Raw genomic sequence first — 72,089 nt, 5'->3', positions numbered from 1 at the left:
TAAAGGAGCGCAATATTAACATCTTCGCAAAACTCAATCACCCCAGTGTCATTTTGCCTTTTGAAACTTCCTTCACTTATACCCTATCATTTGAAAATTTAGTGAGGTACAAAAATGCTCTGCCCAGAGTGAGTCATAGTAGCTCTGGAATACACAGCAGGGCGGATGGGTGCCTCCTCTCCGCCCCATCTCCTACCATCACTGGATACACGGTCATACTTTTGGGATGTATCTATGTTTTCATACAGCACTGTGATGGGCTCAGTACATGCACCTATGCTCTCAGAGTCCTTTGCGCTTTGGTCCCCACTTGCAAAGGACAGGGCTGAACACGCAACGCTCTGGAGGGAGTTATGCATCTCCCTGTGGGCTGTCAGCTTTTCTGGTCAGAGCAAAACCAAAGTCCAAACACAGCTGAACTTGAGCTCCAATCTCTCTCTCTTCCCCCACAGCTCTGCTGATATGATCAGTTAGTGTTTCTTACAGCCAGAAATATTTTGCTGTATTAAATTGAGTTAGCAGTATCTCCTGAGTTTATGTGCCTGAGAGAATAAAATAGCAAATGGCAAAGCTATGATTACACCCAGGAGTGCAGGCAATATTGGAGTTTTACCAAAAGTTTCAATGTTTGAACTCACATACTAGTGATTACCAAGCATTTATATGCCAAATTGCTTCCCTATACTTGTTTCCCCCCCCCCCCCCCCCCCACCCCCCGAGTGGAACTGAATTACTCCTTGTAACACAGGCCCTCTTTATACCATACCCACTTAGTAAAGGTGAAAATAGTCCATGTAATCTACAATTCATGATACTCAGATTAAAAGCTGTTGACTGTCAAACTAAGGAAGATTCCTGAAAAGAGCACTGTATAAAGCTCATTATGTTGATTTACCTAGCCTCAAGCCAGGGGCTATAACAGTAATTTCCTTAAAGAGTAAATTCTGCAAGAAAACCCATAATTATTTGCTGTTATTTGGTAAAATAGTCAGTGAAGAAGCGTCTGTTGTAATTCAATTAGGACAGGCTGAAGATCAGGATGGAGTAATAAAGTAATAAAAGAGCACTTTCCCAGCACTACTCTCCATGATGGCTCTCAGGAAGGATCAATACACTAACAGCTTAAGAAGAAATGAGGACATTTTCTTTTGCCCCTGAAGCTTTATTACCAAGAAGGCAAAATGCAATCCTAAAAAGAAAAAGTATGGAAGTAGTAGATCATCAAGTCACTCAAAAAAGATCGAAAGTCTGATTGTACAGAAGTGCAATCGTGATTGTATTGCAAGTCAAGTAACTCTCCATGAATAGCAAAAAAGTATTTTTTTTACTTTCACAGTTTTTCCTAATTTACACTTACAGATTACATCTATCTGTACTGCATATCATGAACACATTCACCCCTACATTTGAACTTCTGTACCTGAATTTTAAGACTCTATTTTTCAAATTCCAATCAAACACAAAATCACTTAAATTCTATCACACCTTTCTGCCTTTCAGTTAACTACAACTTCACATTCTCACCTTTTTATATGCAAGTGCATATTAAAACAGCAGTCACTTCTTGCAACCGTCATAGTGCAAACTGCAGACCAGTTTTCAAGTGAAAGGTGCATGAGCACACAAGTTACTGTTTGCTGAATATAATACTTGCATGTCATCTTACACTTAAATCACAGATACACAAATCCTGCTACAGTATAGGAACTTCCTATAAGTAAATTGAAGTAATATGAAAAGATCTTCCAAAATTTCTGAAAGTAATTAATGATTTTTCCACAAGTACAGTGATGTTGCTCCCAAAGGAAATGGTAGAATTCATATGCATTATCAAGAAACTTACAAAAGTTATTCCCACTGGAAAAAAAAAAAAATCTCACTTGAAAACATATCTCATGATTCTGGATCTGCCAAATTCACCTAAATCTGCATACTTACAAATTAGTTTCAATCTAAGATAGAAGATATCCAAACACTGTAAATTATGGAAAATTACTATGAAAATGAAACTACTGGTAATATAAAATTTGTACCTCATAGAAGAAAGTTATTTCTGTGTACATGATCAGTATTTTTTGCAATTAATAAAAGAGCCATAAATAGCTAAGCTGTAGAAGAGCACTTCCATTTTCTAATTAGCAGCCACCTTACTGCCACTATAAATTCTTTAGTGAAGAAATCCAGTACAGAAATTAAAATATTTAAAGCTTTGTTACAAAATTCTTTAACCATAAAAATATAAACAAGGCAATACATCTTCTCTTAAAAATATAATTATCTTGACCTTAAAAATTCATATAATAATTATTCATGAGTAAAGGAAACAGCGCTCACAAAATAAAACTCTCACTACTTAATAATAGCTTTTACTCAAAGAAAAAAATCATAAACTTATTAAAACTCACAGGCTTTTTCAGTATAAGAACGTGATTTGATTTAATTATCAGTTAATTTTACTATTTATGTAAGCTTTATATAATCTTACAATGCCTTTTAAATTTGTTGTACGGATTTAGAGACCTTTCCTTCACATTGTTTTCACTCTTGCATTGAGCTGAGTAAGAAAGATAACTCAATGATTCAAGTAACAATCTGGGAGGAGACAACTATGTTTACCTTGCTTTATTATTCATATTGCAGTAGAATTCTGAGGTACACAGGAAAATCAGAGATTTACTACATTTAAAATTATACAATATGCCAATAAAGTGGAGCATTAGACCTAAGAATTTGTTGATGTTCCTTGTACATATGTGGCTTATGCAATGAAGTTTTCAATTTGGATTCAGTCCTGCAATCTCATTTATTGGTAATTTATAGAATCTTTTTGTTCTTTATGATAGAGTGAAAATCTCAGTCTTCAAGTTAAATTTTAAACTTTCTACAAAGCTACCTTATCCAGTAATATTTATCAAACTTTACTTGGATAGCCATTTTCTTAAATGGTAACTCAAATCTCTCCCCAGCATGCACCTAACCATCTCTGCATCTATCCGTCTCTCTTTGTGGATGACCTGTATTTAACAGCAGGAACTTCACTCTGTCCTTTCAGTGGACAATGCAAGGGGGCAAGTACTGTTTGTTTCAAGACTATAACACTGAATTTGTGGCATCATCTAAACCAGTAACATTATCTGCCTCCTGTCTACGTAGCCTATTATTCCTGCTGTCAAGACCTTCACCAAAGCTCACCAAGTTTATTTACCTGCATCTCTTTTCCCATCTCCGCAGAAGAAAACTGTTTTAGTTGATCTGTTGCTCAAAACAAATTGTAGCAAGCATTATGCCCCACATGGAAAACAGCAAGACTTGTAATTCTAATAGTCTGTGAGGGTGAAATCCTAACTCAGAAATCAGCAGAGCTATGCCCTTGCTGATCCCAATCGCTGTTACGCTGCTTGCATTTTCAGTAGTATGGTCAGAAAAATAAGAAAACAACAGTAGTTTAAGCAAGCTAGAATACTGGGATACAAAACACAAAAGTGGAAAATGGGAAAGGATTGCTCTTCTCACCTTCCACATCCTTACCCAGGGAGATTTAGTCTCAGAGGTTTCATTTTCTATGGCTATAAAAGGTGGCAGATCAAGAGCAGTAACTGGAAATTTAAATTTTCATTTCTGTAAATGTGTGAAAAAAGTAGAAGTTTCATATAAGCAATATTATATTCATTTCTCAAACTAAAAGTAAGCAGCAGATAGACAACAGGAATGAAAGTCAACATAAAAAATTTGAGTAGTTTCTTTCTCCTTTTGGAGATGGAGGATAAGGAAGTGGGGGGCAGAACAGTGAATAGCATCTTATCTCTAGAAACCAAGTTGATCTGTCTGTACCTTGAGAACCTGACAGAGCACAAATAACCAAATCAAAAATCAAGTTCAGCAGCCTACACAAAAACCCACTTGCAATTAATGTATGTTTTAGACAACAAATACTGAAAATTCAATTGACTCAGAGGTAGCTTTGCATCCAAGGCATTGAGGCAGCCTTACAAGCTAAGCTGTAGTAGTGTGTCCCGGCACAAAACTCACCCCTAAGGCACACACACAAGTCTTGTTGTTCTCTTCTTCAATAGGGGGCAGTCTCACCTACTTCACACCCCAAAAAGCAGATATTCAAAAAAGCTACACTGGTCTTTCTAAATGGGATAAGGTCAAGTAGGTACCAAAGAAAAGTAAGAATCCATTAGGAAGAAGCGATGACAAGAAGAAAATCTAACTCCTTGAGATTTCTCTGAGAACATCTTAGTGACTTTTTCTCTCCATATTCCACTCTTCCTAGGAATCAACTGAATATTTTTGTCTATAATCAGATGATGAAAAATTCAATGAAAACAAAATCTGTGAAGAATGGTACTTTGGTAAGATTTTTTTAAATTTTTTATTTTATTTTTACTGTGATGGGAAGTAATTTAAGATCTCTCTATTCTGTCAGCAAGGGAGTAATGAATTATTCTCAGAGCTGTAACGTGCACATTGTAAGAATTGTCTTTTCATCTTTCTTCTTTAGAAGAATGCCTAGGCTCTTCATCTAGTCTTCAGAAAAACAATCAGCATAAAATTATCAATCAAAATTATCCATCTATCAATGGAACATTATGTTTAATACAAATAGAACTACTACTTGAATACAGGAGACCATCTGAATGTAACTTTCAGCATTTTAGATAAATCCAAGAGCACAGCTGCTCACTATCTTTGAGATACATAATCTTACTTTTTTTTTTGTTTCTTTTTAATGCGCCATGAATCACAAGTAGAATGAGTTTTTGATTTTTCATTTCATAGGAAAAAGATGTGAAATTTCACTGCGTTAAAAAAAAAAAACAACATGATCAAATTTGCTTTCTCCTCACAATAATGCCTTTCTCTTCTATTCTCACTAACAGCTCTTATTCCACCTCACCACCTTCCACCTCCCTGGTGTTTGCTCACCACCCTGAGCATCTGTGTAATCCACCAGTGGTCCCCTGTACTCATCAGCTCCCTGCTACTTTTTCCAGCATTTTATCTGTAAAGCGGGGAACCATTTCTTATGAAGAAGATAATGAAATGGCTGTTTTAATTTCCCCTATTGTCTTTCTTGTGAAGGTGAATGCCTCAGAACAGAGGTGCATCAGATTCAGAAACAATACATAGCAGTGGAACATAATCAATAGATTTTCCAGACTGCTCAAAGAATTTCTTCTACAGGAAAGCATTCACAACCCATGCTACACTGATCATTAAAATGAGAATTGCGTCTTTCTCATTCTGTTTGTTCAATTAACGCAACACATAATCAAAGAGCAGTGCCTATTGCACTGCAGCATCTTTTCTTTTTGTTCTCAAGGATGTGATTCCCAACAGATTGACTTATTCTCTTTTTTAATGGTTTACTCAAAAAGTTGACTCAAGCTTCATAATTTGAAGCATTTGACATTGACTTCTACAAGATCCCCCTACAAACTTATTAATGCCTCTTCTTTATCCTTTAGGATTTCCTGGAAAATGACAATGTGTGATAGTAAGTTATCATCAGTTGAATCTAGGGCTTAATTTCTTATTTAATATACCTACATATCTTCCCTGAATTGACTTGGATTTTTATTGAAATCACTCAGGAGCACTCTGTTAACAGCTCTTAAGTTCTTCAGTAGGCCTATTAACCAGAGCTTATCAATAAAATCAGAATTTAGTATTTTCAATAAATGCTTAGATGCACATACAGACAGAGGCTCACATCAAATTAAAAAAAATACACTGCATTACCTATACAGCTTGGAAGAGAGCCAGTGATTAAATTTTCACACATTTGAATCAATCTGGAATACTACAGGGCAATATTCTGATATTGAGAAACATATAAATGTAGAAAAAAAGCACATTTTAAAGTCTCAAGAAAAACATACATTGGACAAGACTCAGTTTGCTGTCTTGTGACTTTCCCCCCCCCCCCCAGTAATTTGGTTATTGATGCTGTATCTTTCAACAAAAGAATGAACATCATTCCAGAGTAGTGGTGTGACATCTGAACTCCTGATCTTTAATCAGCTTACCTGTGAACTGACAAACAAGAGCACAAAGCTAGTAATTGAGCTTGCTTGTGCAGTCAACCCTATGAAGGGACAAATATTTGGCAATTTGTGAGTGAAAAGAAAAAGATCAACATGCTTGGGCTGCTGTCTGGACCTTTATTTTAGGTAAACTTTAGAAGAGATGAGCACTATCCTGTCAACACTGCCTGAGCAGAACATTTTCAAACAGATTATCCTTTATTTAATACCAAAAAATTCTATCTCAAAGATATCAGTAAGTCACTGTTACCCCAGTGGGAAGTAACAGTATCTCTGAAGACCTCCATAAATCTAGATTGCATTTGCATAACATCTTAAAGAAAACATTCACTAAATCAGATTGGGAACGAGTAAATTCAATGTTAGACATTAATTCTTTGTTGTTAAAGAAGATTCACTTATATCTATTGCCCTTCTGTCTTTTTTATACACTTTTATTGCTGGAGGTGAATGCATTACATATTTTAATTACTTTATTCATGCTAGATAAAGGTCATTTGATCTACTTAAGAGCTGAATAAATGAAATATGCCAGGATGAAAAGAACTGTGAGGGTTGAAAGCTTCTCTCTGCTGGAGCACAAAGCTAGAGCAGAACCTCCTTACACTTTTGTTACAAGACTTCCCTGAAATGGAGTCACAAGGACAATTATTGTTTTATAGATGTTTCTAAAAGTGCTGAGCATGAAAAATGAGGCAGTCATTCATGCCTGGAAGAATTCACAATTGAAATAGTTAGCAGAAATTGGTAGTTAACAGATGATGGCCAGAGGATGTGATACATCAAAAAATTGAAGTACTTGAGCCAATAAGATTAGCATGCACCATATTAGTTCCACCAGTTGGTATTCATCCATCTCCTGAGCTCTTCAGTTTCTGAGAGATTAGAGCTTCATGCAGTTATCATTAGAAACAGATAATGCTGGGAGAACAGCTGGACTGAAATTTTTCAGCAAAACAATTTTATTTAAAACATCATCACCTTAGCAGCCTTTGATGAACACAAACAATCCAAAAGAAACTTAGCAAATGCCCAGCAGTCAGATACCCTGAAGTCTTGAACGCACTGTGTGGAGTGACAGGTCTGAGAATAACTACGGTGCACACTATGAAAAAATATCATCCAGATCTTTGAACTCACAAATATTGTGTCCTTAAGAGGGTTAATATGGAATGATATGAAATAGTGGTCCAGAGAACACCTACCCTGACAAAACTACCCTGACAGCAACTAGCAAGCCTATCTACACAATTTTCAGAAAGGAATTTCCTGTCTACTGATGCCTCTTCTTGCAATTAGGAGTTGATTTTCCAATCAATTAGGAAAAATTCCCATCTCTGCAAGGTTGTTAGGAGTTGGCTGCAGGATCAAGCTTTGCAGATAGTGCTTGCTTGAGCAAGTGGCTTCTTTGATAGTGTTGGTACCTATCCAAAAGCAGCAGAAGTTATATCAGCAGTTCCTTGTATTTCTGCAGTACCTGTCATTTTAGTTTCAAAAAATTAAAGATAATGAAATCCTGATGTAATAGGGGCAATATCAACTCATTTCATAAGTACTAAACACCTACCAATGTGCAAGAAATTTTAGGAAGTATTGACCTGAATCATATTTAAATTAGTGACCTAGAAGCAAACAGCTGAGTTTCACTACTGCTGCCCTCATCCATTTTGTCTTCTGGTACTTCTTAATAGAGCTTGTGCCAACAAGAGTAATTATATTTCCTTTCCTCTGAAGAAAACCACATGCTTTTGCAGAATGTAAAAGGCATGAGGGCAAACTTCATTATTTCCCAAGATACATGCTTTTTAATCAAAAAAGATAGCATGATCACAACATTTTTGTGTATTGTATTATTACAGAACTAATTCTATGTTGCTGTAAGTGAAAAGAATGTCAGAAAGCTCGTATTTATTTCAGCAGTCTTAATGTTTCACATTTTTCACTTACTGCAGAATGTGTAATGGATCAATAGATTTGGCATGCCCTTTGTTTACAAAACTCACCATTAGTTTTAGCTACTTACAGTCATTATACAGGGACTAATAGAGAAATCCAAATTGAAGTCCCATTCTTTTATTATGGCTACAAAAAAAAACGTTTAGAAAAAAACATCTGTTGTAGCAAGGAAACAGAGGAGGAAAGAGGAAATAAGGAGATGTATACTTTGAGTAGGACATTGAAAAAGGCATTTTGTTTCTAAGTGTAAAGTGTAATTTTGTTTACTTTTGATTTTTTGTTCTATCTCAAGCTGGAATTCTAGCTCTGATGATTTAATTCATTATAACGAAACATCCATTTTGTTTATAGAGAAGTCTGATGCTGTAGAGCAAAGATCTCCACTGTGAAACCACCAAACAGGATTCAGCAGTTCCTCAGAGAAGACTCAGATTTTAATAACACAGAGGAACTCTTTCAGTGAGAGATCTGGGAAGATCATGGGCTTGGGGAAAACCTTATATCAAGCTTCAGAAAAATACAACTGTCTAGTATTAGCAGTTGATGACTCCTGGGGAATGTCTGCTTATATCAGCTTTTCTTTGCTGAGTAGACAGCAATACCACTCCACAGCTTGGTCATCACCTTTCCCAAGATATCATAAAGAATAATTTAAAACAGCTTAGTCTGGAATAAAGACTAGTAAGAGGGAAGGAAAAACTGAGATCTTCACATTGACATGTAAAGGAAAGGTAAATGGTTCCCTGCCTTCATCAGTACTACCAAAACTAGAGGCCATTAAGTGAAATCTCAGAAACCACATCCAAAACAGACCAAGAGGAAGTGATTCTTCAAAAACTTTGCAATAGGCTATGAGCACCTCACTCTAGGAAACAGTCAACGTTAAAATTTTGCATGGGTTCAGAAAGTAACCAAATGCATGTAAGGAAGAACTCCTCCAGTAATGCTTCTGAATTAACTGAACTGTAAACCAATGATACTCTCCCAGCCTCCAGCAAGCACTTGTGCTCTTCTCATATTTCATTATTTATCACATTTTGCATGACAGTGCCAACTGTCAGTCTCATTATAGTGATTCTCAGATTCTTCAGATAGAAGAACAAACGTTGTAAGTTCTGTTCCTTGTCATGGGGAACTGTCACAGTGCCCTCCATGACACAGGAAAGTTACACAGTAAAGCAATTAATGACTTGGTACTTCTAAAAGAAAGTTTAACATAAAGATGACTTTTTCAGTTAGAGTATTTAGAGGCAGCTCCACCACTGGATTCAGGTAAACAGACAAGGAGAAGGCAGAGGTATTCAACAAATTTTGCTTCAGTCTTCACTGGCAACTGCTCTTCAAGTATCCCTTAAGCAGATGGGTAAGAGAGTAGGAAGACGGAGATCAAAGGAGCAATATTCCTCGTGCTGTAAGCAAAGATCAGGCTCACAACCACCTAAGGAAACCTTTGGTCTGTAAGTCTATAGGTTCTGATAAGATGCATCCCAGAGGGCTGAGATAGTTGGCTGATACAATCACCAAGCCACCCCAGTGACATTTGAAAGATCAGGTGAAAAATGTCTGGAAGAAAGGCAAAAAGGCAATGTTGCATTGATTTTTTTTTTTAAGGAGGGTAAAAAGGATGATCCAGGGAATTACCAACTAATCAGCTCCACCTCTGTGCCAGGAAAATTACAACCATTTCTAGGAATTCCTCAAATTATATTCTGTTGCTTTATATAATTAATTTTTACTTGAAGGTTTCTAGTGAAAGAGGATTTGCACAACTCTTATAAGAGTTAATGCTCCTCTTTCAAAAACACGCACCTTACTTCCCATATAAATTTTTTGCATTCAAACAATGTATCTTTGTTATAGCTTCCTCTTAAAAAATGAAGGTGTTTTTACACTAATTTTTCTAATACAATGTTCCTTCTTCTAAACTGCAGACTACTAACCTGCTCACACCTGCAGTCTTCCCTCCCCTTTTATTCCCCAGCAAGTACAGGACTACTTGAATGATATCCCACAATCTTTTCTTCCTCTTTTGATATGAGCTAAGATCTTCAAGATAAATCCTGAAATTTTCTAACCAGTATTGATAGCACTACTGCCATGAGATCTTTTCTGACTTGACTTAGAAGCCAAATTGTTAAGCAGATTTATCTTAGTTTCGATATTACTGAACAAATGCTTGCTTGCTTTGTATCTCTTAATTTTTTCCTGATCTTGATGCAGAATCCTGCATCAAGGAGATAAGAGGGGGTGCTCTTCCAGACATTTTCAGGTCAGCAAGTAATATTGTTATACACTGCTTGCTAGTATACCAGTTTTGCTCCCAAACAGGGTAAAATTGAAAATAGGAATTTTCCTTCTTTTCTGAAAACGTGAGATTCTTCTTGAAGTGAGTTTTAATTAGAGATATAGATATAGATAAATGTGATTACCATCACAACTCAAGGACAGGACAGATTACTGACTTTTTTTTTTTTTTTTGAAAGAGTATGAATGGATATTGGAAACAAGCCTATTATGCTCTGCCAACCACCTCATTCCCATGAAATTTGCTAATGGCAGTAAAAACAGCTTTGATAAATCAGTTTTATTTCCTTTGTTTATAGTTTTTCCTTTTCTCAAATCTTTTGCTTCCTGACAAATAAAACACAGTGAAGAGACATAATAGACAACAAACATTCTGGGCTGCTGAATATAGCACAGCGCAAAACTGCATATACTTAAGTTTTCATTTTTCATGGGAAGAGAGAGATAACAGTAAGTCACCAAGAGCAAACTTTACAATGAGCGAACTTCGGCAAGTACTAGTATTTATAGGAAGATAAGCTAAAACAGCATAGAGAAGCCAGAGCAACACTTTCAACAATCACAGAAAACAAGCACGTGTCTTGTCATTAGCTTGGAAGCATGCATATCTTCTTTAGACATGGCACAGGTTTACAGAAAGTTCACTGCTACTGACCTCTGGAAATATTCCTCAGCCTTTATGTTTCCACATTTGCACTCAAAGACAATGTGATGTGACAGTCTTTACCAAAAGCTACACCAGACAGTGCTACAGAAGAGGGATCAGCTGTAGGATAAATGAGCCCTTTTATTCAAAAGAGCTGGAGGCTCAGCTTCTGAACTCTCCACTGCCCTCGTGTAACAGGAGGGAAAATCTCTGCCAACACTATCAGACTTCAACTGCTTGACTGCCTATGATGGAAGCATATTGAAAGCCCTGAAAATGAGGGCTTTCACCAAGCATTCAACTGTATGCTTATCTGCAGCACAGACCATAAAAGGGAAACAGAGCAGGCAGGGAGCACTGCATCATCACAGTCAGAACAGCAGCTTTGAACACTACATGAAAATATAGATGGAGCCCGTGGGTCACAGCAGATCAGAACAAGCTGTCACTTCAGACAGCTGTCATTAGATAAGTTGAGTACTAAAGTGCACTGGGATTTTCATTCTGTTAAAAATTAAGGTTTTAGAATTAACTGCAGAGCATCACAGCTAAAGCCCTCTGATCTCCTCCTTCATTTCCAGCTGTTACAATATGGCACCTTCCAACTTCAGCCCTGGCTGCACTTTCACCCACTACTCATATAATAGTTCTCTCCCGCACCCTAATATTCACAGAAAGGAGACGAAAGAAAGTTAAACCATGGTCTGCTGTCTGTACACTAAGGACTCTAAAAAAAGATACCTTTGAAAGTCAGCCTTAGTTTTTAGCAACTATCATTGCTCAGAACTGCCTATGCCTTTGTTGTACTGGGGCTGAATCTCACCAGTCTGCTGCTTAATCTGCATGCTAGGTTAGAGCAGTCACTCTGCCACAAGCACTCACAGATTGGATTCACGTACTTATGTTTTCTCCCTCTGAGTACCAGAATTTAGACTGATTCAAAACTATGTAGTTAACTATAAAGTAAGAAGAAAAGCATGAGTAAAAGCCATGGCTTTTAATCTTAAAAAAAAAAAAAAAAAAAAAAAAAATTAGTCATTACCTAAAGACAAATTTTAATAACAGTTGGGACTAGCACCCACTGCTTCTACTTCTACTGCCTCAGGGAAGAGGCAATTCAGAGTCTTCCCTTTCAACATTCCCTCAGGACCAAACGATATCATGCTCTCAGAGAAACACTGAAAGAAAAATAAAATTCTGTCCTCATCAATGCCAGCAGATAGGCTACTCTCCTGTGTGTAAGAGAAAAAGAGTTTGACTTGTTCTGAGGAAGACATATTTAGCATCATCTTCCATCTCATCAGAGATGCTTCTGAGCAGTGTAGGAAACAGGTACAGAAATCACAATTTCATTCTTTAAAGGCAGGCTGCATTTGGAGGTTTACTCAGGCTCTATATCCCATAGATATCTATGGAGATTGTTGGAACACAAAGGAACTCTTACATGTACACTCAACACAAACAGGTGTATCACCCATGTATCACAGTTATTCCATATTTCTGCAACAAATGTGAATATGACAATGCATGGTCTTTCAATATAGAGTCTGAGCAAGAAATCAAGGCATGCACTCATGCTGTGAAGCAGTGAGCACTTTCTCATTCTGAATCAGTCATTTACAGCTGGGACAAGTACTGTGTTTCCTGGTTCCTCTGGACCGCCCCACTTCACATTCTTTATTTCAGCACACAGGCTCTGCTTGTTGAAGAAAGCCTAGCCAAACTGAGGCTAAAGGAGACCTCGGGTATGTTAACAGTTTATATCAATGTATTCTTGAATTCCTGTTAAGATATTCAAGAAATTCCAAACAAAGACGACGACTTAATAGACATGAAAATAGTCTTTTTTTAAAAAGTTCAAGAACAGACCACAAGTCACTAGATAATAGAAAAAGTGAGTAGAAGTAAGGCAGAAATGCTAAAGAAACAGCACAAAAGAGCTATTTATAACCACAAACAGAAGAAAATGATTTTTAGCTATAGATGAAAAATGCAAAGCAAGAAATCTCAAAGCCATCAATAAGATAAAGGAGCAACTCAGGGTAAGACAGAAGGAATATCACAAGGGAAAAATATATTCAGTTTGAACAATGCCTTTGAGAAGCAAAAATACATACCTAACACATTTCAGTCCGCAAGACTGAAGGAGATAGGTGCACAAAGTGGCTTTCCACAAAATAAATTCTTCAGATAAGAGAACAGGCCTTCTACTTGTTAGTAATTGTTCTGTCATCTAACTGCACTCTCTCATTCTGTATGGCAATCCTCCCTGTAATGCATATACTTACCTGCCTTTGAAATCCTATCCAAGAAAGTTGATTTTCTAGATGAAAGGTAAAAAAAAAAAAATAAATAAAAAATGCATGTACTTCCTGAAACCTGCTGGATGAATGGGTTCTCTATGCCTACAGTTTATCTGCTTGCTAACAGTGTAGGAAAAGTAGAACATTGTATGCATTTTATTACATATTATTGGATTGCATATATTCTGCTTCCACTGAACATAAGTATTAACATCAGCTTTAATTTATACTGATAATAGTAAGAGAATCTTACAGAATAAACACTGATTAAATGGTACTCCATCCATCACTTATCCTTTTTAATCCAAATTGTTTTCATCAATTCTTAATATAATTGAGGCCTGTGTTTTGGAGGGTCTTTATTATATAAGCAGGTGCTATTGAAATTAAAATAATAGAAACATTTTCCACGCTGTTACTCACACAAAAATGCACAGACAGAGCTTGCAATTGCTGGTCATCAAGTTACTGGAACAAAAAATTAAAATTATCTTTCAAGTCCTGTTACTGTTACAAAAGGAGCAGCTCAATGTTTTTGGGCTTCAGAACAGCTGGGAACAGGTTTTTGTATGAATTCTGAATACTTGGATATAACAATAGGTGGCTTATAATAATTTCTGTAGGAAAACTGAGATACTGGATGCAATAGCCTCTATAAACTTGAATGAGATCTATCCTTCACTCATGCACACAAGCAAGTTCTACTTTAGTTGCACCATGTTCATGCCCATTTCTAAACACAATGCTCTTTTGACCCCTTGTTCTAATTTTGGACAGGGGAAGGGCTATTTATTCAGCATCTGTGAAGTACATTCCTCATCAGTTCTTGGAGCACAAGGGGTACCAACTCACATCCTCCTAATCACATAACACATACTTTTCTTGCACAAACCTATCCACTTAGGGAAGGTAGTAATGTGAGGGGGAAATTCTGACCTGAGAAAAGACAGGAAAACCACCACTGTACAGGACAGTCCTGCCCTCCCCTTTTAATAATGCATAGTCACGATTAAAGAAAAATATAGAACAGAAACAGAGCAATGCATACTACAGCCTGATAGGTAAGAAAACAGTTGTGTTCAGAATTATTTTTAAATAGACTTCCAAAAGAGTAGTGACATAAGAAGCAAGTTAAGCAGAAATAACACAACCTGGATCCAAAATGATCATTACTTAAGTAAATGAGACAAATGTGAAAAATAAAACAAGTTATTTATGATGATCAGCTCCTGCAAAACTGTAATATTTTCAAAACATGTAACAATTTTCAATTACTTGTAATTACTTCACAATTATTACTTTATAATTATTATTTTATAATTACTTTACAACGTATCATTATAAGACATAAGGAAGTTGTTTACAAGTATGCATTGCAAAGTTTACTTAGTTCCCCCAAGTAATAGTGAATGAATGAACTGGGAAATGGTTATTTCTGTGCTTTAAAGTCAGATCAGGGCAGTTTTGTATAAGAACCAGTTGATCAACTGGACAAATGCTACAGTATTTTTTGGCTTTGATCTCTCAAGATTGCTGAGTTACTGGTACAGTTTATACATAGTGTTTTATTCAGGGCTAAGTTCAAGTGCTTCTCTTAAAGTGATCTAATCTAAACTTTATTTTTGCTCTCAGTGTTGCTATCTTTAAGTTGAATCCCAGTTGAATTAATTCAGCTTCTGCATCAGGATTTAAACTACCAGAGCTACCTTCATTTTAGAAAAATCACTCCAGCTGAAGGAGGACCTTTACTCATAACATATCAGTTGTTTGAAGCATTCTTTCCAATTAAATGCAAAGGCATCCTCCTGGTGAAGTCAAATAAGGTTAAGCTTCAAGCCAGAGATCCTTTTGGATCCTCCTTGTCTAATGAGACAGAGTCAGACTGTAGGCAAATGCCAGCCAGAAGGTAATACGAAAAGATGCAGAGTTTTCAAAGACTAGGAGCCTTACAAAAAAGAAATCTTGCTGCCATTTCCTCGCTTCCCACCTCCACTAATTGGTAAAGGGGTTTCAGCCTTAAAACAAGTGTACAATCTCACATGGGTGGAACTCAGGGTGTGAAAATTGAGGAACTGTAGATTCACAAGTTATTTCCTCAGAAATAGACGATATAAAGAACATCACACGTTTTGCATAGAATTTGTGATCTGTTATACTCGAGAGACAATAAAATTTAATAGTGAAACAGATGATAAACACACCTTAGTCCCTTCTGCCTGCATACTTTCCAGATCAAGACCACCTACAGTCTCTCCCCAAGCTCTGCTTCTTTCCTCTAGGTATCCCAGAGCAGAGGCTTCCTTAAGCAAGGATGGAGCTCTTTTATAACCTCAGCAGATGACTTGCTAGTCAGCTTCAACAAGTGATCTAGGGCTACTCACTAAGCAAAAGACAGCTATGCTAGCTGTCAGATCCTGATTGACCTTTTTTGCTGGTGAATAGTTTTCTTTGCTCTACTTATTTATAAAAGCTAAATGAGTTAGTGTATTATCCTAGAGTTAGGTATCAGATGTGGGTTACAGCCAGTTTTCATTTAAACTGAATTTGACATACTTAATATACAGTGCTAAAGAAAATCCTGTTTCACTTCCTTAGTGAAACAGAGTATTTGTTTGACTGGGCTTGCTGTAGAAGTCACATAGGTCTTTCTGTCTTGAAAAGAAAGAAATCATGCTAATTAATTTTTTATGATATCTTGATATAAAAGAGCACTTTACACCAATTAAGCTCTGGTAGCGCTTGATTGCAGGGCACAGCACCTTTCACTTCCTTTTTATGTATCTGGTACTTGATTTCTCCATCTATGTATACAACTACATTCTATAACTGCCTGTGAGAGTCATTAAAGGGAACCTTACTGTGTAGATAAGCTATATCAGTTGGCAGGAGCCTTACATTTACAACTGACTTAATTTGCTGTTGTCAAAAAATACAGTAAAAAAAATGACTAGACCATTAATAGAAGTACCAGCAGTTTCTCCCTAAAAATATTTCAGAATATTAACACTAATATTGGAAAGAAAATAAAGCTCAAAGTTTGTGTACCCTATTATTTAACAGCAGAATTCAAAAGCCTCAGGTTTGCCTTTTAGGTTAGATGTTAGGGGGAAGTTCTTTACTAGGAGAGTGGTTAGGCCCTGGAACGGGCTGCCCAGGGAGGTTGTGGATGCCCCGTCCTTGGACGTGTTTAAGGCCAGGTTGGACGGGGTCCTGGGCAACCTGATCTGAATATGTATGTTGGTGGCCCTGCTAGGCAGGGGGGTTGGAACTACATGATCCTTGGGGTCCCTTCCAACCCGGGTGATTCTGTGATTTTATATTTCAGTAAGAATCGTTTTCTCTATCCTACTGACCGGAATAGAGCAGATATTTGTGCTCCAAGCAATTTGCATTGGACCCCTGTTGTAGCCAAAATCAACCAACAGTTAGTTTTCCCTCCTGCAGGTGGGGAGAAAGTTGGCAGCTACAAGCGCAGTGGCAGTTTGACCCACATTCTACCACTCTTCCCATATTAGCCTTGAAACACCTGCTCCACTGAGCTTGATAGTGCAGTATTCCTAATGACAAGGACAGCTCACATATTCAGCTGGGAACTGCACAAGTAAAGTCTGGTGTTGTGAAAGTCCAAGAAGTAACACATTTGTTCCCTTTCTAGGATGTGGGATTCTGTGTCATAGAAGTTTACTATTGAAAGCATCTTAATCCTTACCTAGTTCTGAAAGTTGCCTTATAGTATGTTGCTGTGCAAAAGGATATAGTTTCATTTCCACAAGTATTTATTTTACTGTTTGGCTCACAAATCTGAGCTATCTCCCATCCTCACTCTTATGAAACACAGCTGAAAGACCGGCTCTGGTTCTTCTATAAGGATGATACATGACAAGGGAGTTTTAAAGATAACCTTACTACATAAACCTAGTTCTTGGCAACCAGATAGAATTTAGAATGAAGAAAAAAGGATAATGGTGGCTATCAGCATGCAAATATATGCAGTGTTTTCAGGATAATATAGTTAATCCACTTGACTAGAAATAAGAATTAGCCTAGCAGCTGTAGAGAATTCACACACACCAAAGGCAAATGGGGCTAAGGAGACTAATAAAACTTATGTTTCAGAAAAACAAAAGAAACCCTCAATGTTATTAGCTGAGAAAGAAATTATAGAAGAGCCAGATTAACAAGAGAAATCTTCTGTATTTTTGTTTTGCATTAGACAAAATCCTAGGATACAATGACAGCAATTTAATAGTAGCTCAGTAAGATACAAAAGTAATGACAACTAAACTGGAAAGTCCATATAAGCAGCTTTGAACTAATAGCCAGTGACGTTTCTGAGCCAGGAACAGGAACTTTCAATAGGTCTCTGAATCTTCAGGAAAAACCCAAGGACTGGAGTTGTGTGACATTCGGGCATCCATTTTACAGGCTGCTGGGCTATGTAAGAGACTGCAAATCTTTCAGATGCTGCGACTCAAATCTGACCAAAACAAATGTAACTGCTGAATCTGAGCCAGATGAATTCAAAGAGAAGTAACAGTTGAAAACTTGCACAAGCTGAGAAAGATTATATTCCAACTAATTTAATCAGTTCTGAAATCAAGAGTTTTTTGACAAAGGATGCCATGCGGTCCTGTAGACTACTTGGTAGACTGGCATCAATAAAATGGATCACCAAAGTGAAAATGCATGTATTCAAACAGCAAATAGATGTTGCACATCCAGAACAAGCATCACTACTTGAAAACAAAGGTCTAAAGGATTTGGGAAGGTAAGATCATATACAGGTGCGCACATAAATAAACAACCTGTCCCTTTGTCTTCTTCAGTCAGTTACAATACTTGCAGTCACTGCCGCAGACATCCCAGCTATAACCCAAATCCTAGTCCCAGTACTGTGTCCAGTGTCATTTAGGCTGCATCTAAATCCTCAGAAAGAAGGTTAGCTTTGTCTTCATGTATAGAAATTGGGGAATGTTGAATGGAAGATTCATGAGATTTTCATCTCTGTCCATTACCAGTTTATCACGCCCATTTGAAGAGGAGTATAACAACAACTGAGGCAGAGTAAAAGAGAATCAGAAGAAAGTCATGAAATAGTTTTAAAATCTTGCCTTATAATGACACTTGGAAAGCTTCAACTATTTTTATTACAGAAATTACTTCATCTAAGCCTAAGAACCCCAGAGACAGAAATTTGACAGAGGGCTCTTCAATCTGCTAGTAAGAGCTTTGAGCTGTTTGAAGTTATACCAATTTAGACTGAAATAGATACAAAATTGAGGGTAATATACATTTGAAAAAAATGCAGAGTTCTGTTGCCACTTCTACTATAAACTTTTAAAATAGAGATAAGGTATTTTTCTCATAAGGGTATTCAACAAGGAATTCATTTAGGAAAATGACAGTTTATAGTAAAGAGGGTATATCACATTATCAAACTATACCTCTCAGTTTTACAGTCAGCTGGATATGTACAAGACATTATATTTGCAGCTTTCACATAAAAGTTGTTTAAGATGTTTGGTAATTTTCTCTACCTTCATTTCTTTCTAGATTTTTCCTATGTACTTTCCCTGGACTTGATTTCAACCCATTATCTTTGCTTAGACCACTTCTTCTCTTGCTAAAGAACTAGATCTTGTCTTTCTTTTCTCTTCTTGTCCTTTTTGTCAGTTTCAGCTTTCCTTCACCCCTTCCATTCTTCTTCTCCCCTTTACATTCCCTCATTTGCATTACCTTCATATTCTCAATCTTCCTCTTCTTTATCCTTTTTATTGTTCCAATCACATTTTGTGTGACCACATACAGAACAAGTTTTTCAAGGAATATAAAAATTAATTATGAACAGCTCTCAGATAATAAGCAAGTTTTGTGTTATACCAAGCCAAAATGTTTTTTAAAAAATGGGACACAACATCAACACCCTGTAAAGCATATGGAGATGAGTTACAATCATGCTGAAATGCAGTATTTCAGCTAATTGTTCTTGATTCTGACTTCAATAACTTCACTGATAGGGAATTCTTTAAAATATAAAAGCAGAAACATTGAAACCAATTTAAAGAGTCAGCAGAAAATATGCGTATACCTTCCTCCATAAAGCTAAGAGACGTCTCACTGTTTTAGAAATTCTGACAGGTGTACTGAAAGGCATTATCTTCTTACGGGCTCCTAATATCCTTACTGAGATAAGTTGATGTGTTCAATTAAACTCCTGGTGTGCAGCCCCAGATTATAACAATTATTTATTCTCCCACAGATCCAGCAGGGTTTCCAGCCCTTCTGTTTCATTCCTTCAGGATCTTATAGTCCAAGCTTGGTAAAACTAACTTTGCATCCAGTGACTGGAACTAATCACTGTTTCACAGTTTAGCTCCAGGCACAAAAAGTTTCTTGATTTCTAATTGAGAACTTCATGCATAAGTCTGGCATATTCACTTGACATTCTCCCACATATCTCCCCGTGAATTCTCCAAAACATCTTACACTTCTCCATGTAAAATAGATATCTGGGTTAGATAATCAAGAATCAAGGCAATGTTCATCACAGCCAAATTTCTCCTGAACCCTACCACAACACTTCCTTTTCACTTCAGTCCTGCATGTTATTATTTACTACTATGGCCATGCCATTCCTGTAAATAAATGCATTTACCAAGGCTGATCAGTATCTAGGATTCATCTTGTTAGATGTTAAACTTACCACTTCAGATATTGCTTTCCCATCAAAGGCAATCTATTCTAACTGACTTTCAATAAAACTTACACATAACTGCTCCTGAAGAGAAAGAATTCGGCTTTTGAACAGCTGCTCAGAAGTAACAGTCTACAAAAAAAGCACATTATTCCTATGTATTGCAGCACTCACTTCAAAAGCCCAACAGCACCTAAGAGATGCTAAGAACTCAGAATTCAAATGTTAATTGGAAATGAATAATATATTCATGAGCAGTGAGATTGTCCCAGAAAAAGTATTGCGCATACAGAGTATAGCCTAAAAGCCTGATTCTTCTACTTTTTATTTTTCTTAATAAATATATTTATTCTCTTACTTACATGATAATTTTCTTCAGAAAGAGATGAGGAGGTTTAAGGCAAAAACAGTAGATAGAAAAGTAAACTAATTAAGCAAAGATTTGAAAAACTGTATTAGAGATCATAGGTAGGGCAATGGGATCATAAATCACTGAATTCCTCACCCAGAGTTCAAATAGAAACACACTAGGAGAGACAAAAGGTAATTTATCAGCTGATAAGAAATTCATCAGAATTAAGGGTGTTCAATGTGCATTTGAAGTAGCTACACCTAAAGGACCCTAGTAGCCAGCAGTTTCCTTTTACTCCAGCCCCACAAAAGTTTGGCTACTGAAGGTCCCTGCCCGTGGGTACAGGCAGTAGTGAGACTGAGCACATCCTCCTGATGATTTCATGCACACACTTATACTACAGTAGTGCCTAGAAGAAATAAAATAGCTTCAGATAAGTTATAATACCTGGCAAACTATCACTGAGAGTACCAATAATCATACATTAAAAAAAAAAAAAAAATTAACTCACCTGACTAATGGTAAAGGTCTCCAACAAGAGAGCATTCCCCCTCAGAAAGCAGCTCTCACCCAAGAAATCTTTTCTTTGAGACTAGTCCTTAAATGAGCCCAGAGAGGGGAAGACCCAGAATCCAGCCCTTCCAGTCATGTGGAAAGCACAAGGGAATTGCTTGCACCTGTGCCTCCTGGACCAGCCATACCCTTCCACAGGTGCTTAATCATCAGTTAAGGCCCTAACCTTACAGTTCCTCTACAACTATGATAGCCCTTCAATAAATGAGCAGACTACAGCAGGAATAAGTGTTGTGAATAACAGAAAGAGTAAAAGCCAGACAAGTTGTTCATCTGGGGCCAATGAAAGAAAAGATTATGAAGAACCATAAGAACCATTGATCTCAAATAAAAATAGGTATTAATAGAGAATTGCATTAAAATGTCAAATGAAATTATAAAAGAAGCATAGGTACAGGTGTATGTTTGCAGAAAAAGGAGACATCACATCTTAGACTACCTCAAGAATGAGGTAGAACATACACCCCAAATCACTGTCTCCACCAGGGATCTGACTACACTCTGCCCAAAGTATGCATTAATCGCTCTTCCCTTTCCCCGTGTGAATCAGCCCCCTGTATGCATAAAAGTCTCAAGGGAGCTGCAGAGAAACGTGTCGTGTGCCAGTGCAGTTGACTTTTAAGGACAGAGATGAGAGGAGAAAAGTAACATGAACATTTCTCATGTGTTGGATAGCCAGAGCAATTGTACTTCAGATGATCATTTAACTACATGTACATTTGAGCTGGCAGTTCATTTCCATGCTGCAGTGTAGGACACACTTCTACTGAAAAGGAAATTAAACAATATCTGTTTACTCTTTCCCTATATGTCATCTTTGCTATCTGCCAGTCATACATGTGCTATTCACAAGACTTTAAAAGCATTTGTAACTGTTTTCTATCCAAAACCAACTATTGCCTGCTAGCTCTACTTGCAGCAGTGTAATCTGATACTTCTAATAGTGAGGATGGCATTTGGCCAAACTGAGATTTGGAATTTGTTTATCCTCTCAACAGAAGCATTTCCATCATTTCAAAAATTTTCGACACATTTCTAAACAGATAAAGGCATTGAAACAGAATTTCTGCCCTAAAAATATTGGAGTTTCAATCAATCTACATTTTCCCGTGAGAGTGAGTTGGGGAGAGAAAAGCCTTCTCAACCATGCTGCTCTTGACTATTTCTTGCATGCCCACCAGCTCTGTGCCACAAGACAAATAGATGCAAAGAGTTGTCCTCCCTACATAGTTTACTGTCCCAGTGGTGTGAATAAAGTTACAGAATTTGTCAAACATTCACCGGCCAGGTAATTCCAAACCATTGCTTTAGAAATTTTAAATACATTTGTTTGGAAGAAAGGGAACATGAAAGCAAAGGGCACAAATCTGGAAACATGCAGATGTTCTTCCTACTCTTTTTTTTTTTTAAAGGAGAATTTAAATGAATTAAAAAATGTTTTCTAAACAGCTAATGCCATCTCTCAAACTTAGAAACCTGAAAAACTGAAATTCCATCTTGTTCAAGGCTCATGCTACAGAAACTACTTTATGCCGTGACTTCTTAATGATGCTGAAATCATTTCAGAGAAAGAAAACATAATGGATATATAGGTGAATGCTTCTTATTTTCAATTATGCTGGAGATGCAGCAGTCGTTACATTGCTTCCAACACAGAGACAGAAAAGTGGTCAACAAGAAAAACATATGAGTTGCAGTGAAGTGTTGTGAATTGCTGAACTGGTAGCGGTTATGAACCTTGCTCTCTTTTCTGATGTTGCTGTGCATTTTATTGTATTCTGCAAAGGTAAGCAAGACACAACTGGTAAAACAGCTTGTTAAAAGACATTTGGAAGTGCACAAAATCTAAGATCAGCTTCAACAGCTGTGAGAAAAAAAAAGTTTTGTGGTTTTCTTGGTGGGAGTGGAAGATTGGTACCCCATGGTCAGAAGCAAAGACTAGTGGGTACTTGTGGTGTCAGTCCAAACTAGACTCTCCTATGAAAGGTCTCAAGAAGCAGGTCTGTGTTAGTACCTGAAGCCAAGTAGTTGCCTGATTCTCATGGGTTGGCCATCACACTGGGCGGCCTGCCTCACTCTGTCACAAGCTGTGTGTAGCACAGAACAGGGGGCAGGAGATGGCCCAGGCTGTGGTGGAAGGTGTGAGGAGGTGCTCAGTGGCCATTTGTGGAGTAATGAATACTTCTGGGTGGTTGTGATGCAGCACACTGAGCAGTCAGCACACTCTGAGTTGGAGACAGGGACACAGTAGTCTGACCACATGGGCAGAGATAGTCTGTTCCACCAAACCGTGTCACCACAGAAATAACCAAACTGAGCACTCTCAAAGAGCCCAAATCAATATTTAAATGCTTCTTAGACAGCTTCCTTAATGCATCACTATACAGTCAGATGAAGTCTTGATGACTCTTGTCAGAGCAGGACCTTGCCCTTTCGCAATGGACAAGGACAAGTTCCGTACTGAATTTGCCAGGATCTCAGAGAAAGATGTGATAGCTTTAGACACATAGTTCAGCTCTCCTTCATGCTTGGTTTTGTTTGTTTTTCTTGTTGTTGGTTTTGTTGTTTTCTTTTTTTTTTTTTTTTTTTGTCTGAAAGAACTCTGACCCTGAAGAGCAGGGTCTGCACAGCCACTGTGTTTAGATTAAACAGTTGTGGTGATAAATAAAAGGCTTTCTGACTCTAGGGTTTCATGACTATCACGATGATTTGGTTTCAATGGTTTTAATCTGATGCTTTGCATCATTCTCTGTGAAATCTGCAGCTAGCTTGAAGGCTGTCTGTGGGAATAAGGATTTCATTGAAAGACAGAAACAAAGATGGAGGTTATTTTGTTAAACTTAATTGGAGAAAAATAAATAGCACCTATTCTTGCAAATGTCTGATCAAACAGGCCTGAATTTTCAACATAAGTTTTCTCCTTAATATTTTTTCTCATTTTCAGATGTGCCTCTGTAGTGAAATCACAAATCCAGCACTACAGCCTGTTTGGCAACAGGTTAGAATTATTTCATGTATGCAGTAGGAAAGCATGAGAGTATGTACCAGTGCAGACTGCAGTGAGGACATGGTTATGCTTGCAAGCTGACAGGTTCCTATTTCAACTTAGTTCCTTTGTTCTTGGAAGTATAAAAATAATGATGTAGGAGAAACAAAAGAGATATTTTGATAGGTCTACTGATAAAACTGAAGTGTTTTCTAATTTTCAAATATGCAAATCTTCAAAATATAAACTTTGACATTTAAAACAGAAGGAACACATTTACTTTTTCCTTGAGTCAAATACTGCTGTAAAGAAGATTACAGGGAAGATTTGGAGGAGTGGGAGCCATTTCTTATGTGAGAAACAGCAGTCTGACCCTTTCAATATAAAATATGGCATGTTGTCAGTTTCCTTTTATGACAATAATGCCAAGTATTGTTTTTGTTTTTGCTGTAATCTAAAATAAAAAAATGAGATTTCTGTGTGTGAACAAAAAAGAGCAGCTCTCTCCTGGTTAACTCTGTTGCTGAACTGTGTAACTGATTAATAAATACTAGCTCTGCACACAGAGTTTGCCATAACTCAGCCATAACCCCCACTCTCCCAAAGACAATGCTTTACAAAGTAGAACAAAAGGACGGAGGACATATGCCATGCATATCACAGTGGGAATATCTCAGCACTAAAATGGTAGATTAGAGAGAGGACTTCCACTAAGTTAAAATACATAGCAAAAATAAATCTAGTAGGCTTTCAGTATAAACATAAGGCATTTTTATTAATAAATATTGTTCAATAATACTTATCCATAAATATTACGAAATGAATCCACAAATGTTCCCTTCTCAGTCACAAATCCTGTTCCATTTGCTGTCATTAAATCCCCACAGTATCAGCATAACTTTTGAATGATTGTATTTTGTTGTGGTTTTCCCCTGTTGAGGGGAGACCTGATTGCTCTCTTCCAATATCTGAAAGGTCCTTACATCAAGAGTGGAGTCAGTGACAGGTGACAGAACAAGGGGAAATGGCCTCAAGTTGTGCCAAGGTAAATTTAGGTTGTATATCAGGAAAAACTTCTTTAAAGAAAGGTTTGTTAAGCACTGCAATAGACTCACCAGGGAGGTGGTTGAGTCACCATCCCTGGATGTGTTTAAAATCCGTTTGGGTGTGGTGGTCAGGAACACGATTTAGCAGAGGGCTGTTAGAGTGAGGGTAGTATGGTTAGGTTGTGGTTGGACTCAGTGAATGTCTTTAAGGTCTTTTCCAACCTGAGCGATTCTATGATTCTATGATCTATGATTCATTATTCTAAGGGTCATGCAACATTTTCCAAAAAATTGTAAACATTTCATATCTTATTTTTTATTGTTTGGAATTTGTGAGGAGTGGGAGGGATGATGAATGTACAGAATGACTGGTGTTAAGAGAGTTGCCTACTTATCATATCATTAATATTTGCATTCGTATTTAAAAATTTGAAACTGTAATGACAAAAAAAAAAAATCTTTAAAAACAACATTTGTTTGTAGTATTAGTACTAGTAGTAGCAGCTGCAGTAGTAGCAGTAGTTGTAGCAGTAGTAGTAGTTGTTCTTGTACTTCCCCAGCAGGTAGATGCTGAAGAAACAATGGAATATACAGTTATCTGCCACCTTATGGAAAACCAGTGGAACACATATCCAGTTGTTTTAATTCTCAAAGTCATTTCATATATATATATGGTTTCCTCAACCTTTCTGAGATTTAGTATTTCAAGATTTTCTCCTAAATCACCACCATGTGCAAACACAGCACATGATTAGTTTATCTCTCATGGGCTGACAGAAGTAGGTAAGTGAGAGCAGTTATAAGTTACATAAATATAATTATGTTTTTTCCACATTCACATTCAGTGAGTCTAGGACTTGGTAAAAACAATTTCTGAATATTCAAGACCTAACATATGCTGTCAAAACATTATGTTGCACTGGTTAATTTTAGGTGGATATAATATGAAATGTCACACTACATGAGTTATATTCCACTTGGAAGATAAAATCCTTTAAGGATTTTTTTGGGTTGCCAGGGCTACAATGAGTGAAGAGGAATTTCTTGGGCTGCATATAAAATAGATAATATAGTTAATGTATATAAGTAACAAAACTTATTTTTAACATGTTTTTTATTAAAGCATAAAAAACCAGGAACAAAAAAATAAAACTAGTGAGTTATTTGGTCTTGTTTTTGTGAAGCTAATGCATCAGTCGGGTTCAATGGAAGCAATTGCAATTCTTAGTGCATTCTCAAGGTGTTCATCATAGATTAAATATTGCTCTTTTTGTCATTCATCCCTGAAAGCAGTTGTTCACAAGTAAGTACATACTGCCAAAAAGCAATGCTATGAATAAGATGGGAATATGAAGCATAGGATATTTTCTCTATTTAAGGTAGGTCTTATTAAAGACTAGTAAAGATACATGATCAATTTTTTTTTTGAGTTGAATGTCTGATTGCACATACATTCCATTTGAAAATACGCAGCTAAAGGTATTTATGTCAAATGGAAATGGAGTAGCAAATATAGCAAAAACCTTTATAATGTTTTTCAGAAATCTTGAAATTTATTCCAAAAATTCTTTTATCGAATTTGAAAGTAAGGCTGGGTATTTTTCACTATTTACAGGACTGCATTTAGCCAATGCATCAAAATGCATGAAGTTATTTGCCATAATTTGAGCTTGCCATAATTTAAGTCTCATTTTGAATGCTTTTATTGTCCAATCATAATCTATGATATGATTCTATTGTTTGAAACATAGCAAAGTTGACCCTCACCTTGGAGATGCATGTTTAACTCATTTAAATGAGCAGTCAAATTTACCAAAAATGCTAAATCTGTGATTTATTTTTCTTCTTCAAGTTCTGGCACAAATTTTCCTTTTGATTCCATAAATGATTTGATTTCATTTCTCAATTCACAAAATCTTTTTAGCATTTTACCCCAACTTAGGCACCTGCCTTCAGAAAAGTAAACAATGACCACATAGTCAATCAACATCCACATTTTTAAGAAACTCCTGGAACTGTCAATGATTCAATCCGTATTATTAGTCTTTACAACAAAGTACTCATCTATCTATTTTTCATTGAACATTTTTTTTTCACCCATGATTTTTATTTTGCTGGGTTCTTTTATTTTTTCTGAGAGACCATGACATAGGTTGAAATATTAGTATCTGCAATCTCTGGTTTTCTCACCAAGTAGCACAAGCATGTGCCATGTGTAATACACTTGGTGTTCAGTGCAATTGAATGTGTATGACAGATACGACAGGTAGAGTCAGCACTGTACTGTGCCCTTCCCTTCCCCTGGTTCCAGCCCAGCCAGTGCCTACTGCACACTGATAGTTTGATTATTGCTGAGCAATGGGTGAGCACTCAGGGCAGAGTAATGACAGCATAGGGCAGGGGACAGCCACAGTGCAAGCTGAACTGGATTGAACATGCCTGCTTTAGAAAATAGCACTTGGAGATGTGCTTCTCCTTGCAGTATTTACAGGAATACTTTCTGGAGAGTTTTCTTTTGAAATTCTTCAGTAAATTTTCTCTTAACATCCACTTAGAATCAGTCAGTAGTCTCTTAAAAATAATCAAGCTTGACGTGAGATATAGAACTTCACCCTCCCTGGTTATTTTCTGCAGAAAATCACCTAGACAACCAGAGAGCGTCTTTTTGAGATGCTGACATATGTGTATGTCTGAGAGCAACACATTTCAAACTCCTACATGATACTATTGTGCATTTTCCTCTCAAGTCTTTCAACTTCTAAGGTTTTGTCCAACTTCCTTTAAAGTGCTTTTCAAAATCACTATACAGGTACTTACTTACGTAAAAATATTATATAATGAAACTCAGATTGTATTGCATTCAGTACCTATCGTTGCAGTGACCCATGTACTTTCATTGAGGTTGTGTAAGAGTGGCCATCAAACTTCAAATAGCTGAGTCATGAAAGTACTGTGACTGGACACAGTTCATAACTGCTAAACTGAAATTCTAATAAAATTATTCTATCAAACAGGAGAAAACCTTCTGGAAAACTGAAGACCCTTCAGATCCAGTTTCCAGGAATAATATGATTTCTTGAGCACTTTATTGCCTTATGAGGTATTTGCTCAGATTACTTTTCAAATTTGGGTATTTTCAAAGCCAATCATGAAAATACTCACAGATATTATCTACATGATGCATAACTAATAGATGTGCTGACAGTGACTAAGTGACTACCTTCCATTTCATAAGTTGAAGGCACAAAGGATCCAAGGTCTTTGCTGCAGACTAAGAAAAAAAAGAGGTCAGCACTTGCAGAGATTTATTCATTTATTTAAAAAAAAAATAAAAAAGAAAAAAAAAAGAAAGAAAAAAGCAATTGTAAGGTCCAGAATCTAAAGAGTTCTTGAAATACTCTTAAATGTTAACATATGTTAAGGCATAAAATACATTTATAAATTGCTCCTATTTGGCAGACTCTCAGAACAGAGAAACAAAGGGTTGAAACTGGCCTTGGTGTGACATCAACAGTATATTATTTTTGGCCTCTGCACTCTGTGGGCCATTTTACAGCCTTCCTTTCAGATAATTAATTATACTTCTTAGGAAGTAGAGCCCATGTTGAACTACACTTGACGTCCTCCATAGAGTAAGATTTCAGAGAGCGCCTGGAATAAAACCCATGGTCAGTGGAATTAATGGCAATGGAGAGGATGGCCAGTGGTGCTGGGAAGATCCTTTCCTAGGTCCATGGGAATGTGTGAGCGCTTTCCCAGTACAACCACTCTACTATTAGGAGTTCCAGCATAGTCTCTTCAGTTCTTATGCCCTTATTGGAGACAGGAGTTAGGATGATTACAGGGCTTACTCTGGCACAGCAGCCAAATTACAGCTTCTCAGTACAAATGTACAATGACAAGTAGCAGTTCCTCCATCTTTTCGACTCATGGACACTTGAATGACTTTTAATTTTGTCCAAGTACATTGCTTTTTGTAATGTTAACAGAGGGGAAAGTAACTTATTGTTAGCTGCCATATGGATCTGCTCTGATCTGCAGCAGTTTTCCATCTAGTTAATGTTCTTTCATCATTGCTAGATGAGTTTCTGTTGCTACCAAACTGTCCCTGATACAAAGGTAGCAAAAGTTAATACTTAAATCCTAACATTTTTTTCCTTTTGAATTCTGTAAAATTCTGATTGACACTCTGCAATGGGAATATGTTTTATAGGTTACAGGTTATAGGTTGTAATAAAATACATAGTGTCACTAATATTTGGTTTGTTAAGATAATAGAATGATTAAATTATAATGAGCACTGAATCAGTTTGCTTTAAGGACAATATTCCTATGAGAAATTTAGAAACAGAAGTTTTTAATTCAAAGTCAATATAGTCTATGAAGCATGGATCCTAAATTTCTCTACTGTCATTCTCCTTTTACTTAAGTGTTGCACTTGAAATTGTTCTCCAGCTATCTAGTAGCTTTTCTCAGAAACTGTACTGCATATCAGCATGTCTTTAGCATTTTCCTTGGTAGTTTGCTTTGAACTGAAGCTACTGAAGATTGTCACAGTCAAAAAAGGTTTTTTTCTTTCTGCTTTTGAGTTGGTTGGGCTGTCAACTCTAGCCACGATTTCATGGTGTGCTTTTGTAGGCCACAGTGAGTAGTCTTCTTAGTCTGCTCATTTACTCTTAATGAAAATATTTATTCCCCCCCAAGGCATTGTAATCCCCTGTCATGGTCTTTCATCTTTTTCAGATTTAAGAATCTCTAGAAGAAAAGTTTTCAAACTGATTTTAGTATGCTATAGTATAGTGTGAGATTGCAATAAAAATATTTAACAACAGTATACAGGGTCTAGTATTTTTTTTGTGTCTGTAAAATGGATAAATGAACTGTTGCTCAATTTACCTGCATCTGTATGACTCCAGCTAATTTTCTGATAACCTTCCAGGCAAACACTGGTTATCAAAATCACTACCTTTCCAGTTAATGATTATGAAAGAAGTATTAGAGAGTATTACATGAAAGAAAGCTCTGAGATTATAATGTACGTGTTAGTGTTATTTATGTCTTCGAAAAAGCTGAATTATTGAAAATATACTTTATGACCTTAATTAGTAACACAATGAATTACTTAACACAGATAAGATTATGAATATCAAGTAATCGAAATAGATTGAGAGTGACTTGACAAAAATCTAGAGAGAGAGAAAATCCACTTAGTCATTATTTTCAATAGACTGCAGACAAGATATTGCATTTGTGGAATAAATTACCCACTGGACTTCTAAAAATGCTTCAGCCTTTTATACCTATCAAAATATGTGTTAACTTAGTTAAATAGCTTAGCTTGAGAAAGTAGGAAGTTCCATGGCTCTGTGTCTGTCAGGGGTTTGGTCAAGTTTCAAATACAGAGAACGTCTGCATTGATTCTACATTTGCATACTGCCTCTGAGTATTACTGACTGAGTAATCATTGGATCCATGGGAGATGTACAGACTATTTTCTATGTCTGTCCTGTGAGCACAGCTACCAGTGAAGTTAATAAATAAGGTAGCCAGTGAATCAGAGCCAATATGTCCTGAGTTCTCTTCAATAAACAGAGAAATACCACACAAGCAACCTACCTACCCATAAAACTTATTGACAGGATATAGAGGATATACTGTGTAAGCCATAAATGCTGTACGTTAAAATTTGGACAGATCACTTGGCATGACACTCCATTCTTTCCTACTGAAAATAACCATCTCCCCTCTAGCAAGCAAATCCAACTGGCATGAGCATATGTTTACAGTCCTTTCTGAACATCCTCTGTGCTTCACCACCATAACTGAGCAGCAGAGGCCAAAGCTCACTGTTCCATTCTGCTGAGCTGTATTTGCTGCAGTGTTTCACCAATGTTTGCAGAAAGCTTTCATCAGCAGAAGTGCAACATATATTTATTATATTCTGCCAAATTTGGTTTGTAATTGTAGGCTCTGTACCTCAGAGTCACATTAAACCAAAGAATAAAAGTTTGCAATCATAAAATTTGAATGCTTAATAGCTTAAAAATAGGATGGCCATGCTTTGGAAAGAACATTTCACCCATACACTTGGCTCTCTAGATGTTTATTCTATCCTTGCTTATTTTCTTTAAAATAACCATGATTTTCTGAGAAAGAAAGGATTTAGCAGTAGTCATTCAGGGGATAGAATTGAACAAAAACTCAGAGAATCCTAGTCTGGAGCCTAATGTCTTTTTCTGCACCAGTATTTCACCCATTAGATTATTATAAACATTGATAAGGCATTGAGATTTTCATGTTAATTTCATTCACATAACAAATTTTATTATTCTATTGAGGTTGAAGACTTGAAGAGAAACATTTCATAAGCAATAAAAATTCATTCATCTTTCCAGCAGTGTAAGCAGTGATTTACATGTAAATGCAATTTCCTTCTACCTGCAAAGAGCCAGTAGCATATGCTGCAGAAAGAATCCTGAAAAATGAGCTTATACATGCAAACTGCATCAGTGTGCTTATTGTATCTGATGCCTGCTAATTCCATTTCTCTTCCAGCAGCCTTAAGCAGACTCACTGTGGGACAGGTTAGTTCATTGCATCATTCCTCTCTTCATCCTGCATGGCCCTGCAGCAATCAGTGTTTCAGTAAATTACTGGCTCTACTGCCCAACCTCCAGGACTCAGTCATTAACTTTTGCCAGCTCCCTGCTGCCTGAAGTAACTCCATCCTAAGGGATTCCTCAATATCCAGCAGTTGGAGAAAAAGTGAAACAGACAAAGACAGAGCTGATCCCTGAAAGGTCATTCTATGCTATCAGAATCCATTATCAGTCATACAAGGACAAAATGTTTGTAAGGTGTCGTAGTGTATAAAGATTCTCTGTCTCTAAGAGCAGTGAAAAACACCCCATACTACCTCATACAGCCAATACAAATAATATTTCTTGTCCCGCACATTTCAAAATCAGATTTTAGTGGCTATGCTTGCTATGCCCATGAGAACCACCTTCAGAACAGCTTGAGAGTACTTCCCACTGCCTCTAGTGACAGTACCCTTCTCCTGGCACCAAAATGCCTTACAACAGGTTTTCACTAATTCACTCCTTGCACTTGGTGTCTGGTCACCTCCTTCTTTGTCTTTGCTCTGCCTCCTCCAGATCCTCTGCCTGGTCTTCATGGATGATAACATCTGTTTTTGAGTGCTCCTTATAGCAGCTTAAGACAAGCAAAATTGTAGAGGCTATAAAAAAGTTTGAAATAATACAATGGATGATGTTTACATTTGGATTTTGTCTTTTTAGTTCACATTAATTGCCAGTTGTTTCACTACACAGTGCGAGATATGGTCTTAAAATTATCATCTCCATTTTTGTTTGTTTCACATATTCTTTCTTAAAGAAATGTCTGAGCAGTACATCAAAAACTCCTACAGTACATATGTCAGAGAACTAGTTTTTAGGCAAGTTACACTGCTGAAACAGCTTTATTGAGGACACGGCAGAATTTCTTTATACACAGCAAAACTAGATGAGTTTGCAGAGAACTGGGGAAAAAAAAGGAATGCTAAGGATGCAAAAGTGATAAGAAAATATGCTGTAGTTATTGTTCATGCAGCAAAAAAAAATGTACCTGATAATGATGAAACACAGAATTTATAAAAAGTACTATCCAAGAAGCAAGAAAAACTTTGTAAGAAAGAGGTCACTGATTTTGTAGAAGTCATAAGCAACAACAAAAAATAATGCTGAAGACTGACTATCTGAGAGATAACAGATCTCTTGGAAGCTGGAAATGTGTGCTTTGCTGAGTTTTCATATATTACCCTTTGTTCCAGAAAAATTACTGAATTTCATCAGGGTGTGTTTTCTGCTCAAAGATTCGGGATTGAATCTGTGAGGTGCTTGGTATGCTGCTCCTTCCTGTCCCATGCCACAAGGAAATGATCCCTGCTAGCCAAACTTCTAACTTCATTTAAACCCCTAAAATGCAGCTAGCTTTATTTCTGAAAATAAGAATGGAAGTTGGACAAGGGAAATATGGGTGTATTGCCATAGCAACTGCAGCTTGAGAGCTTGTACCTTCCCTGGCTACATATTTGTCCAGAGAGACAGCCATATAATTTGATTCACAAAGACATGCACAATATGCAGATAAACCTCAGGCAGTGTAGCCCATGTATTTGTGCCCTCCCAGCTCATGTGCACTTGCTGGCAGGACTGGAAAGAGGGAATTTTCTTCCTCCCAGGAGGTTACACGTGGCAAGACAGCATCCTGGAGGGATAGCAACGTTGCTTGTATGGGATGAAGAAGGTGCCAAGCACAGCCTAGACTGGAAAACTCCAGCCATCTGAGAAAAGAAATACTACTGTCCAGATAAAGAGCTCTTGAGAAATAAATGTCAGCTAGTTATAATTCCAAAAATAATACACAAGTTTTAGAGTTTACCTCAGAATGCAGATACTGGGTGTCCTCATTTCACCCTTCTTATTTTCGAAAATCATATTGGACACATTGTAATTCCAGGCTTTCCTTCTTAAGATTCTGTTCTCAAAGACTGAGCATTTATAGCTTAGCATACAGTGGTATACTAACAACAAAATATATTTTTCCAAGAGGGAAAAGAAAAGGGTACCAATTAGTTTTGAATATTCAAGCAGGAATTTGGTCTATTATACAGAGCATCAAAGAAAGAAAAAATAGTTTCCCACCCAAATGTACTTATTTCAAGTGTGAAAAAGTTTGTGAAAAGCATTAACATCCTTTCTTAGGCCAGCTGTTATTGCTGGAGAAAAACAGCTAAACTGTCAGTCAGGCAAGCTCTACTTCAGAACTGAACCAGAAGCAGAAACCTTCAAATATAAACATTAGTTAAGAAGAAATTCTCTGTATTTTGAATGAAAATCTGAATCAGTTGGACAATCCTCGACAAAATGTGGCTGGTACTTTTGGAGTAAAAGAAGGTGCTTGGTAGTCAATTTCCAATAGGAAATAGACAAACACAATTGTCTTAACTCATCTGTAATGACCCAGCTTTTCTTTGCATTTCTTGTTTTAATCTTTTAACTACACAGTATAAAATAACATGAGTTTTCTGGGAACTGGGTCACGGGCAGAAGAAAATAAAACAGCTTTCTAATTCCTTCTTTATTTTCCAAATAATTGTATTTTAATTCTACTGATGTGTTTGTTCTTATTTTTAATTTAAATAGAAAACAATTTTTTTCTTTCACCTTCCGTCTAAGTGGCTAATACAATTTTAAAAAATGATGCTGCTCTGCATGAAATGCCATTATTTCTCCTCCAGACTCAAATGCTGTTTTCCAACAATTTTGCTCAAAAGCTATTTAAAAGCTATGAAAAGAAATTTTATTGAGACAAATGTCCTGGAAGACAAGTGAGGAATTATTACTGTTTTGTTTTGGAGGCAGAATAGCAAAACCTGAGCCAATGCTGCTTGGACTTCATATCCTGAGATTACATAGTAATGGAGTTTAATAATATTTTTGTTACAGTTACCTAAGTGAAGGAAAAAAAAGATGTTTATCTCAAACAAACAAACCTTATTGCTCCATTTCTGTGCACATAAAATTCTTTGCATCTATTTTTTCTGGAAGTAATCAAATTCAGATCTATTACAGGTGCCCTCAGGCACACACAGACAAATTGTCAACTGTAAACAAGGGCCTGAAATTACAGCATGACTACTACAGCTTAACTGCTCCTGTGCCTGCTCTGACACGGTGGTAAAGCCGAGTTAGTGGTCCTCCTGGATGTGGTTAACTAGCAGGAGCTGCAAGCATGAGCAGGGCAGTTTCTCATCACAATCAGCATGGCTGTGCATTAGCACCCTGCCCTGCTTCCTGAAACCTCTTCAGAGAAACATGCTGTTCTCTTACATCACATGGGGCTAAATCACTCCCTGGTAATGAGAGTTGAAACTGCATTGGCTTTCCCTATTAAATCAAGCAAAAGCCAAAGAAAAAATCTCTCCTCAAAATTTATCCAGCCACCTCAGTTCTGAATTCTTTTAGCAGCAATAAAAAAGCAGGCAGTCTAGCACATCTGCATCTCACCTGTCATCAGAGTGAGAAAAAGATTTTTTATTTTTTCTACCATATTTTCACTGCCTTTTGAAAACATTTGCGTGAACAAGAGGGCTCCTGTAGATACACCACAGACTCTCAGACATACAAGCATGCCACAGTTTTGCTAGCTTTCCTCACATTATGCAGAGAGAAAAGTTTTAGCTAGCCAGGATGCTGATCCACTGCAGCTGATAAGCTGGAATAGGTCCTAGAAGGGTTCATAGAATCATTTGAGTTGAAGAGACCCTTAAGTGCCATTTCATCCAACTCCCCTGCAATGAACAGGGACAGCCAGATCATGGTGCTCGGAGCCCTGTACAGCCTAGCCTTGAATGTCCCAAAAGACAGGACATTCACCACCTCTCTGGGCAACCTGTTCCAGTGACTCAATACCCTTATTGTAGAAAACTTATTCCTTACACCCAACCTAAATCTCTCCTCTTTTAGTTTGAAACCATTTCCCCTTGCCACATCACAAGAGACCCTGCTAAAGAATCTGTCCCCTTTCTTCTTACAGACCCCCATTAGATACTAAAAGGCCATGCTCTGGTCTCCACAGAGCCTTCTCTTCTTTAGGCTGCACAGCCCCAGCTCTCTTGTAGCAGAAGTGTTCCACCCTTTGGATAATTTTTGTGGCCCTTCTCTGGACGCGCTTCAACAGGTCCATGTCTCTCCTGTACTGAGGATTCAACTTTCCTTGCACTGTGACCAGCTAGAAGTGGGTACAAAAGTAACATCCAAAATAGAGAGAAGGCAGGGCAAAATGCTAGCCTCAAATTAGAAATCTAACCCCCATATTTTCCTTCTCATACTTCGTTAAAGAAATTTTTTTATTTTCAAATGAAAAAAAGAAAGAAAAAAATTGGCATATTAACAGGGCAGATGTCTGCTGTATGGGAAAGTACCCCATATTGCTGAGGAAAATCCTCTGTGCTGATAAAAGGCGAGAGATCAACAAGATAAGCAATACAGAAAAAAACATAACAGAGAAGATCTGCCAGGATATGTTGTTATCAACAAACTAACAGTAGGTCTGCCCAGCTCATCACAAAGAATTTCAGTGGAGTAATTAAATTTTTACAGTGCTTCAGAAAGGCAGGTGAAACAGGCCACCACTACACTGTCTGCAGCATTTCCCAGCATATCTCTAACACTGAAAACAGTGAATTACAGGGACTCCTACTCTGGAAGCTCTTAAAACAAGCTTGTAATTCAAATTCTGAGACAGCTGGAAGGTCTTTCTAACTATTATCTGAATGCAGTGGAGCATTGAATATATTAATTCATAGTTATATTCCATCTGTATCCTCATCTATCTCACACATGTCTAAATAACATGACTGATTCATGCATTATTTATCTGGTGCCTGAGACTTTGCTTGTCAAGGAATGCAAACTGGAATTTAAAATGTGTCAAGATATATCTGGCAAAGCAGGAAATGATTTGGATTACTCACTAGCATCAAAAAGCCTTCCATGTTGTGCCCACAAAACGGGACTCTCTAGCTCATAATTACCCCCTGGTAACTCATTATTTGTGTGTACATAGTGTGCAGGACAAAGCACACAACAAAAAGAGTCATCAGATCCAACACTTTATTATCATTCTGCTCCACTCTTCTGCCCAGTTTTGATTCACTTTGTGAAGTATATGATTCAGAAAATAAAGACCTTTGTTCTCTGTTTATCTTCAACAGATGAATAGATGCATCTTCCATTTAATGAGCCCCATCATGGGGATCTTTGAATTAGTACAGATCTTATTTTTCTTCAAGTTCTGCAGTTCTGAAAATTTTAGATTTGCCCATTTTCCAAAAGAAAAAGATGGGTACAAAATGTAGAAACTAGTTACACAATTTGATCATATCAAGCTCCATTAATTAAGAAAATGATTTACAAATAATTTCACTAGCAAACCTTACTTTCTTTCAAGAAAGATAAATATTATAAACAACTAAAGAGTTATTAACTTTTTACATTTTTATATTATTCATTTTTACTAACCTTGTTTCAAATATTGGCCAATACTTAGTCAGAAGTTAAGAGTAGGTAGCTAAGTTGAGCATCTTTTTTTTTTCTCCCATTTTCTATCTTTTCTTTTTTGCTTGTTCACGAAGTAAGCTGAGGATCATGTATGAATGATAATACTACCTGTACACTAAGTTCATAAAAAGCATATTGTACTAAGATTTTCTGAATCAGTTCTTCCACCCCTCCTCTTCCACAGTACAACTGTTACCAGGCTCAGAATATCGCCATTTAAACAGCACAGGAAATAGCGTACCACAGTAGATGCCAGCGACTGTCTCTGTAAACAAGCTCCCAGCAGTTTTGATCTTAGCATATCAGCCACAATAGCAGAAGTCAACACAGTTCGTTACTGATATGGCCATAACCTGTACATACAGTGATCTCCTAAGAAATTCTCTCCCAGATATCCATTCTACTCCCAGATACCTATCTCATTTTATAAAGGTTTCCACAAATCACAGAAGACTGCTCACATTCCTCAAGTTAAAAAATATCCTGGGAGACAGAGAGAAAAAAATTTCTTCAATTTCTGACTGCAATACTTCTTCAATCTCTTGACATTTGTAGTTGAACTTCTGATTTGATGGAAGTCCACATTCTTTAGTCTGAAAAAAATTACCATTGTGGTTCAAGACTCACTGAATGTTCCTAAACATTTGATGCAGGAGGATCCTTGCAGAAGGCCAGCAGATCTGGAGGATGGCAGGAGAGGAAAATGAACGAACTTTTATGTTATACTAAATAAGAAGGAAACAATACACACCTGCAAAGAACAACATTTAGTGAGATCCTTTTCTTTACAGGAAAAGGTAAACTGAGGAAAAAAAAAATCATGGCTCCAGAGAAACATTTATATACATATCTAGGATCATAGAAAGGTTTAAAAAAAAAAAAAAAAAAATCTGAAGCCTAGTAAATAATTTTAAAAGGAGTTCATAAGATAAAAAGAGATACTATGTAAAATAAAAGGTGGGGATGTGGAGAGGTGGAAGGTTCCGCTTAGGCTGTGTCTTCCCCGTGTGACTGATCTGCACACCAAGGCTCTCCCAGGGCTAAACTCATATGCATATAACTTTCTCTTTGCACTGGTTTCCATGGGAAATGGGCTCAGACCCAGGCCAGAAGGCACCTTGGCCCACTCAGATTCTACATCTGGACAGTTAGAGGACCAGGGCCTGTGGTTCTCCAGGTTTATTTTCCTGATCCTGGAGCCACCCAGGAGTAGTGACGAATAGTCTGGGCGGGGGGGGACAAGATTTTCTCAATCTATTTGGAATGCCCTCCAGCTGCACACAGGTAACATGCTCCTGTTACTAACAAATGAGATCAATATCACAGGTCCAGGGTCAGAAGGGCTTGATCCAAAAGCAAACAGGGAGAAAAAAAAAATGAAGAAAATAAAAGCTGTGAAAGGGATTTTTGACTGGTTTTGTTTGTTCTTTATATTGATATTTTGGCAATATTTATAAGAATCAGAAAAGACATCAGTGCAACAAAGAGAATGGAAAGAAGGAGCTGGCAAAGAGCAGTGTACAATGCAAATCACACAAACATACCAGACTAATCTCAGAAAGCCTCACACATCCTCACTCTAGTGAGGCCTGGAACTGGGTAAAATAAAGCTGATTTTAGATAACACAATTCCTTATATGTCTTAAGTTTCATGATATTACACTGATTTCCACGCTAGAATAAAAGACATATATGAAATCATAGAGCAATTAAAAAATGACACTAAGATATGAGGCACAACCCGCAGATGCTACCATCTCATTTCTATTGCCACTACCTATCTGATGAAGACTAGATGAGTTCAATCCCTAAAGATTGCTTTTATTTCCCTGAGCAGGAAAATATCAACAAATATACCAAACAAATAAATCTTCTTCCCAGTACTATAACTTTCCAACTCTTTTATCATTTTTAATAATAATTTTATTTGTTGTTGTTTGGCTAAGTATTACAAGTACCGTAATTTTACATTTACTCTAAGTCATGAGCCATAGCAACTGACTATAGTTCTGATTAATGTCCCAAATTAATTCTGTTGAAGTTCCCACTGCAGTTCACTCTGCAGTACCTGAGCATTCAGCACCATCTCTGGCCAGACGCATAAAGTACAAGCTTAAATTCAAATAAATAAAAATGCCCAGAAAGAAATTCACAGAACTCAGGAGAGATTAAGTTGTCATGAAGATTTATAGGCAAAGACCCTTGTTCATTTGGAACATGAGTAGCATCCAGAAATGAAAGAAAAGTGAAATCTGATTTAACTTGCTAAAAAACATTTCTATAAGACTCTGTATGATGAATTACACTTCCCACTTTGTGAGTTTGTTCCTCTTTTATTAAAGAAAAACATTAAAATCCTGTTCTGTTTATACGTATCTTCCTTTTGAAGGATGGCAATACTTTCTACCTTTAGATTAATCTCATTATTTAGCAGATACAGTATTATAGACTAGACATGGAGAAGCTGTGAGGAAGAAATTGTCACTGAGACTTGAATCCATAATTCCTGCATGATTCCTTACCATAATGAGCCAAACGGAAACCACAGTTCTAAAGACACATTATTACAGAGTAAAATACAGGATTTGAGCTTATCATCCGAGTGGGAGAAAAAAAAAAAAAAAAAAAAAGCCTCCCCAAGTCTTCCTCACATTTGTATAGAAATTCCTATACTCCAATTTGCACCCATTGTCCCTTCTTCTGTCTGGGCATTGTTGAAAAGAGCCTGCCCCCATCCATGTCACTCTCACCCTTTAGATATTTACAAGCATTGATAAGATTTCCACTCAGTGTTCTCTTCTCCAGGCTGAACAGACTCAGGACTCCCATCCTCTCCTCATAAAGGAAATGCTCCAGGCCATTTAAAATCTTTGTGGGCATCAATGGGCATCTACTGAGTTCTCTCTAGGTGATTCCTATCTTTTTTGAAATGAGGATTCCAGATGTGGGTACAGTCACAGTGATCACCTCCCTTGACCTTGGCTCTTTTTAACTCCAGGATACTCCAGGATACCATTGGTGTTCTTGGCCACAAAGACACACTTCCAGCTCATGGCCAATCTGTTGTCCATTAAGACATGTACGTCCTCCTCTGCAGCAGGTCAGCCCCAAACCTGTAGGACTCTAGTCTTGCCTGTGTTAAGCCAAATCAAGTTCCTCTCCACCCAATGCTCCATCCTGCTCCAGTCTCACTGAATGGCAGCACAGCCTTCTGGTGTGATAGCCACTTCTCCCAGCTTTGTATCATCAACAAACTTGCTGAAGGCTGGACTCTATCCCTTTATCCAGGTCATTGACAAAGACGTTGCTTGCATTCAGACCCAGCCAGCACCAACCCCTGGTAAACACTGCTAGTTCCAGGCCTCCAACCAGACTCTGTACTCCTGATGACAACCCTCTGAGCTCTGCCAGTCAGACAGTTGTTAATCCATGAATAAAAATATTACAACAACCTAAATCATAAAGAATTCCGCATCAGAAAATTTATTTCTCACCTATTTGAATTTAAATGCATCATTATTATGTTAAGCATCTAGGCATGAAATGCCAGTGAATCAATCCACTGCATTTCCCCAGATGTCCCAAAGACCCGAAAAATAGATCTGAGTTTTCTTCCTAATATTGTGTTACTCCCTTTCAAACACAGGAAAGGCTTTATTTAAGAACCACAAGCACATACAATGCCATATATTCACCAAGTTTTGTTCTGATTTTTATCTTAACTAATTCCTGTGTTTTTTCCATTCCTTGCATGTTCTCTTAAGATATAATGCAACCGACTTTGAATAGAATGACTTGATTGTAGAAAGCAAATCTACATATGCATCCTTGAATACCTGAGGTAAGGGGATTTAAAACCTCAGTGTTTAGAACTTACTTGGAATCCTGATTACAGTCAGCTAGCTTTCATGTCATCCACCACTGCAATGGTCAGATGTCACTTGTGACCCAGCCCCTAGATAATGACATTCTCCTCTTTCTGAAAGCTGAGGAAGTGTTATATGACCATGAGCTCATTCTTTTCTCTCTTTTTATCCTCTCAGCTCCCTGTATGTTATCCATCACCTTCTTACTGTTTCTAATTCACTCAATGGGTTCTGTGAAGCTTTTACTCATTCTCCTCCACATCAGCTTACCTTCATTTGTGTCATCCCACTCCCATTTTCCACACTGCCAAAAAACAAGATCTTCATTCCCCATTTCTCTTTACCACTGCCCCCATCTCACGCCCGGACTTCTGTGCAACCTTATATTCACGTGGTTATTTTTATGGATCTTCAAGATAGACAAAAATTTTCCCTTTATCCTAGACCTTGCGCACCTTCCCTGGGAGAGACCAAGGAGGAGAGAGGCTGGGGGAATCAACTTTCAGACAGCTACACCTGAGGTAGTAATATCAGGAGAATTTGAGGTAGGTGGGGAGGGTAACTTCTGTCAGTGTGCGTGTCATGTCTTCCTTCAAGTGGGATTTTTTTTGCATCTTTTCTGTCTTACAGTTTTCATAATCTTAAGTCCCCGCAGGGCAAAGGATGGTAGGAGACATCATATCAGAGCTCTGGCTCAGTAATAACTCTATGGGAAATGTATGAACTGTATATCATTCCCTTAGGGTATTTCCTAATTACAAGATCAAAAGAAAACAGCATGGTATATGGTGTGCTTCTCATCAGCTCCTCAGTACTGATTAGAGACAGAAAGGCTACGTGTTGCTTAAAAGATCAGTTAGTAAATCCTTATTACTGCATTGCAGTGACAGCTACCAAGCTGGTGTTATTGTTCTAAGTTCAGTGACTTCACTAAGAGATCATCTGGCCCATATTTCCTTACAGCTGGGTTCTCTCTTAATTGGCTTTGGATATTTTATAGCAGTGAGCATTCCTCTTAGAAATCAGTCTTTCAATCATGGAATTGATTACTAATGGTGAGATTAACTCTACCTTCATTAACATTGGTACAAATCCAGACTAAATTTGACTCTGTACTTCAGCTGTGTACAAGTGTTTGCAGATGAGACTGGTCTTTGGCTGTTTGTCTGTTTGGGAGAAACAACCTAAACAGACAGAAATCTTACCTCTAATGATAATAGCAGAAAGACAGAATTCATTTTTGGCATTTTCAGTTTTTATCTTTTCTTACCAGTTGTTCAGTGCATATGAGAGTAAGCACAACAAAAACAGAATTTAAATGCCCTAATCCTGAAGAAGTCACACGTAGCTCTTACTAATGTCTCCTACTTCTGTCACGCACAATATATACTCCACTGGCATTTCACAGGATCGTATGCCAGGACTGAAAAGAGAGACCAGTCAGCTTTGCAATCAGTATAAGTCATTGAAGCTCCACTGTATATAATACTCTTGCAGCTGAGTGAAAAAGGCCTTCACCTTCAGAGAAGACAATCTGTAGCTGTTATTTATGAAATCTTTGTATAAAAACTTAATATTAAATCATGAAACAATGGCAAGACACTAACAACCAGGCAGCAAGAGTAAGATCTGAAAGGAGAGCATGACAAAGCACAAACAAACGTGTACAGCAGATATAAGTGTTTCAGAGCTAAAAAGCAAGTGCTGCTTCCTTTTTTTTCTGTCAAAATATAATTAAAGTATAGCAAAAAATGTGTTTAAGTAATGCATATAATCATGTCTCTAGTTCTAGATATTTGTTTGGAGTGATAAAAATAAAGACATTCCCAAGCACTAATGTTGACTAATCTATCTGCCCTTAACAGGTAATATACCTTGATCAAAAAGAAAGGAAATGGACATTTTTCCCAAATCAGACAGTGCATCTGTCAATGCAGTCATGAGAAATCAGGACCACAAGAGTATTAGTTGTGTACAGAGTTCAGAATACAGACTCCGAATTAATGTGAATTACTAGAATTAAAAATATATTTACATCTGCAAATAATATATCTCCAGCTCCAGAAAGATCCTTTGACCACATTTCTTGAAAAGCCTGTGATATTGTTTGCATATTATTCCTCAGTAGTGGGAGAAATTACAAGCTTTAACACACATACCCGTTTCTTGATTCTTCTTTGGAGAGACAGCGGCAACATTTGCAGCTGTTCCTCGCCAATCTACTCCTTCCCAAAACATGTACGTTCTCTAACCTGTGAAGACTCCAAAAGATTTAGTGAACAGAATATGCACTAAGCTACCTGAAGATATATTGTCACTCAAATTTATCTCTCCTTCTCAACACTGACAGAAGAATTTATTTTCCCTTTGCCTTTTTTTCCCCATACTCTAAATGGAATGCATCCAAGAAGGTGGAATAAAAAAAAAAAAGAGTTTCTAAAGAACAAACGAGTAAGTGAAAAATCACAGCAGATCCTGGCTTGCTATTAACTGTGCATGTTGCTTTATAATGATGGAGGATGCTCCTCAATGATCCTTCAGTAAGATATTCTGCTTTCCTTATTTCTCTGCCTTCTATTCTCCTTGAATCAGAAGCTGACCTAGAAAGACACGTAAAATGTGCCAATTGGGAAATGCCTTGGAAAGTCTACTTCTCACTCTCAGAATTACTTCTGATCTATTACTTACTATTGGGAACACAGTAGGATGTGTATAGGATCTACATAACTCATATAGATCTGTTCTGAAAATGCAGTAACATAATAGCAGAGGCACTGGAAGGAGTGAAGATTGGAATAAGAGGTACGAAATTAAATAAAGCTATTAACATTAGGATGAAAAAAATTATCATAATATGGGAATTAAAACTCTAAGTTCTGCATTAAATATCATTCATAACCCTATTCTAAATGCAACTACTTCCTTCCTATAGAAATCTTCCATCTGAGCAGCATGAAGAGAAATCTCCAGCTATTTTTGTGTTTTCCTTGTAGAATTCTTCCCCTCCATTAGAAATTTCTAACTGCTCATTCAATGACTCCAAAGTTAGTTAACTTCATTTATTGAAAACCTGATGAAAGTGCAGTATGAGAACATCAACCTGGCTTACTGATTAGCCAAGCAGTCCTCATCTCCAAGAGGAAAAATTATGCTAATAGAACAAAAAATTCAGATAATCTAAACTATTTTTGATAACAAAAGGCAGGTAAATAAGGAGAGTTCATTAATTCTGTAAACATCTCTGATTACTCTTGGGATATTTGATTAGCTCTGTTTTTAATTCATGTACAGATAAAGCGTCACATTTCTATAGTGGCTTCTATTACCTATGGAAATACTGTGATTTAGTGTTCTTTTCACAGTAAAAATAATGCACAAGGTGTCCTTTAAATGGATTCTGTTCAACATAGCTCTTAAACAAATATTTACATTAGCGATGCTATGTGTACAAAACAACAGTATACATTTCCTATATTTCCAAAGTGATTATTGAAATATCTATTTAAACAGGAACATTTCCAAGAAAAAATATGCATTACAAAACCAACCCCAATCCAAAGCCACACAAAGACAGAAAGCTTTGTACCGCTGCCCAGCACACACATGTTCCCTGGACATCACATGGAGTGCAAACAATACCACAACTCATCCTACCATGAATCCCATTGAACAACGTATCAACAATCAGTGTTGTACCATCCATGTGCTGGAAAGTGAGGGGTTGGGCACAGAATGTTGTATTGGCTTCTACTTGTTTGCAACTAATCCAAAAACATCTTCCTAAATACCTCAAAGCACGATAAAAGAAATGATGAAATAAATAAATAAATGGTGAAATAAATAAATAAATAGACAAAAGATGTTCAATACCTCTGGGTTTCTTTGTTGCCTATTAATGATACCTGTGGCCAGACAGACAATGCAAATAATATCTCAACTCTATCAATTTTCCATAACGGGTAATGTTTCAACACAAAAGCACAAGCAGCTAAGAACAGAAAAATGGATTGGGGATTTTTGTTAAACACTTATCCATTTTTGAAAAGGTAAAAAAAAAAAAAAAAAAAAACCTAGAAATCCAGGATAGCTTGTTTTCCCATGAGCCAAAGGCATCAGCTCTTGTCTTTCCATGTCATCTTGCTATCAATATGCTGTTGCTAGGATGTGAATGTTTCCATGGAAATAAGTGAACTCTTCAGCTTCACTAACAGCTTTGTTACCCCCATCCCTTCTCTCTCCTTCCTGTTTATTTTTTCTTATTTCTGGAGCCAATATGAAAATGGAAACAGAACAAGATGGCCAAATCCCAGCACAGCCCAAGGACTTCCTTATGATTTCCCACAATATCGCTGATTATGGTCTCAGACATAGTTTGAGGCTGCTTTGTTCTATTTCAGTTTTCTGGCATGGAGAAGAGCACTGCATCATGTTCAGAAAATGGCCTGAAATCTGAAATGGAGCAGTGTGTTAAGTGCCAGCACTCTCCTTCTTCTGACGGCCTTGCTGGGTCTAGAACAGTTTGGGAGGCAGAAGCTCTCGTGCAGATGCTCTGCCGAGGTGGAGGCCAGGCTATGATTGCCACCTGTTGGGTATGGTATTGCAATTGCAGGGCTGGCAGCGGGGCTGGAGCCCGGGGAGAGGAATGAGTCTGAGCAGTGCAAGAGCACATGCAGTCATCTGTGTCCTCCTGGTCTGCAGGGGGCAAGGATAACTGCTATCATAATTATTCTAAAATAATACATATGTTAAATATTATTAAAAATATGGATAATCTATCTCCCTGACTGAGGTCAGGAAAAGGCACAGCCAACAAGGCAGCTGGTGCTCCAGACTGGCTGAACAGATTCTGTATCAAAAACCTCCATGCAACTTTCCATGCTTACTTCCTTTCAGAGCTGACTGTTTTCCTGCACAGTTTGCTTTGTTCTGGCTTGCTGTCCCCACAGCCTCACACCTACCCTCTGCATGAACAGCAAGTGTACTTCCTCTCTGGGTGAAGAGGAATCACCTGGGGCACTCACTTATCCAGCATTCAGAGTAGATCATGTTTCAGTTTGGTTGGCAGGTGTCAATTATTGTTTGACAAGCTACTCAAACAGACAAACATTGTGTCAGTAGCAGGTGTCAAAAGACAAGCAGTTTCTTTACTTCTTCTATTTTTTAAAGGAGGAAAAAAATCAGAAGGAAGTTCATATACTGAAAATCTTGAGGCAACTGACATAAAGGGCCAAAGCTCTCACTTCTGGCTCTCCTCTTGCTCTATCATCTATAGGATGAAACAGAGGAAGATATAAATGATAAAAAAGAGAAACAGAAGTAACCATTCTTGGCTTGCTGCTGAGTGTCTTAAGTACACTGGGAGCAGCAGGCAGCACCATAAGGTAGATCTAAATCCTGACCACATAGCCAACAGAACTTCAGACTGAGTTGCCCTGATACTCCTTTCAGGAGACTTGCAGCCCATCTAAATGCTCAGTCATTACCTTCATCCTGTCCAATTAGTCACCCTTGGTTCAATTTTGAATATTTTTTAGCTGAAGGGTAAAATCAGAAGGCAGATGAAGGTAAAAGCTGACATAAGAATACTACGCACACACACAAAAAAAATAGGAATAAGCTAGAAATTTTGATTTCACATGTAAGCAGTTCTAGATAAAGCAATCAATGAAATCCTGATCTTCTTTGCTTGCATTCATCAGATGACTTGCTAGGAAATAATATATGCCTTTGTGGTCTTCATGCTGGTGGAGTCCAAGGGCAAAGACCAGCCATTCAAGGAGGGAGACTAAGAAACTAAATAAAACAGAGATCTCTAGGATGGATAACCTTGGTCAAAAATGAGAGGTGCATTTACTCTTTTTTTCACCCCATAACAGAAGGGAAATATATCTTCAGTGACTTTCTACATCCTATACTTTCTGTCTCAGAATAGTTGTGTTAAAAATTGTGCTAGATCATTAAATACACTGATTTTTGGTTTTGTTTTCATTTGTTGATGATGTTTTGTGTTTGTTTGTAGGTGAGTTTTTTGTTTTACTGTTTCTGTTTGTTTTGTTTTAGGAGTCACGTATAAGTATTACTGGCACTGAGTACTTTGTTTGCCCAGCGGCTTCTGACAGCACTCCTTGATTATGAGACATTTGTCTTTAAATTACTCCATTTTCTAGACAGCCACCTTAGGCACAGAGTTTCCCACAATAACAAAAAAAAACATCTTTATGAGACTACACTGTTAAAATATTAATGGCCTGATGTTGAGAGTTTGGCTGCTGCCTTGCTTTCTGCAGTCACTTCTGCTCAGCTGAGACACCCCCAGTCAGAGGCTCATCACAGACACACAGCCCGAGCTCTCCTCAGTACCAATAAATTTATCTCCTGATAACCACTGCCTTCTCTTACTTTGATAAATTTGCCTTTGCACTGAAGATGGTTTCTAGTGCCACGTTGGAAGTTGAAGTGTTTTTCAGTGGTTCATCTCAAGAGGCCAATGCATTAAAAGTACATCAAATTCAGACCCACATTTTCATTTGAAATGTTTATAACCCTGAAAGTACTGTTGCCCAAGCTGCAAAGTTAGCACAGGTGCTGTGACTGTTACCAGTAACAGCACCACTGATCTTACCTGGCCACTTGGCAACATTAATCAATTTCTCATAGGCACTGCCTTTGCAGTTAGCATAAGGCTGTCTATTATGACAAACATCTCCTGAGAATTCAGATTTATACCATCTGCTATTGCATAGCAGATAGGTCATGATGAAGAAAATGTTGATAAGGTAAGTTACATGATGGTGAGGTAGCACATCATGCATAATCAGGTTGCTAAAAATCTGGAAATGCAGATGCAAGATAAATGCAGAACACTCTCAGAATTGCCAATGCATTATGTAGTTAAATGTATTTAGATCCTTTCAACAACTTAGTAAAATTTTATATGCTTTCAGCCAATCTGATCTGAAAAAAGTGGGTCAGTTTAAGACGTTATGTAACTTACGCTCACAGGCAGCCATTTATAGTGCAGATAAAACTTACAGGCTGAAATCTGGTCTAAAATCCTGCAATAGACTTCAATGATCTTTGGAATTCTCTTTACAATGAAATCAGCAGTATTGAAGCTAGGAAGAAGAAGACACTAAGCACTAAATTTTTGAAAGGAATAAACCAAAGGCTTATATTACGTGACTAAGCACTAGCTACACATGAAATTCAAATGCAAAAAGCACCAACTTGTCTCTCAAGTCTCTTACCTTTCTGTCAGTACCAGTGATTTTCAGGGGGCAATGGATATCGCTTGACAGTAGATCAACAATGTGAAAGCCCCTCTGGGTCCTGAACCAACTTCATACCCCAGCACACTGGGAAAACAGTTGGGAGAACCCAAAGTTGTCCTCCTAGGCAAAAGATAACAAGTGAATAGCAAAGCAGTTACAATATGCAGTTCCCACAACTGCAGTGCTGCTCCAGATCACAAAATAGTTTCAAGCAAACATGATGAGTGCTTTCAGCTACCACTGCACCACAGGGCTTAAAAATACTTTGACTTTCCATTCCAACTTGCAGTTCTCATCTTTCATCTCCGGAACATGGTGCTAAAACATCTCTTTGTGAGCTAGCAGAATGTATTCACAAAATTGTCTGAGGTACAAACAAAACATTTTCCCTTTGGCTCCCCCAGATCTGTGCCATGTTTTCTTAGCCTCTTAAAACAACGTCAACAGAGAGAGAGAGAGGACAAAAGAGTATGAGATTTAAAAATTAGTAGTCTCAATGAATTTAGATCAATAAACATTAAAATTACCTCAGTACTATCTTGTAGAATTTGCACAATATCACTATGAATAAAATCGATATTTCTGCTAGAAGTAGTAATTTCAGTGTTGAATAAAGAAAAAGTGGAGGCATTAGCTGAACTATTTGAAACTTTATTAGTGAACAGGATTATAATCTTTAAACCAACCAAGAATTTGGAAAGGTTTAAAAAGGGAATACTAGCACCCCAGCTCAGTTAAACACATGGTCTTATATCTTCTAATGTTCAGATTCATGCAACCAACTAAAAAATTCCCTTAGTTTCTTACTTATGATTGGAGAATTAATTGCAACCGTTTTTAAATATTTTTAAATGTACTTCAGCTTAAACCACGTTTAAGTTTATCAATGCTTATCAACCTCAGTTTCACTTATATTTTTGCCTGTGGATGTCAAAAAAGCTTGAAACTATTCACAGTACTCTTATTACGAGATGGAATAATATCAACATGAATGAAGATAGGCCCAAAAAATAAAAAGAAAAATACAAAGCAAACGTACACAAAACATGTTTCTACTCTACATTACTTTCAGCATTAATTTGTCTTTCTTGAGTATTTTACTTCCTGCAGTCAAGCTAGTTTGTGCAAGATAAATTTAATGTTGCTATACTGTCAAGCAGCCTGACGTGCATTTATTTGTTTTCTGTATATTTACCTCTTACCTGTTTCATTTCCTCATCCAGGTAGCCACTACGTAATAACTCACTTTATCTGTATCTAGGGATATTTATGTCTTGCATACACACAAGACAGTTGACTTCTTACTTTTGTTGCTGCTAATAAAGCTTGTTTTCTTCAACAGCTTTACTCATGAAACATCTTTATTTCACCAATGAGAAATGTAAAGCTATACCTAAATAGGAGGTATGGAATATCAGAAAATCTGGACTGAAGTTTAAATTGAGCAAGAACCAGCACGTAACATGGTTAAGCATATGCTGAATGGAAGATTTCTGTCCTTTCAGAGCACTGAGCTCTTCCTCACATTTGAAAGCTACGTTATAATCTGCATTAATTTACCAGGGATTCATCCCCATCACTTAACATCATTTTGGCAGCATTTGAGAAGTGATTGTGTATCACGAGGACATAGTATGGAGAAGAGATAGGCTTAGAAAGCTTGTTGGTGGCACCAAATTATCAGAAGAAATTGCCTCTGGGCCAACAAGGCTGGCTGTTGACCCAACTCTGATGGCATCACTTACAAGTGGGAATGGCTTCGGCAGAGGTGATGTAAGGAGTTCCCACAAGCAACAAGGCAGCATCAAGAGATCATAAACTAAGTACTTCCTTTCCCCAGGTTATGGCCCTGGAAAGTCAGGTTAGCTTATGAGAGAGCTGATGAGGAAGAAAGTGATGGTCATGACATTATTCTGTTCAACATTCTCTCCAAAGAAGCTGCTCAGCTGCCCCTGTCTTGGCCTTCACCCCATTCTCTACACATTTTTTCATTTTATCTCACAGCTTTCATTTTTTCTGTCTACCCAAGCCAAGCTTTTTCATGCCTTCTCAGTAAGTGTTTTCTCTTACCCTACCCCTCACTATAGTGGTCCCTCTCAGCCCGTGTGAGGACTTTCCAAAATGCAGTATTCTAGAGCAACTCCATAGTGCCTTTTAAAAGGCACTTTTTAATTAATCTGAGAATTACAGAACGGTCGTTGTACTCTGCAGGACATTTTCAATTCATAGTCACTCCATAACTAAGTGGTATAACTGGGTCTTCCTCTGTAATTTCCAAGTGATGAATTCCAAGCTTGTCATGGCAACTCTTTTTATTAGTTCCAAAATTCATGACACTGAGTTTTATATAATTAGATTTCATCTTATTTCTAGCACTATACCCTTCAGGCTCATCTAAAATCCTCTGTATGAAATTGTGCTTCCTCCTTGTTTTCATGCTAGGCACAGTCCTGCTCTTTCAGTAGCCTTCTACTTTTTACCATTTGCCCTTACTCAAAATGTAGTTCTGTAAGATAAATAATACTGATTCACCTTATCTTTGGAACTAGGGAAGGTTGGAATTAATCTTACTACACATTTCTTCTGCTGCAAGTGCAGAATAGCTGATTATGGAAAATTTTAAGCAGTTCTTCTATTCTGTAGAACTGTTTAAAATACAGTACTCTTCATTTGGAAAAATAAGATTTGCTTGATGACTAGAATAGTAGAAACATCTCAGTCTACCCTCTGCTCTACTTGCTACTGACCTTCTACATGACCTCAGGCCAGACAACTCATCACTGGAGATTTCAGAAAAGGAGAGACAAACTTTCAGAAGTGAATTCTGTACATTGAGCTCTGTCTGGAGGCTGATGTTGATGAACTTAGTATGTTCCCAAGGCTTCTTCCAGTCTCAGATATCTGTAGAATAAATCTAATCCTCTGTACACACATTTTCATTCCACTCGGGTCTTTATTATTGTATTTACCTGTAAGCTCTCATGATCAACAAATCTTATTTACCTATTTTTGGTGCAGTAGTTTACATGCAGACCTATGTGAGGCTTTTAGGCCCTATATTTCAGCACAACCATTTCTTCAGCTCCTGTACAATTGACATACTTTCTATAGGTAACATAAAGTGAATGTAGATTAAGGTAAATAGTGTTTTCATAGACTACTATACAATACTGTACTATTTCAGTGAATCTGGAGTTCTGATGCACTTCAGTCACCAGTATCAGTTTATCTACAGTGACTCAGATAATTATTATGTTTCCCATAGCAGTTCAATGAAAAGCCTTATTGTATGATATAAGTTCTTGCTTTGAAAGACATCTTATCTGGATACTGTTGGCAAGTTTGGCTTTTTTCTACTCTGCATTCTATTATTAGTGTTGAAGTCAGCTCTTGCTTTTTATCTGATTCGATATAGTTTGTAAATTGCTTACTGAATGCAATCTCTGGAAAAAGGATATTAAAGATGAATTAGAAGCCAAGATAGAATGTTAGCAAGAATGTGGCTTGGTAGTTTAGTAATTTGAGTACTCAAATTAAAGCAAGCAGCCCAAAGTTCCCTTCTCTGGTTTGTGTATTCTAGCTACTGTCTATTTGATTTAAAATAGGCAAGTGTCTGTTGAAACAGGAGTTCCAAGCTTTTTATCTTCCAGGTAAACATCTTGAGCATGTGGCTGAAGATCAGATCATTCCTTTTAGCTTATGTCGCTAGTTCCCTTTGCTCTTTTATGAGTGGCTCCATAACCTGGCACCTGGTAGCATTTTCCTAAGACAAGAGCAGAATTACTGGACAAGGAAAACATTGATGCCTGCTTACAGGAGGAAGTGGCCAGTGATGGCAGGTGATGCAGAACTCCACATACGTGTTGTAACCATGGAGCTCTCACTCAGCAAGAGAATGTCTGCTTAGAGACTGAGCAGCGGTCATTGCAACTCGCCTGCTACCCCAGCAGTGTGATCTGAAATTGCTCACAAGATCAGACCTCTCAGTCTAGACATGTAGAGGAATGCTTACAGTGGCATCTTATATGGACTTCCTTTAGTTTACAGTAAAGTAGAAATTTCACACTGTCTGTAGCAGCACCTTGGCAGAGATAAAAGCTGCTAACAATGCGGGGGTAGCAGTCAGATGCCAGTTTTATTCAGTATTCTCTGGTTGCTATCAACAGGGGTGGCTGCAAGGACAGTAAGCAGCAAAGTTCAACCTCAATTCTTGATTTAGGCATCTGTAATTCTTTTACAGCTCTTACAGCAACCTGGCATTACTGCAATATGTACACCTCCATACAATATAATCTCTGAATCAAGCACAACACCTAATTATAGTGGCCAGCAAGTCTTCCTTTTCCCACTTTTGGGAACATGTCACAGCCAAAGAAAACTGGGCTTACAGGTGTTTTACAAAAATCAATCAGAAAATCAAACAAATCAAACAGAATGACGTCTTTTCCATCTACAATTTCTGCTACATTAAACAGACTACAAACACTGAACTGCCTGTCAAAAACATCAGCTTTCTCTGATATTAAAATATGAAAAACAACAGCAAATATCTCAGCTGAAACAAACTACTAAGTCTTTATCTTACGTTAGAAAAATATCAATTTCAGATAACTACATGCACTTAATTGTAGGAGCTTAAAAACAGATAAGTATTTAAAGCAGTTTGACATGTAGACAAATAAATAGTTTGCAAGGTTATCAGTTTTTGTTGTTGTTTTCTTTTTTTTAAACAAGTTTCTCTTGTAGTGAATATAGAATATTATTTGTCTAGCCTTCTTTTTGCGCACAGAGTAGATTTCAAAGCAGATCTCACAGTTTTCATATTTCCTTATTGTTTAGATGTAATGAGGTAGCAATGCACATCTTACTTATGAAGATGCATTTGAAGGACTTTTAGCCTTTGTTATCACACATACCAAAGACCTAATTTGGCAAAATTTTTATAAAAGCTATAATTTATTAAAAGCATCCATTCTTTGTGACAGCTGGAATGTCTCAGAGATGCCTGGTGCTTCGCACAGCAGCTTATAACTTTTGGCAAAACTAAGCTGATTTCCACAGCTTTATGTATCTTTGAAAAAGGATGGAAGGTTATGGAAATATAAAGAATAAAATTAATGTGTGACGAACAAATAAACCTATTAGCCATTCTTAGGGAAGCAGTTAGAAGAGCTTGATTTCTATACCCAGAATTCTACTCCACTGAAAATATTTTAAGTATCAAAGTATTACTTAGTAAACTTAACATCCTAATTTAATTATATATCTCATCCAGCTCTACTGTTCTCTATTTATTAATATAACTGAGTTTATGCTGCATTCTTTGCAGTACTAAAATTTGTGTTTGTTTATCAACCAGTAGAATGCCTTTGAGAGCTCTTCCCCTCTATACAGCCTGGCTCTCAAGCTCATGAATTACTACAACTGAAGAAATATGAAGTCTAATTCCCTTAGAAAAATCAAGGAAACCTATTAATTTTAGATGGTATGTGGAAAGCAGTTATTTTAAACTCAGCTGAGACAAGTCCACAATACTGCCTGAGGCTTTGTGCTTCTCTGGAAATAATAAATGCACCATTCTACCATGAACAAAAGTTTTGCAGAGTGTGATACTGTTAGTTAGATGTTACCAACTGCCATCAGCTAATTACTGGGGTGAAGGATAGATTCAAATCTGGTTCTAAGTAATAATTTCAGTAAGCAGCCTTTCCTTGGGCTAAATCAAAGGAAGAAATAACTCCCTTGACAATATAGTGCAGTAGCTACATGAAGCAGAGCCATCCAGTGCTCAGTGCTAAAGGTGAGTATTGAGAACATCAAGCTCAGGGAGTGGCCAAGGTGATGATTTCTGAACCTTGAAAATTGCAGTGGTGATTCAGCACTGCTGTGTTCTGTAACAGGGGGAATATTTGGTATGAAGAACAAGTGGGGAAAAAAAAATGAAGCCAAAACTTCTTCAACAATTGCACATAATCATACACACACACACACACACACACACACACAAAAAAAAAAAAAAAAAAGTAGTTTAGCCTGGAAGGGACCCAAGGAGGCCTTCTGGTGAAACTGAAGAATTACAGCAGGGATTACTTTGACAACTGACTAGGTTGATCCAAGCCTTGTCCCACCGTTAATTATATTGCATAGCATTAATCTTATTACATCCTTCAAATGGAAAGCATGACACAGTCGAAGAACAAGCCAACTGGCCTGAGAGACAGCAATAATGAGTTCTGGTGCTGAATGCTTTTATAATTTTTCTCCAGTAATCTTACATTAATGCACTTTCAATGTGAAAATTTGCTTCCTACTAACAAAACCCATATGAAAAGAAGAAAAAGATGACATATTTTTAGTCTCCTGAATAAAATGTCATAAAGCATAGGGCATAGTATCAGTATTTCTCTTTCAGATGTCACAGTGTTTAGTTTAACTCTTTTCAAATTTTTCCCCATGTGGAAACTGCATCCCCTGCTACCAGAACAAGGCCCATTACTGTCCTCAAGCAATGCTTGGACTGAAACTTCTGGGAAGACTGAACCATCAGTATCTAAAGTCTATTTGCTGAAGAAGAAAGAAGGAATCTTTTAATTTTCCTTACCATTTTTCTCTAAATTGTATATGTTTGATGTCATAAAATCTTCAGGCATTGCATATGAAAATTAGAAGTTGGAGACAAAAATCTTTTAAGGTAGTCTATGGTTATCTCTGTTTTTGAGCAACATAAAACCCTACATTATGGAAAACAGGTATCAAAATGACTGAATAGAGGAGGAGGAAAAAAAAAAAAAAAAAAGAAAGAAAGATTTAACCAAAAGCAACAGTAAGAACAGAAGCTCTTCTAACATATGCCTCCCTAATCAGGATTAGTTGTTGATTGATTATGGGTGGGTTGCCCTCTAATTGAAGATCCCATGAGTTCCCTAGGAAAGGGAGACACTGCACCTCAGGACCAGAGAATTGCTTCTGCTCCAGAGCATTACTCCGAGATCAGCTTTACACTTTGATACATTATGCACTTTAAAAAGAGATAGGCTACTATAGTACAAATCAGATATGAGATTGGACCTTTGGAACAAAACCAAGTATCCTCCCTTGACCTGTTTGACATCCTGTGTTTGATTCAAGCCTACAGATTAGGCAAGGCTGAAACAAGAATCTCACCATACTGAATGCAGTAAATTGATATCAATTATACCTATGATTAGGCTACTTAAGTGATTTAGTGATAGAGGTAAACTACAAGAGTGTTCCTTCCCTCTTGTTGCGGTTTAACACAGCAGGCAGCTAAGCACTGCACAGCTGTTCACTCACTCTGTCCTTCTCAGCAGGATGAGAGAGAGAACTGGGAACTAAACAGAACTCGAGGGTTGAGATAAAAAGCTATTTACTAAAGACAGAAGAGGAAGATAGAAACAAAAATCCAATCATAATTATATAGTTACATACATATATACCCACAATGCAATTACTTGCCACCTGCCGCTCAGCTAATAATACAACTGCTCACTGATCAATGCCCCACTAGCAATGCAACATCTCACCACTCACTGATGGATGCCCATAAGTGAATGTGTACATAACCACTGAAGTATGTCTTTTTCTTAACTACATTTTTGTTTAAATTTAGGAGTCATATTTAAGGTTAACTTCTTAAGGTAAAATATTTTGCCTAAGATCAGGGGAAAGTTTCCAGATGGTTTCTGGAATACTGGGAAACTCAACATGTATACAATGATCAGAGGAGCAGCACTTTGCCAGAGGACTATTCTTTTCTGATCTAAATCAATAATGTAAAGTAAGCCACCTTAATCTATGTAAAGCAAAATAACCTAGAATGTGTTTGTTGTATCTTTAATAAAGAAAATAGTTCTACTGACATTTTTCTAGATGGAAATCCCTGACTCACTTCGTCATACCTCATGGTCTCCCAGTCATCTGATTTTCAGCATCAGTAAAGCTATGCCGATATAAATCACTTGAAATGGTTGCTCATATATGCTGCTCATCTACATATGCTGTAGTGGTTAACATGTACATACCATTTCCCACATTACCTGACAATAACTGCTACTGTTAAGTCTGATAGAACAATGTTTTGAGCGCATAAATACTACAAGTGTGTAGTTTATTTTTAGAGCCAGCCCTGATTTTAATTAACCTAAATCATGTAGTTTAAATAGGAAGTGAATGCACGGATAACTTTCTGGCTGAAATGCAAATCAGGAATTCATGTAGTAAGATCACAGCTTTCTCAGCATTCATAGAACATGTCTTCAGGTTTGATTTTAATTCTTCAAACATGACAGCAATTCCAGTAACATTAAAAATTAATCCATCACTGCCTTCTTAGTTCAACACTTCCTGAGAAGAAATCCAGTGAGGTAAAACTTGTAGTCCTAAACCAGTTGGTTTAGGTTTTCACAAGCAGTGAGACAGGGACAAAGAAAAAAAAATTAAGAGCTCACCTTTCCTGTTTGAACATTGAATACATATTTTTTATTTATTTATTTATTTTTACAGCCCTTAGATTCATTGCCTTTCGATGCCTTGTCTCACTAGTTTTCTTAACGAAGAACACACACCTATGAAGTTCATCCAGGTTCAATGTAGTAAAAGACAATACTGAGCAAAGACTTGGTGCAGCTTTAACAACAAAGGTAACTAACTGTCTGACTGCATGAATTATGAAAAAGAGAAACACATTTCCACTTCAGGAACTCTTCACAATGATAGTACTAGCTTCATATGTAAAGTAAGCTAAGGAACTGGATGGATGGGCTGTTTGATTGTGCACCATTGCTCAGGAAACTCCTCCATCCTACAAACACCACCTGGAAGCACATCAGCCTGAGCCCTTAGAATCAGTCTCAATGGTGCAAGACTCTTCCAGCCTCAGCAGTCTTGTCTGAGCATTTTCAAAGCCAAAACTACCTAAGGAAATAAACGTTCTTTCACATCTGCAGTATCTCAGTTCATAACTGACACTGAAACTGTGAATAAGGAATGGTTCTTCACTGTTACATTCATTACAATACAAACGTCCTGCAAGCACTGCCTTGAAATGCTGGATTTTTTTTTCTTTTTTTTTTTTTTTTTTTAAACTGCTACAAGCTTGAAGATGTACACAAACCAGAAAATCTAAACACTGGCATCTTTCCAAAGTCAATAAATTAAGTTCAAATTTGACAATGGCATGGCATTAGATTAATCAGAAAACAAATTAAAGGTCAGCAAATCACTGTTAAGAATGCACATACAGTGGATGGCAAGCTGGCAGAAAAAAAAGCAACGCATCATATAAAAAGATGCTTTAATTTCAGAAAATGTCTTCAGACCTACTATTATAACATTATATATTTAAAAATCATGCAACTCCATCCTCAATTACATTGCCTACTGCTAACTGTGATGCATTGATAGAAGAGGCATTGACATCTGGAAATATTGCATTAAATACAGAAGGGTGTTAAATGTGTTTCAGATAGGACACAGCAAAATACAAAATGACTACAACACAATTCTGTTATTTACAGCTGCCAGTTCATATATATATATGATATATATATATCATATGATACATATCATATATATATGATATATATATCTTATAACTCCTGCGATTTCTTTTCAAGTACAGTTACCAAGCTCAAAATGAGCAAAAGGACATTTCTCTCATTGCTAAATTACTACTGAATGCTGCAGATGTTAAGAGGTTGCATAGGTTCAATAAGGATCAGAAAAAATATAAGTCAGAGTTAGCAAATGTGAAGATAACCTTCCTGTTTTGTCAAATCCCCAGGTGAAAACTGAGGGAGTCAGAAGGAACTCTGAGAAAAGACTGGAACTGGAGGCTCTGTGGATGCTAAAACACACCAGAGCAAGATGACTGTGGTGCAAACTGGTTATGATTCCAACTTTTTCTTTTAAAATTACAATGAGAGGTGAGGCAAGGAAAAAGAAGCCTCCTTTTGTTCTATGCAAAATTATTTTTTTCTGAAAATTTTCTTGGGAAATTAAAAGAGTCATTTGTTATATATAACTAGAATGATAGCAAATTATAAAAACTGTGGAATTCGACGAGAAAAGGAATTTCTGTTGTGTGTTTCAAAGGGATTCTGCACAGGCTTAGAAAACTTACACAAGAACAAGTTATTTCAGGAGACAGAAAAAGTAGCAGGTTAAAGTGCATTACTGAAATTCACACTATTGGGTAATTTAAAACCAAATTGTCTTTCAGCTTTTAACATTTTCCTGAAGGCCAGTTTTGTGGTCAAGACTGAGACAGAGAAGGCAGTAGGTATTTCTGTCTTTTCACTGTCCCATGTAACTAAGCGTCCTGCTTCCCTCAAGAGAGAGCACACTTTTCACTTAGACCTCTTTTTGTCATTGAGGTAGATACTTGTAGAAGCATTCACTGAATCTGGCTGAGGACATCACGGGCAACAATTCTATCTCACAGGAATTAATGAAATTAAAGTCTGCATTCATTTTGCATATATTTAGGCATGTAACAGGAGGCATCTGTGTTAGGAATTTCAATGTCCAGTGTAGTCCACCTTAGATGCAGTCACCAGAATGATAGAGGATACATCCAGAGGGAGAAATTCCTCTCACATGCAGAGCAATGTACTTCCCACTCTGCCACTAGTTATCATTCCTCCCCACTTAGCTTTGTTTTCTGTCCTTCTAATTCATTCTGCAGGGCTTGGACATTTTCTTCAGTGCCATATTGTGATGGGCTAGGATAACAGCAGGTACAAAAAGAGAAGTAACACCATAAATTGCTGCACTCTTATGATACCCAAATCCCAAAATAACACTTTCCTAGCAAGACCTAGAAGGGAAGAAACAAGTTCACTAGCTTGATGAGTTATTTATTAGAGCCAGATCCTCAGCTGCTATTAACTCTTCTGTATTATAGTTGAAGGACTGTTTGCCTTTGCTTTATTTTTGCTTTTGTGCTGTAACCCTAAATCACTTCTGATGGTACAATGCTGCACTGGTGCTCGTGTTTTGAGAGCTCCATCAGAAAAGCCACCTGACTAATCAAGTGGGCTATCGGAAAGCACAGATCACTGGTTTCTCTGAAACCAGCTTTGTCACACTTGCATATAAAAAGCCTTTATTTATTTAAAGAGAGCAGCCTGACTTCAGCCCCTCTTCTGTGCAAACTATTAATTCCAGAACTAATGAAACTTCAAGGTTTTGGCAATCCATCCACCCACAATGTGTCATATCAAAGGACAAACTTACAGTGATGATCAGAACACTAAATTCATATTCTAATTACTGTGCCTATTCTACTTGATCTTAGAAACAGTGAATGGGCTGCAAAGACATTCCTGCATGACAGATGAAATCTTTACAATAGTAGAATCACGGTTCCTGCCTCTTAAACTTTTTCCTTTCTGCTTCTCAGGAATTGTAGGATTGAAAATTTGTAAGATTTTCACATACAATCTTGAACAATGATTTATCACTCTCCCTTTAATTATGAATGATTTTAATAAGCAAAAGACTTCACACTTCCTAAAGCTATATTTAACCACTACACTTGAACAAGTTCAAGTGGTCTTTTAACAAAAAAAAATACTTTTATCCAAGAGTAATTTGATGAAAGACATACACTCATGAAAAATTACACATTCAATGGGTAATAACCATTTTGTGTGCTTTCACTGTATATGTCACCTGAGGATCGCAGAACACTTCTCAAATGCCTATTGAACTTTATAATATCCTTCTGAGATGCATAAAAGATGTAACAGATGCTTCGGCTCCTCGCTAAAATGCAATAGCTTCCAGAGAGAACCTAGACACTATCTGACAGTATATAAACACTTGAAAAGGAAGTGAGGAATGGCAGCACGTAGGAATGGAATAAAATAAAAGAGATTCAGGAAAAGTTTAATCTGAAATTCTAGGGTGTTATCTTGTATCTAGAGCCAATGAATCACAAATGAACGCAAGATTGAAAAATCATTTTTCTCTCATATTAAGCAACTAATATTTAGGTGTCAAAAGTGCCCAAAGGCTCCTTTCGAAGTATGGATGCAGTAACAATTTTGCCAAAAAGCACTGTTCATTGTATCTATTCTCAACTTCCTGTGGCATTTGATATCACTATATCAAGTATAGCTCCTGCACGACCTTCCAAACTTGTGGGCCCTGACATGACAGCAGAAGGCAATGTGGCCCCATGCATCACTAACTAGGTTTGAAGGGCTTCTCGTTGCTGCCCTCATTTCTCCTTGGCAGCCCCAGTCCATGGGACCACAGCTCTGGTGACATAATTTGCCACAACCCTTTGCCCTGGTGGCTCCACACAGTCATAAGCCAAAGGAAGATACTTGCCCTACAACTTGAAGTATGAGTAAATCCTTGTACCAGGCAAAATACATTCTCCCAGATAAAGGTGCTTGACAACAAGTCTTTCCTCTATTTCCTGTTGCCCAATGCAGCTCCACAGTTTCCAGTAGAATTCTATCTTACTCTAGTAGTATCACAGCCAAATTAAACTCACAATTTCCTTTCTGATTGATTTATATTAGATAAAGCTAGAAGCATCCACAAAAGGACAAGTTTTACTGTCTGAATGCAATACTAAAATTAGCATACCTAAAACAGGCAAGAATAAGGTAGCACAGACTAATTTGATGGGCTTGAAATGCTAGCATATAAGATAAAGAATAATTAGGAACTGTTGTAGTTCCTTGTTTGTTCTTAAATTATCTATTATGCAACTTTCCATTGCATTCCCCATGTGCTTAAATCAGGCAAAAATGCATGCATTTCTAAATTCTCTTAATTATTCCAGAGAAAGAAAACGTCAGTCACACTTCAGAAGTGACAAAATATCAACTTAATACACTACAGCTTTTCTACTGGAGAAAGAAATTAAAACATTTTCTAAAACAATTGTAATACTTTCCATATTTTTTTTTTTTATCTTTTACAACTCTGACAACAAAAAAAGAAAAAGTATTTTTTCTTTCACTTCAAATGCCAATGTGCCTCCACAGCTCACTTTCCTGTTGCTAGTTGCTGCTAGCATCCAGAATTTTTGTGACAATTTAATGGTCATCTTTCTATATCTCATCTCCTACTTCAAATCACTTCAGCAATCGCTAATTGATGAGAAATTACAATTGCTTATTATATAGCCAAGTGTGAAAGCTTCAATTGAAGTCATTTTCTTTCTACAATTGCGTTGTTTTGGAAATGAATCATCTCCCATGTTTTCTTTTTAGTAACTGCAGGCTACTTATAAATAAGCAGAAAATAGAAAAGGAAGGAAGAACATACAAAAATCAGAAATGTTTATTTCAAATTTTAGTTTCTATGATACTTTAAAAAAAAAAAAGACATGAACGCAGGACACATAGCCCTTCATCCTGCTATAAGTAGTACTATTATCTACCCAATAGAAATTTGAAAACTATGACTTAGATAAGTTGTGTAGCTGGCTCTGTAATGCCTTTGATAAAAAGGCTTAATAATTCACTGAACAGAGTCTATGCATATTCACATTCATTCACTACACAACTATCTAATGGCACCTTGAATGCAATAATACATCTTCATGTTCCTCTGAAATCCTAAGCCACATGGCATCAATATTACTACATGTTCATAATTTGTCACTTGCACTTCCTTCAAAGAAATAAGCTGAGAAGGTAAGCCTCTACTGGGGAAAGAGCAAACAAATAGAAAAACTCTTATCTTCCAGCAACATCTTATTTCACTAAGGTCATCATTCAAAACAGAGTAGCAAGACAACAAGGCTACCACTCTCTCCCTCTTTCCTCAGTCCATAAGCTGGAAAGCCACTGTTAAATGAAGAATCATCCTAAAATAATTATGCTTTATAAGGCAACAAATAGAAGAGTTAAGAAGTTTAAGAACCTTCCTTTGGAGCGTTATTTAGAGACACAATCCTTCTAAGTTGTAACATTGAGCTTTTAACAAAGATACGTCAAGGACAAATGCATATAAGTAAGCTCAGAGAGAGAAATGTTGTGTTTTCTGTCGTAAATCTAAACTGAAGCTTGGGAGACTACATCAGCCTCTCAAATACTCTCTTTAGACAGTTTTAGTACCTGGCAGTGCTCATCTTTAGAGACGGTATGCTGGTTTGAATTCAAATCCAGAAGTTTCCTTATAGCAAGCATTTGGAAAAATTAAAGGAAATCTGAGCACCTAAATCGGCAGTTCTGTTCAGGACCGAAGCTCCCTAACCCTGCACTTCAGAAACATGCCATTCTCCAGACTGAAATTACAGCTCTTACTTCTTCCACTGTTTGGTGTTTATCTCCATGGCATTTCATAAATTGCAGTTGACTGCTGCAATGCTTCTTCCCTCATACATCGTTGCCGGATCCTCAATAACAAGAATACCTGCACAGGTCCAGGAAGGCCTAAACCCTCAGCACTATTTTGATTTAAGACTTAAACACAATTTTTCAACAGAATGCCTGAAGAGTAGAAGCTAGTTTGTGGAAGAGAGGGAGAAAAAAGGAAGTGAAAGCTCTCTCTTTTTGGAAGCTGCTTCCCTTATTTTGTATAAGAAGCCATTCACTTAGCCAGAGCAAGAATTGGAACAATAATTCTTAATTCTGCAATTAAGAAGCTTTCCTTTCTCAGATGAACTTAAGTACTAGCTCCTATTCTAGCAAACAGTATGTAGATTAAATACTTAACAACAAATAATAAATGAGAGATAATTGAAGTCTGGAACTTCACATTTTTTGAAAGGTTTATGATTCAATGATTGAGCAGCTAAATCCCTTGGTCAAACTGACTTCTCATGAAACTGATACCTGACCTTTATTAATTCAAGTTAGGCTGAATTACACCTCTTGGCAATTGTTCCCAGTGTCCACCAACCAGTGACCTAAACCAAGGTTCAGGAGCCAGCACAACTTGCTAGGTGTAACACCATATTGTAATGAAAAGTATTGTAATAATAACCAGGTCACAAAATCTCTGGCTACAGCAAATGAGGGCGAGCCCAAATGCAGCAGCCAATGACACAGAAATGAAAGAAAAGAGCTGCTTACCTCGGGAAGGCCTCCAGTAGACAGGAACCTCCAGCAAGAGGCTCTTGCTTCCACTGCCAACTCTTAAATGAGATCTGGGAAGGGGTGGATCCTGACTCCACCCCTTCCAGTCACTCAGGTGCATTGCTTGCACCTGAGCTCCCCTGGGTTGGCCCTACCTTCCCACCAGGTGCTCAATCACTATTTCAGGCCTTTTCTTAGCATTTCCACTACACTGAGGTTCCTATGACTGCATCTGGTGTATATGAGAAGCCAAATCCTGAAGCTGAACAGCTTATGGAATCTTTTCTAGTATGTGTCTTCCTCTTCTGTTGTTTATATTTTTGCTTAGTTTTTAGTCCTGCTTCTGTCTTTCAGTTTATATCAGTTAAGAGCAAGTTTTAAAGCATAGTTCTTCAGTACAGAAAACAGGCAGTCTTTCAAACCAATTTCAAAAGAACCAAGGTATGCTGCCTGCAGTATGAGTGCACACAAATATTTCAAGGAGCATTTCGAGTATTCATCATCACAGAAGACAAATTGGGCAGGAAACAACACTTACTGTCATGAACTGGCAAACAGCTGACTTTTATTTACACCAGTTAATACTTACTGAGAAGACAAAGGAGAGATTAATTCACCTCATAATATCCAGTTACTGTGGAAAGTTGCAAAGAATTATCTCAGTCATCTTTGTCACTGGTCCCTTTTGCAAGAAATGCTGAGGACACTGCTTTTGTGATTTGTTTGAGCCTCTAAAATTTTCTCCTATAAATCACTGTAAATATGGTGGAGAAGTGTGGATCTGTGTATGCTGAAGAGTAGAGAGATAAAGTCTGTGAGGAAGTGTGCTGAATTTTTATTTCTCATCTCTATCTTGTGCTTAACATTCCTAATATGAGCATGTGAAGGGCTCATCAACAGTTTTCTCTCTTTATCCCCATTTAATGTATTTTATTCAGCTTAACCTGAAAAGAAAACATGTTCTGAACTTCTCCATAAATGCTAAGAAGAGATTATAAGATTTAAATTTAAAACATTCTCTCTACTAATTATTCAAATCCAAAAGGCTGTTTTAGAGGCAAGATTCAAACGTAAAGACTGAAAACTCTGAAAGACTGACTTAACTGGTACTAAGTTGACCACCTGGTCCAGTTGTTGAAGCATGAACACAGAGACCAGGGCTCTTGGTTCCCACTGCACCAAACAAGCTGATTTAGGCTCTTCTGGGTGAGATCCATCAAATTCTACCTACCCCTTAAGGAACTGACCCATTAAATTAACCAACATGAAAATGTGAAGACAATGGTATGACACTGCCCTTATCAGTGCCACTGAGCTTAAAAAAAAAAAATTATGGCCTTCCATCAGTCTTTCGCCTGATCTCTGTTAAGAAAAGATAAGCTTTTTCTTTAAAAATAAAGCTAAAGGTATTTATTTTAGACAACAGATAACAATTCAGAATGACAATAGAGATAGGTTCAAATTCTTCCTTCACTCTGTGGGATTAACCCCAACAGTACACCAAAGTATGTGAAATAATGGAAAGTAGCCTACTACTTACATGAAGATTCTCAGATCTACAGAATAAAATTAGAAGACTAAGCAGATGAAGAGGAAAGTAGGCACCTAAGCCTATAAACTAATAATCAGATCATAGAGAAAAACCTCCCCTTAGAAAGAAATACATACTAAGCACTTATTATTTTATACAAAATGTATAAACAGTCTTTGCAGCAGGACTCACAGCCCAGAAATCTCCTGAGAGCAAATAGTCTTACCAAAGAATCCTCTCTCAGAATGAGGTGTGCCTTAGTACAAGCAACAGATTTCTGAACAATTTTGAATGTGAAAATCTGTGTATCTATGGGTCTCTGATTTCTCCAGAATTAGCTAGCAGCTGCTAGGTTAATAATTTTGAACTTTAGAGCTTGAAGTATGCTGACATCCCACTGATAGAGATCTAGATATTTGCTAGTTTTGTCCATGGTGTGATGCTTTTGGTGTTCATTTAAGATAAATTACAACTCCTAAGTTAAATGTATTAAAACTGAAGGAGTATCTAAATGGACTGAGAACACAAAAGACTGAACTCACTAATCTCAGTTAAGCTTGCAAGACATCCAGGGTCCCTTACATAAAAACAGAACTTTTAAACCATTTAAGAACAGAGTATCCACTTATGTAAAACATTATCAGGCTCACCCACTAGGATGCAAAACCAGCTAAAGATCAGAGCACCTAACACTGAAATCTAACTTACCCTTAAAGTCTGTCTTATTTGCAAATGTGAAAAACTCTATATCTTCAATGCAGGTAAGCTGCTGACACTGCACTGTCATCTGTCAGCTTCAGCAGTGTACTTTTTTCAGCACTTTCATCTTGTTTCAGAGTATTTAGCCCTTGTGAGTAAACAGCAGCAAAAACACAATAAGGTAGAAATATGATAACAGAAAAAAAAGCAGGATGGCAGTATCAAAAGTGGAAAGAAAATTTGGCAAAAGAATATATCAACAAAATATTGCTCTTGAGGGGTAACAGTTCCTCTCATCAAAAACTAAAAATAATTTTGATAGCCAAAAGGAACTTGCCAACTTAGTTCTAATGTGGTCTTTCCATCTTATATAATGAAGCTATTTTCACCATGGTGCTTTTAAAATAATATGATATATGATTTTTTTTCTCCAGTTGCATAAACTAAAAATCAGAATAACAAACAGATACTCAAATCTTGGCCAGCGGAGGGAGGAGTAATTCCAAAAGTCAGATCCATACTGAGAAGTGGAAATTGAAAATCCTCTATGAAAGATGTATGAATAACTGTGACTGAATGGCTTACTGCTTGTGCTTTTTGGACTTTTGACTTTCACTGGTGCAATTCAAAAGAGAAGGCTGAGCGTCTGAATAAATCTCACTAAAAGAGGTGTCAACAAAGACAAATGTGCTCAGTGATACAAGGGGAGCTGCCCCAGGCCTAAGTTAATTGTCTGTTTATATCAAATCCTGTATCTTCTTCTGTCTACATCTCTTCAGTAGCCAAGATTCAAATATTTCCAGTTTTCCAACCTTAGAAGCTTACCACTGGGTTTCCTGAGAGCTGAACTGCACTGAGATTAAGCTGCCACACCACTATACCTAAGCTTCAGAAAACTGAGATTCATATCTGAAATTACCATTATGGCATCCTATTTTACTTTCACAACTTTAAGTTGTGAAATTTTAGAGAGACAAGAAGATGCAGTTCACGGTGTATTGTTCTCAAGTGTATTGTTTTGTTCCCTGCACAAGATTCGGACAAGAAAGGAGCTCTATAAAGGAAGGAAAATGAGCATTGTTTTCTGCATTGCTTTCTGGTAGTGCTTATTTAAGACATGCTCCTCTGCACATCCACTGAAATTAGGTACGCTGAGCTTTACAGATGTAAACAAGCTTTCTTTAAGATAAACAATAGCAATAGAATGGGTCTCAGAAAAAAAGGAAAAGAGGATCCCACATGTCATAAGATTTAATGCTCAAGCAAAAGAGAACAATAAAGCTGACATAGCAATTTGTCCTATCTCAGTGTAGCATCAGAGCAAAATGCTTTGTAGAGGGGTAGAGGGACAAAACTCCAGTAATGATGTGGATAACCATCCAGCACATCTGTTCCCATGCATATAAATACCCCTGTACAATTTAGAAATAACCCACAGTTTCAACCTGCAGTTCTTTGGGCAGTTCTAAGGGGAATTCAGATCCAGATTAAGAGTCTTATATTTCACTATCAATATATGCATTTTGCCTAAGCTTCTATTATAATCAATGGAGATTTTATCCACAGAATCTAAAGAGAGCTCATTTCACACCACACCCCAAGATTTGGTCAGCTGAATCTGTTGATTACAGCAGCACGTTGAATATAACGGGTCATTAACAAAACTTCCACATAAAAATCTGAATATATATTGGAATCCCACCCATGCACGAAAACTACTGACTCCACTTCAAAATCATACTTATTAAATTAATATTAAACTAACACAAAAGCTTATTCAGCATTCCTTGTAATATTTTGTTTAAAATCCTTCCATGCAGGTAATTTTTCCTAAATAATAATAATTAGTAATATTATACATTGTATAACACACAATATATATTATACATTTATATATTTATAATACATAATATATAATTTGTGATAGATATAATTTATAATAGATATAATTTATAATATATTTATGTGCATATTTATCTGTTATCCTAAACCTAGATTTCTAGAGTAAATTCATAAGGATTACATTATTAAAGCATTCAAGCATCCAGTGAAGACAGGCAGTCTACTGGACCTCATGCTAACAAACCAAGAACAGGTGAAGGATATGAAGGCAGATAGCTGCATTGATTGCAGTGACCAGAAGATGCTGGAGTTCAGGAAGACACAAAGGAAATAGTAGAATCACAGTTCTGGTCTTCAGGAGAGCAAAGTTGCATGTTCCTCTGACCAACAGTGAGGTTTAGGTCTGAACTGCTGCAGCAACAAGCCTCCCATAATCAAAAATATGGGGATTAAACTGTGCTTGGACAGATGTTTTCAGCCAAGGAACACCTGACTTTTTTTTAACATGAAAGAATTATTAGGATAATAACGATAATAATAAAATGATGGAAATTTATTTAAGCTACCTTATTATTACTTCCTTACTATTACTAGTATTAAATAAAGAGTTTTCATATTGGAAAGGGAATTATAGCAATTCTATCAGGAGAGTTACATTGAGCACAAGATTTCCCCATGGTAGATTAAATGTACTTTTTCTTAGAACTTCTTATAAGTGCTGCAGAAGAAACAAGAAACAAGACAGGATTTGAAAGGATACAGGAACCTGAAGGATGGAATAGGTCATGCAGTCCTGAAAATGATCCATAAAGGCTGCTCAGGCAAAAAGTTTCAGAAATGTAAGCAGGTAGAGACAATTAAACGTTAAGATTTATAAAACTGGTTTTTCAGGAAAGAAAATACCAGACGTAGGTTTTACACAAGGAATTATAAGATCACACTTCACACACACAAATTCAGAGCATTTTCTTATCTGAAAATAAGCAGAGCTTGCAAGATTTTGAATTCTGTAGCTTTTAACTGTTCCAAAAAAAATAACAAACATGGGAAAGCACACAATATATATATATATAGTCAATGCTTTTCCTTTGTTTTATTTCTGAAATGAATTTGTTTCTGAAAATAAAATGACATGGAGAAAAAAAAAATTGGCATCACTATGCCCATTCTATAGCAATTTCACTAGTGTTCTTCCACATCAATAAACAAATTCATCTCCTCATTCTGCAATAAAGCATTATTTCATTTCATTAAATAAATAATGCATAGAAATTGCTAAGTATTACATCAAGCTCAACTTTCAGTACTACCATAATGGCATTAAACTGTGATTCAGAAGTTATATCTGTTACAGAACAATTTATTATGGCTCTTAAGAGTCTTCTAGTTAATTCATAACTCTTAGTGGAACCTATGAGTCCCATAACAAGTACTTTACTATCCTATTCTGAGGATTTCCTAAAATTGTATTGCTCTTTAAAAATTGACTATATGAATCTCTTCTCTTACCAAAAGCCTATTGTTTCATCACATACCTAATGCTGTCCTTCTTGCATCTCAGAACAATATTTAATATTTAGATTACCAAAACCACCTCTTATGTTATAAGATAAAAGCTCATCTGCACATCCACAAGGAGCACAGAGTGACAACAGAAGCTGAGTGATCCTAAATAATACCCTGTCATGGCCACTCCCACGGCCATAAGAGGAAGCCAACCCTCCAAAGCCCATCTCCCCTGAGCATAAAGGAAAAGCCCTGCTATGTCAGACTACTGATTTACCTTACCCCTCTGACATTTGCTTGTACTGAACACTTAAACCAAGTTGTTGTTTTTCTTTCACTCCATTAGCACCTGTCCATCTTGCCTTTAATAACGCACACGACCCAAGTCTCTTATGTCCTGGATATTTCCTTCTTTACTACCTCCCCACTTCAGCCTCCTTACATTTGCCCTCAACTCGTCTGCTGGCTATCTCTTATGGACCTGCTGCCAAAGTCCATTTAACTATTTTCTTTCTCTAAAGATAAGAAGCAGAATTTTCAAGAGAATATAGGCCAATGCTAAATATTTTTACAAATCCTGAAGTTATGTAAAAAAAGAGTTGAAATGTACGATTCTAAATTATGTGTATTTGCAGTGTTTATACAGTATCTATATAAAAATCATACCTAAGATCTTTATGCATTGAGCAATGGTGGTTTGGGTTTCTTCAGGGAGGAAAAAAGGTTTTGTATAAAACAGTGCAACTGAAACTAAGGAGATGGAGACATGCTGATCTCTATTAGTACGACTTTGGGTAAATAGCTTAAAAAAAAACCACAAAAAACAGAGAAGTTATCTGAGCTATGTCAGATAAAATAATATCTAATATTGCCAGAGTAGCCCCTTCTGGCCATTGAAATAATATTAATTAAAGGGCTTACCCATAAATTTTAAATTGCATTGTCCATGTCACACATTCCTTGCATTGCATGATGAGTAGAGCTGAATACTCTGACACAACTAGGAGATGTAAGAGCTTAGCTTTCTTTTGTCCATCACCTTATGCTATTATTTGCACATGGTAGAATTCCAGCACAAATTTTGCACAGTTCAAAGTTATGTAAATAAGGAACTAAGAGATGAGGACCACATTTAGTCTGTTCTACACATAAACAGGCTCTGCTCAAACACCAGCCAAAGCTGAAGCCAAGTCATACAGCCTGTTAGTATGCTACGTTGATTTAAAACAGCCTTCACAGAACTGCTACCAAAACACTATGACTATATCACCTAGAGAATGTCTTTATCAGGTGATAGGAGGATCTATCTTTAATGCAGTTCACAGCCAGATGAAGAGAGATCAACTGACAACAACTTCTCCTTGCTCTGCTGGGATATGTGGATGAGCAAAGGCTGTTGGCTAACATTCTGCAAGGAGAGGGAATACTTCCACCAGCAAGGCTGAAGAAGAGGACAGCCTGCATCTAGACTCCTTCTTTGCCTGATCATATAAGAAACAAGTCCCACTGCTACGCTACTAGTATATAGGCTATCTTTATAAAGGGCAGAGTCGATCTCTCAGTCCTATTTGCTAACTAGACTGTATGTTTACTGTTTTCACCCTAAAATTCTCTTCAATTCTTGAGATTTTCTCAAAGTTTGAGCCCATCAATTTTTAATTATAGCCTTGAGAGTTTATCTGTCCTAGTACTAAGGCTAAAAAAAGAGACATACAAAAATCTGTTTTGTGTTGGAAGCTGTGATTCTGGCCCCAGCCTGATGTTAAGGCAACCATTTAAGACGTACATATCTTAAAGCTCTGTATTTCCCTTTTCTACATGTGCCATATTACTACCCGCAGGATTACTGATCTGGAACTATGCAAACTTATTTTCAGCAGAATCTTCACAATGCAGCCCTCCATGATCTGAAGTTATCTGTAGAAAGAGTCTTACACATTATTATACTTAAAATGTCCTTCACCATCTGAAAGTATCATTGCGAAGATTTATTGCATGCTGCCTTTGTCCTTGAGCAATAACATCTGTAATAACATTGGAAAGAGCTGCATTTACTATCGTTCTCTTACCTCTGAAATGCCACTTAATGAGGCCTATCTTAAATAGGCACAACTCCCAAGGCTTATTGCCAATTCTCTCTGAGCCTGAGTTTTCATCTGTACCTGCCAGAAGGTTGATTTAATAGGAAAAATAATTCTTCTATCTTTAATAATAAAGCCTTGTATATAACACTAGATTTACCTGGGCATCCATTTTTAAAACTTTTTGAAGACATTGATTTTTAATCCATCAAAGGTCCTTCTGATAGCTAAAATGGTACAAAGCTGAGTTCAACACAGGATACATCAAAAAAAGCTGTAGCAGCCTTGATTTTTGGTTCCCATCTGCCCTACTCCTTTCACAGCCATGCACAGGTGTATTCAAAAGGCCAAACATTGACTGAGGCTAGGCTTATATTAAACTATTTTGATGGCTTTGGTGGAGCAAAGGGGAAGAAGTGAGAGAGGCTCCTGCATTATGCACAGCACCCAGAGATAAAATTCTTTGGGAATGGTCCAGTTTTAAAGCCCTGTTCCTCCTGTTCTGCGTATGACAGAATATGCTACACTTCAAGAGGCAGTGAATTTCACCATGAGAAGTCTCCGAGTACTTTCATTTCTGCCTGTCCACAAATGTTCTCAATTCTGAACCTTTCTTCTTTTTCTGAATATGATGCTAAATAGCTCTCCCATCAATAAATGCTGAAAATACTCTCTCTAGCCACCAAGTAGTACGTGCTATCTACATGAAGAACCTGTTAACAGCCTTTCTTGATTTTCTTCCTCTAATCCATTGTATCTTGGTGAGATTCAAAAACATGTAGCTTTAAAAATATGAACATCTATTACTCAAATCTACATCCATCTCAAAGTCCAGTGACACTCCATTTTAGTTTTCGCTGTTTTCCCACCTCAATGCTAAAGATCAGAGATACTTTAGAAGAGTGTGTGGTCTTCTACTGTTACTCAGCCTAACCAGCACTGGCTGCCATTACTTCTGACACAAAAGCTCAGGAAATCCTTGATCTAAATTGCCTGTATTTTTGCATCTTTCTGGCAGTTTGTAACTCATCTCTTCTTCTTCACTTCTGCCATTATCACTCCTGAAATAGCAGGACATGCTCTGCCTGTGGTAAGCAGAGATATTGAGTACAAGTCTGTGATGAGGCAGCAGGGGCAATCACTGCCACTCCATCTGCTTCCTCATCACTGGTATTTCTCCTGCCTTA

The 72,089-nt window shown here is 37.1% G+C and overlaps 2 long non-coding RNA genes across 2 annotated transcripts; both read right to left on the bottom strand.

Annotated features, from left to right (window-relative positions):
- Positions 1-36,580: 36,580 nt before the first annotated feature.
- On the bottom strand, positions 36,581-63,265 carry LOC125689840 (uncharacterized). The gene is made up of 3 exons (XR_007375426.1): positions 63,241-63,265; positions 48,155-48,298; positions 36,581-37,721 (listed from the first exon to the last, which is right to left on the bottom strand). It is a non-coding gene; the product is annotated as an uncharacterized LOC125689840 (long non-coding RNA).
- Positions 63,266-68,073: 4,808 nt separating this feature from the next.
- LOC125689677 (uncharacterized) lies at positions 68,074-68,933 on the bottom strand. Its single transcript, XR_007375390.1, has 2 exons — positions 68,851-68,933; positions 68,074-68,128 (listed from the first exon to the last, which is right to left on the bottom strand). It is a non-coding gene; the product is annotated as an uncharacterized LOC125689677 (long non-coding RNA).
- Between the last annotated feature and the right edge of the window lie 3,156 nt (positions 68,934-72,089).

The sequence above is a fragment of the Lagopus muta genome, chromosome 2 (assembly GCF_023343835.1).
Source record: "Lagopus muta isolate bLagMut1 chromosome 2, bLagMut1 primary, whole genome shotgun sequence".
Classification (NCBI taxonomy): domain Eukaryota; kingdom Metazoa; phylum Chordata; class Aves; order Galliformes; family Phasianidae; genus Lagopus; species Lagopus muta.
The sequence above is the reverse complement of the archived record's forward strand: the minus strand, read 5'-3'. Positions and strand labels throughout refer to the sequence as shown.